The following is a 72089-nucleotide window of genomic DNA, read 5'->3' as shown; positions in this document are numbered from 1 at the left end:
TGTCATTTTTCAGGTCACCGGAAGCTTGTTTTTCTGAGTTGTGTATTTGGGAGGACTGAGATGCCACCCGGCCAGAAGTCGCAACAGAGTCCTTCACAGGAGATAAAGTCCTCTGCGCCACTAATGCCTTAGGTCCCGAAGTAACTTCCTTCGGCATGTTTTAAGGTTCTCGCTGACTTCCCACAATGGAAGAAGAAGGTTCAACCTCAACCTTGGTAGCAGTCATAGTACGTGCTAAAAACAGCCCTCAATTTTGCAAGAGCCTAGCGAATTTCACCCTTTAAGGCACCAACATGAACCTCCAAGGTATCAAACACCTCAGGAGGGTTGTCAGGTGTGGCAGTGACAGGATCCTTCCAATTATCCTACAGGCCAAGGTTCTGCCTATCTAACTTGTCGTAGCCTGAAATAGCAAATAAACAACAACAAAGGAAAAATAAAACGAAGGCAGATAGATACAAGGTAAATAAAAAAAAAAAAAAAAAAAAAAGAAGAAGAAACAACACTAAAAAGTAAGAAGAGAGGAACATACTTGGCTCATGAGTAGAGCACAAACGCATAGTAGAAAGCTACGCATTGCCTACAATGTAAAGAAAGTTTGGCAGCCAGATCTTGGAAAACTTAGAATCGCCTATGCCTGCTCCCTGCAGCGCATTAAAGGCATGCGTTTCCCAGGCAGCCTCAGAGGGAGAAATAGTGACCCCAGCCATGTTCGTACGAACGAACCTGAAGTTGTGAGGTACTGCAAAAGAAGAAGGGACCAAAACCCAAAAGAATTTTCCAGCCTAGTCCCTGAAACGACCAAGCTTAGGATAAGATAAACCACAACAAACAGATTAGAGTATGCATAGAAGCAGGTTGTAGCAGAGCGATACATAGATTAAAAGCACGAAATACCTTATCCAAGGTAAAGTCCAGGGGAAAGCGCAAACCCAAGTCCAGCTGAGAGGCAAAAACAACAATGTGTCGAGCAGGAGGAGCAGACAGCTTTGAGCCCTCAGCAGGGAGGATCAACTTGTAGCCTAGTCCAAATCCACAAAATTCCTGGCCTACTGCAGTCAGGTCCAACCTCTCAGCGTCCTTACGCCAGTTAGAATCAAGCATGTAGTTCTTAGGGCCATGGCACCTCTCATCAAGATAAAAATCAGACTTCCCTTCCTCCACGGGCTCAAACACATAGATGAGCTGGCAGTCCTGAAAAGCTTGCTCACTGGGAGACTCAGCAGTTTTGCTCATACTCTTGGCTGGGGAAGGAGACGGTGAAGGAGTTGGAGAACGACTACCCCACACTACATAGTGATCAAACCGATTCATGTAAGCCATATCATCAAGCCAAGCAAAACTATTTAAAGGCTGAACATGGGGAATGGGACTAACAAGAGACACATCAGGGGGATTAGCCTTAACCTCATCCGCTAACCGTTTATGGCGCATTGCGTGCATTCTCAAACGCATAAGATGCGGCATGGAAACCCCATTATAAGTGAGTTCCCACTCACAGTAAGCACTGCCAGCAACAAGACGACTACTGCCTAACCCAGATGCAACTGGAGGGGTCGTAGCAGTACTCACCCTGCTCCCAGCAAGAAACGTGTCACCCGGCATAACTACTTGCAAGGGAATGGGGGGAAAGGCAGGAGAAACAAAAGAAGTTCGCTCAAAGCGTTCACCTGAGCGAGACGACTCAGGGGAAGAAGCGGACTCAGTGCAAACAGAAGGAGAACTCGGATTCTGACTGTCGGTAGCGTCAGACATATTAAGATCTACAAGCAACAAAAAGAGCCCCCCCCCCCAGGAGGCAAAGAAAGTTTGGGAAGTAAAAGCAAAATCAGTTGCGCCTTAGGAACAAATTCTAGAAAGGCAAAGCAAAAAAGAGGGGAAATGGCAAGGACAAAACATAAAATTGCAATTACCAACAACAAAGAAAAAGAATGAACAAAAAATAGCCGAATCCAAAACAAAGACTCAATCTTGCGAAGAAAAAGAAAAGAATACAATTGAATAAGCAAAACAATGAAAGAAAAGGCACAAAGGAAGTACCTTTCAAAGAAAAACCACACGAACAAAGACACACAACAACAATGGTAACACCAAAAGTGGAGGGAGGACTTCGAACTACAATCAAAGGGAAAAATAGCCCCAATGTAAGGCACAAAATTGGGAGAAGTAAGCAAATAAAGGAAAGAAAAACAAAACGAAGAATAAAGGAAGAAAGAGGGAAAGAACTTACAACAACAACAACAAGGGACAACGATCGCTTGCAGTAGAGTAATGGCGAAAGAGAAAGCAGAGCGAAGAATTTGGAATGAGGAAGACGAAAAGTGAGAAAATGAAAAGGGGGGGAGTAAAAAGGGGACAGTGAAATTAAATGCGAAGTAAATAGGCGGTTTTACCTAATCAATAGCGCTAAACCGCCATGTCACTTCAGCATAATAAACTATTCCCCCAATGGTTGACACGTGTCCCACGCATGCAGGCTGCTATTCCCGCCAAAAAAAAAAAGCTCATCATTTCTCGGACTTCAGCGGGAGTAATCGAAATTCCTCCCTGCAAGCTCGTCATTTCTCAGACTTCAGCGGGAGTAATCGAAATTCCTTCCTGCAAGCTCGTCATTTCTCAGACTTCAGCGGGAGTAATCGAAATTCCTTCCTGCAAGCTCGTCATTTCTCAGACTTCAGCGGGAGTAATCGAAATTCCTCCCTGCATGCTCATTTTCCCTCCAGTATCGACGAGAAAAATCAACATCCTCTGACACACGGAGGACAATTTCTTCACATGCAAAGAAATGACCATCATCAGCAAACAACAACAAAACTCCGTCTTTAACACTTCGCAGCATGACTACCCAAGTCTCATAAATGCATAATCAATCCTGAGACTTGAGGGGCTAGGGGTATATAGGGTGACTCAGCCGGACAACTCATTGAGCAACTACCGATAAGGTTACGCGCTCAGAATAGCAAGCATGAGAAACCTCATACCACCTCTAGAGGATCTAGTTGTATGGGATAGCTCCTACTGAATATTCCCTCTCAGCTAAGCTCATCCGGAGGAAGCACGTCGTTCAGTCAAGAGCCGGCATGAGTGACCTCATACCACCTCTTGAGGGGCTAGTTCTATGGGATAGCTCCCGCTGAGCTATCACAAGGCTCACGGCCTCACTAACGGGGTGCGCACTCATCGACTTGAAGAACACTCAAAGGGGCTCACCAGCCCGATAAAGTCAGCCCGCAGGCTGACCAAGTAAGACTCCTCTTAAAGGAGATCGTACACCTATAAATAAGAGATAAAGTACAACGGAAAGGAGGTTAGACACACAAGTTATTATACTCTCTCTATCTCTCTAAGTACGCTTTCTCTCTCTAAACACATTCTAACTTAAACATCGGAGGGGGGTTCCTCAAGCCACCCCCGAGGGCAGTCACGTGTGTTCCCTTGCCCAGGTTACCAGCTGGACCCAGCTTGTCCCAGTGTGAACCCTTGGATCCGTACCCGGAACAATTATTAGTACTACTATTATTATTAGTAGTACTACTATTATTGTTACTACTACTATTATTGTTATTACTACTATTATCATTATTACTACTATTATCATTATTACTACTATATTACTACTATTATCATTATTACTACTATTATTAGTACTACTATTACTACTACTATATATTATGATTACTACTATTAATCGATCTTAGGATCTCCTAAAATCGAGAGGGAATCTCTAACCACTTGAGCTATCATTCACTCTCTATTATTATTATTATTATTATTATTATTATTATTATTATTATTATTATTATTATTATTATTATTTTTTTTTTTTTTTTTTTTTTTTTTTTTTTTTTTTTTTTTTTTTTTTTTATTATTATTATTATTATTATTATTTATTATTATTATTATTATTATTATTATTATTATTATTATTATTATTATTATTATTACACAATAAAATACACAAAGGGTGACATATTAAACTATCATGCACAGAGAATTTTTCCAAAAGCCATACCCATCTTGCAGAAAGTTGGGAAACGATAATTTATTCGCGAGCTTTTTTTAAATGCCGCGGATACAATTATAGATTGCGGAACTTTCTACAAATTTTATTCCACCTGTGATCAAAAAGTTGTTTTTTATATTCTTCCTATGTAAAGACTTTATGTGTATTGGTGGCTTTAGCGATTTTATTATTCTGTATTGATAGTGTATAAATGTTAATGCTAATTAAATAAGTTTATAAATATTAATGATTATTGTTTTGACGGTATTTTTGAGCTTGAATACATGGATATTCTCATATGAATAAATAAAATCAAGATGTTAACTCTTCTTGTAGCAAGGTAAGCGTCCATTTTAGTTGAAGGGATTTGGATGAAAAAAAAAAGGAAAGAAAATGATTTAATCATGCTCTCAAGTTTAGTTGAATAAATGACACGAGAATTCAAAGAAAAGGAAGTGGGAGAAAGTCCCTTCACAAAATTTTAGCTTTCTTTTCCTCTCGAAATTGGTGGAATTCGACTGGAAAGAGATAAATGAAATTCATGTTTCCTCTGTTTTTTTAAAATACTACACTTGGGTTTTCACATTTGCCGAGATACAACTTTAACCATTAATATTTTTAATTATATATTACGGAGTAGTAAAAATTATATATAAACATATATAAAAAAAAAACTTATAAAAGTAGACATTGTGACAAATACACAACAACATATTACATAATCATATTTATATACTCTATATTCAAAAAAAAAAAAGTCAATGGTTAACATACGAATAATGCAAAATCTCAATTACAGAATTACAAAAAAACGTTGAAAGTATATTATATTTTGAGGAAAAGCTCGGGCATTATATTATTATATTAAATTAATATCCGCTAAAGTTGTGATGCTTTGGGAAATTGAACCAATACAAATGTACTCAAGATTGCCACCCGTATCCCACCTAGCTACATGATGGGCAAGGGTGTTACAAGCCCATTTAACATGGGTGAATAAAACATAATCACACATAGCACTATCATGTCTAATATCATCATACACCAAGTATAGAGGAGAGAATCCAACAGCATTGCGGTTAATAGCTTTAATCATGTTTGCAGCATCACTTTCGAGCCAAAAATGCGAATAGCCAAAACGGCGAGCAATGTGGATGCCATTCGAACTGCTAACGCTTCAGCGTACTCTGGATTTGCTGCCCTAGTAGACTTTGTAGCACACAACAAAACTACTCCTGTAGAATCTCTCACAACCACCCCAGCCCCGCCTTCACACCATCTACAAAATGTGCATCAGTATTCACTTTAACATACCTAGGAGAGAGGCACTTCCATGAAGTGATTGCTGGGTGAGCAGGAGCTAAGATGGGCCTGCTGTAGACCTTTTTTGCATAGCTTTGGTACTCCTCCACCATCTTCACATAGCCTACTGTCATCATTATAGCATCTGGATTCCCATTGTCAAAGATTTTATTTGTGCAAGCCCAAGACGCCCAGATAATGTTGCTGCAGTCCTCAACTCCTCACAACTTAATATACTCGCAAGCCACGACCATCGAACAGAGAAAGATTGGTTTGGTGCATCATTTAGAGCATTAGCAAGGGGATGATGTTGCCGGATTTTTTGAGCAGCAGTACACTCAAAAACCGCATGGAGAATTGTTTCGGCATCTGCTTCACATATAGGACATGTAGTATCACCCACGATATGTCTATGGTGCAACCTCTACTTCATTGCTAAGCTGCCTTTACATGCCCTCCATATGAAATGCCTCAACTTTGGTGGTCCTTGCAAAGACCATATCCCTCGTCATATATCCTCCACCCCTCCATTAGCAATAGTAACATTCTGGTCCTGCAGTCCTAACTTTGCGATCCAATACATTATAAATTTCATTTCTTTTCCCTTTCTTTCCTTTCATTAACTAAATATTGGAAAATAAAATCACTTTCTTTACTTTCTCTTTCTTTATTAATATTGAACCAAACAAAGCCTAAAGCTAGGATTTATAACACTGTACTGTTGCTATTTTTTAGGTTTGAAGGAGTACCTGAGTCATTTCAATCTCGAATTACATCGTTTAGAGCTGATCAAACTCAGCCCGACCCAATTTTGGCAGGCTTTGAGCAAATTTTTTCAGCCCAAAGCTGGTCGGGCTTGGCCCAAAAAAATTTATTTTGTAGACGGGCTTAGACATGCAATTTTATGATTTTTAGTTTTTTTTGTTACCGGGCAAGAAAAAGCCCAATAACCCCAGCTCAGCCTAATTTACGAGTTTGGACAAGTAATTTTCAGCTCGAAACTTAGCATGGCCCAAGCAACTAGGCTGATTTTTCTTGCCTTGCCCCCGGCCCCACCCCACCCCGGCAGAAATTGAATTGAAAAGCGAATGTTTGATTGAGATTCTGAGTCGATTGCCTATAAAATCATTGCTTATAAACATCTTGGTTTTGGGGCCCTCTAACGGCCTCTTTCTTTTCAGTCTTGTTAAAGAACATTTTCATGCTTATCATGTGCTTTCGTTATGGAATCCGGCAACTCGAGAAATCTTTATCCCTTGCTCGATGACAACAACAATCCTGTGTACAGCTGTGAGTAGGCTTTGGCTTTGATTGTATTACCGATGATTACAAGGTAGTTGGTGTGTATGAAATCACTGACACCGGCATTGATTACAATGTTGTGTGGTTGTATTCCTAAGCTACTAACTCTTGAAGGCGTCTCCATCATGCTTATGTTTGTTACATTTCCTTAGTCCTAACAGAGCACCTACCTTCTCTGGATACTCAAAGCACTCAAGGTGCAGATCATGGAAACAATGCTATGACAGTGATTCAAGGGGAGCATGGCTGCCCAAGGAAGACTTGGAAGCGCATTGACAGGGATTTTGATAGCAAAATGGAGGAGCATTCTATTCTTACAGGCAAAAGGAAACTCACTGATAGTTCTGATATAGTGGACGTGGACGAGACATCATTTGGGAAACGGAACAAATATATCCTTGGGATGGCTCTTCTTTCTACTAGTTCAACGGAGGTTGACATGGCTCAACCCCGCCAAAACCAATGAGTATTTTATGTTGGAACTGCCGAGGGTTAGCTAGCCCTCGTGCAGTTCGAGCACTACGTAAGTGGTGCACATCTTTAGTCCCTGATATTTTATTTTTGACTGAAACAAAAGTGAATAAAAGATTTGCTGAAAATAATAAAAATAGATTTGATTTTCTGCATGCGTTTGGCGTTAGTAGTATTGGAAAGGCAGGTGGCCTTTGTATATATTGGAAAACTAATATTGATTTCTCTATTGTCTCCTAGTCGCAAAATCATATTTGCGATGATGTCAAACTTGATACAGGTGTAAGTTGGCGTTTTGTTGGTCTCTATGGTTGGCTTGAGAATGGAAATAAAAACAAAACTAGGACCTTGATTAAAAACTTGTTCGAGAACTTTGATGGTCCAATTTTGACTCCCTAAAGCATGGCTTTATTCCTATATTTTTCCCAAATTTTATCCTACCTTTCACCCTAGCCTTACATTACAAGCTTTAAACACCTTCCGACCTTTGTGCATAGAGTTGTATGAATGTGAAATTAGTTGCTTTTCAATGCGAATAATGATTTGAAATATTCCAAGTCGACTATTAGATTGAGTGCTTGTATTTATAGACACACAAGTGTGTGAGTTTGGGAGGACAATGTTCACATTAAAGGGGTTGGATGGAGAGGGATCGTATCCGCCACAAAAATGAGTGAAGAGTGTATGAGCACTAGTTATGAATTCCATATACACTTGTGACTTGCTTTGTTTGACGATTGTTAGGGAGGATCGGTAGTCAGATGGATTTGATTGGTTGATTTTGATGCATATTTGTTGGATTTTTCTTAAATCGTATCTTCTTGATTTTAAACTTTTTTGGGGGTGAAGTACGTTTTCTTTGTTCATTGATGAGATCTTTACTTAGGGACAAGAAAAGGTTTGGCTTGGGGGAGGTTGACATGTCTATTTTATATGGTGATTTACCCCCATCCCGTGGTCATATTTAGGAGTATTTTTGGCTCTACGGAGCTATTTTTATTACTAATATGCATTTTCTAGTGTTTTCGTATATTTGGTATTATTTTAATCATAGGAATTGCATATTTGAAGGTAGTGTTTCCCGGGATTATTTAGCCACTATGAGCATTGGATGTGGAGCGCACTCATATGACCACTTTCCGTAGCCTAGGATCGTGTTAGAGTAATCAAACCGACGATTAAGGGCTCGGCGAGGAAGAAGAACCCAATACATGCAATCATCTCTAGCAAGTAGGGTTGGAATTGAGAATGTGGCCGAATGATTATATTGAGGAGGAGCCCAAGTCTGGAGCATTACCTGGTGAGCTCGCCCGACCGGTCAAAAGAAAGAAAAAGGCTATCTCCCCGAGGCTCGCTCATCCGGGTGAGGGAGAAGCATCAGAGATCCGAAGGCACGCTTGGCCGGACAATCAGGCGCCCTGCCGGGCGCGGGTTTCCTCTAGACCTTAGAAGCTGATTTTTATTCCGTTTCATTTAGGAAACTCTTGTTTAGTAGAAATACACTTTTGCTGAGCGAGATTAGGACGTCATTCATTAGTTAAATTCCAGATTTTTGAGTTTTAATTTAGATTTTCTAGCAATTTGTTCTCTCAAGATTAAGATTCTTTGGTTTATGCAATTCATATTTTCCATTTATTTTGGTAATGATTTTCTTCCCTTTTATTTCTAGTAATTTTATTGCTTTTGTTAATTATGTCTTCTTTAATTGCTTTGATTAGTTTAGATTTAATTATCCGTAAATATTATGAAGGGTTGATTTATTATTGTTGATTGTTAATGTTTTAGATTAATTTCCTATTTATTGATTTAATGCTATACAATTAGACTAGGCCTGGTTTAATTGTTTGAGTTATGCAATATTGATTTGAGATTCGACAAATGAGAAATTGATGTTTAGGCTTAGTTTCAATAGGTAGGTTAATTTATAAATGGTTAACTCAAGATTCGAGAGATGTGATTTAATACCGCTAAGTTAATTATGTGATTGTAATACGTAGCGAAAGCCCTTTATAATCTGGTTAATTAATGCATTGATAATGGATTGTTGTCCTTCATCTCGGAATATATTTATTAGTGAACCTACGCCCTAGGCTTTAGTTTATTGATATTCTCTTAATTTTAATTGCTTAGTTTAATTATTTTCCTTAGTTTAATTCATATAAAATCACAATGGTTACTTGGTAATTTAGATTATATTAATTTATTACGAGTAAAAGAACGTTGTTCCCTTGTTGATTCGAACCTATTCCCTATCTGCTTTAGTTAGACAACTTAGGAATTTCTTTTGATTAGGCCAGGTGATACGACTTTAGCCTGTCAACAACTAGTCCACGTACTTAGAGATTGACAACCTTCTTGAATAAATGTTCAAGGAAAAGAATAATTTCAATGTATTAATCAAAGGAAGCTTAAAGACATGAAGAACATGAAGATGTCTTGAATTGGATTTTATTTTAATTAGTCTTCTTGTTGTAAATGTGTATGAGTAGTTGGCTAGATTGGTGTTCTCGAGGAGTAAAGTGTTGTAAAAATCATACATAGTTGACCAAGTACTAGCTCAAAACACTCCTCAAAAACAGCTCGTTAGTTTAATTAACAATTGTTTATGCACACACCTTGTTGCGAACTAAATTGTCCCTTATCTTTGCTTTGTTAAAAAGCGTTATTAACGCTTTGTTTGGATAGAAAATAAGGAGGGAAAGGAAGGGGAGGGAAAGAGGAGGAAGGGAAGCGAAAAGAAAGGGAGAGGGGAGGTGAGCTCCATTTTCCCTCCAAATCTCTCCAATTTTGGAGGGATTATGCTTATTAAAAAGAGAGGGAAAATGGATCACTCCCTCTCCTTCCCCTTCATTTCCCCAATCATTTACCCAAACAAGAGAGTTATTCTCTACCTTTTTTTTCCTTCCATTTTCTTCTATCCAAACAAAGTGTTGGGAACTTGAAAGTTGCATTTGAATCACTAAGGGGTTAGTAATTGGGCAACATTTGCGAGTTAAAGTGCGAGTGCTTATGAGTTCAAGTGCGAGTGACACCTTGAGTTAGGTTTGGTGATTGTTTATTTAGAGTTGTGTCGGGGTTTTTGGAGTCCCTCGAGCGAGTTACAATTCCAAGAATGCGCGTCGACCGTCTGTACCTGTAAAACCACGGAAACTCCGATTGGGTGGAATTCCGCCTCCGTCGATCAAGTTAGAACATGTCCGGATGTATAAAAGTGCGGAATGTAAAGGTTTTTCTCTCGGATTCCGAGAGAATTCTGCAACTAATATTGCTCGGGTTTTTTGTGTATATTTATGAATATACAATAAATGAGGATTTTCCTCTATTTATAGTGTAAGGGGATCAGTTCCCCTTTCATGGGTTAGAGTGCCACGTGTCACCAGAGGATTGGTTCTCTTAGGACCCCTCTGGGGTTGACATGTGTCAGCACACGATTGGTCCACATGGACTGGGTATTTTTACCCTAAACATTTGCCCCTCACAGGTGGCACGTGGCTTGCCACGTGGCACCTGTGACAAGTGTCATGCTTTAAGGAGGTGACTTTTCGTCTCCTTCTCTCTCTTCTTTTTTCTTTTTTTTTTTATTTTATTTTTGTTTTTTTGAATTCGAATTTTGAATTTGAATTTGGGAAGGTGACGGTTCGCCTTCTGGGGTCCTCTATTAGTAGAGACCCCCTCCTCTCATTTTCATACTTTGCAAATTTTTGTTGAGAAATTTTTCTAAGAAAAAGAGCTCTGATACCGGCTGCTAGTTCTTACACAACCGTCTTCCTTTTCCTCACTTAACCGGTCACCGTCAGATTGCTCTTCATTCAAAACTTGCTAAAACCGCCTGAGGGTCTTTTAACATCCCCCTAGCTTTCAATACACCCACAGCTGGTCAACCGTCTAGGGGTCTTTGGACTGGTTCCCTATGCTTTCAATACACCCATAACCGGTCAACCATTTGGGGTATCATCAAGGAACACTTTAGAGGAACGGTAGGGTTATTCAACAATTTTCAATTGCTCTTGAAGAGGGTACATCCGGGCAATCGTCTGGGTATCTAGCAAGCAACAAAGAGATTTCCGGCTGCTGATCTGGATAGCCTACTTTCTCCACACTCAAAGCATCTTCAAGGTACCGTCTCTACCCCTTGCAACTTTTTTGAGTTTTTCTGGTTGTATAGATTGTAAAGAATAATGGACTCACCAAACACACACACGGCACGGCCTAGGACAGTTGTCAGCCGGTCACCGGATACGGCTGAGTCTAGGACTGGGGATGCCGTCTGGGGGTGTTTGGACCACCCTTACTCTTCTGCGAATCTGACCCTCTCTCTTCATGTGCAGTTAAGAATGGCTCAGACGAGACGGACGGCTGTAGACCCCGAATACCAGTCAGACGGCTCAACCGAAGCTCCGGTTGACATTGTACATTATGACCATCCAGGTGTACCTAGCACGCCCAGTGATGATATATTGGAAGAGTCCGAGGATATAGGCGGTGAAGAGACCGTCCAACAATCAGACTCTTTAGAGTCTACCATGGAACTGGATGCCCACGTAGAGGATGAGGAGGCGTATAAACGGCCCTCCATCAATAATCCAACAGAGGCGCATATGACAGCTAGGGATGTGGTCACTCTAAACGCCACCTTACCCAGATTTTTATAGAAGCGCCCGGTTAGGCAAGGATGGGAAATTGTGGTGCCGCCTGTAGAGGCAACCGTCGTCTGGGATGACGACCTTGATCATGCCGACGACTATTTCGGCTGTTATGAGGCGGCATTCAAAGCCGGCCTCCGGTTCCCCCTCCATAATACAATAAAAGCCATTCTAAGAGGCTACGACCTTGGCGTTTGGCAGTGAACACCCAATTCTTGGGTGAATATATAAGGATACATTGCCGCCTGCGAGATGCAGGACATAACACCTAGCTGGGAGGCGTTTACACATATGCACTATCTTAGCCGTGCCCCAGGCGGCTGGAATGCGTGGTATACTTAGCTTTGACCACGCATCCGGAATACATGATGACGCTTGACAAGCCGTCAAAATGGAGCAGCTGGAAGAGCAAGTTTTACTTTGTTTATTCCCCATCGTTGCGCCTAAACCACCGGCCACATTACTACAATAAGCACCTGGCTCTCCTTGGAAAGAAATGCGCCCTTCCTAGAGTACCGGAGGAGGCTTGGGCGCAAATAATGGAGACGAGGCTCTTCAAGAAGACCTCCCTCCCTTTGGATGATGGGACTGAAGTCATTGTCCCCAAGAACTGGGTCCCTCGTCCAGACTAGCTAAAGTACGAGGCGTTCCTTTTCGCTTGTGGCCTTAGCACAATGTTTAGTAGATGTATGTTAACTGATAACCGGCACTTTTTTCCGTATGTATCATACTTGAATGGATTTTGAATTTTTGATTTTCTTCTTGGCAGAGAAAGGATTAGAGATGGTGCCTCCAGAGAAGACACCCGCTAAATCGGCTGCTCAGATCCGGAAGGATCAGTTAGAGAAGAAAAAGGCCCAACTGGCGGCCAAGGATGATGGGGTAAGCTCCGGCTGATATTACCGTTTGTATGGTTTGATGTTAATTCTGATATTAACCGGTTGCTTTGTTGCTTTTTCAGAAGGGGAGCAAGAATGTTCCTCGCTCCCTAACCAAGATGCTGAAAAGACCGGGCGAGGAGCCCTCCCAGCCTCCTTCCAAGTCTAGGAGGACTCGGCTGCCCCTACCTCTTCCGGCAGGCCGCTTGTGCCTGAGAGGCCCACCTCAGCAGCCAAGAGCCTGAAAGACTTTGGCTTAAGCACAGGGCCGACTGAGGTTGAGATGAGGGAGCCTGAAACTCCCTCAAGTCGGCTGCTTGCTGTAGCGTCCGGTTCCAATGCGGCTGGGGGTGGGATGACCCCTTGGCCTGAAAATGAAGGTATGGCTCTCACCTTTGATCCCCCCTGGCCGCTTGGGCATATGCGAGTCAAGTCCCAAGCTACCTAATCAGGGGATTCTTCGAGCAGCCGGCAGAATGTAGGTGCCGCCTATGCTCAATACTTAACAAATAAATCTGTTGATGCAGATGCCTCTTCTCGTTGGCCTGACCTCCAACAATATGCCAAGAGGATGCTGAGGACACTCACCCGGTCCGAAAAGGAGGCGGTGCCGGGTGTGCACCAGGTCAACATTGACCGCATCAACTCACTGCTTGCTTAGGTAATTGGCCGGTTGGGGTGCTTTTGTACAATTTTCCTCTTTTGCCGATTGTAGCATAATTGAGAGACTAACCCTTTTCCGGCTTGTTTTGCAAGTGATGTTAAGAGTAGACGGCCTCAAGGTTCCCTTGAGGAAGAAGCAAAAGGAGGTAAGAGACGCCAACAGGCGGGCGGCTGACCTTATTGACGTTACTCAATACAACACTTTAATATATGAAATACAAACTAAAAGACGGGAGATGAAACAGGAGGAGAAAATCAAGGAGATCACGGCTGTTGCTGAAACGGCCAACAAGAGGGCGGCTGATTTTGAGTTGTAAGTGAACAACCTCTAAGCTGATGTCAAAGCATTGGGGGAGGCCGATAAGGAGAACACCCAGCTGCGGGGAGACGTCTCCCAGTTGAAGAACGAGCTGGCCCAGACGCAGGCGGATCACAAAGCTGAGCAGGACCGGCTCGTTGTTGAGAATGAGCGGGACTGCGAGGCCCGCATGAAAATGGCCTGGACCTTCATCCACCCGGACACCGAATGGGAGTTTTTCAAGCTAAGGTACAAGTACGCCACCGAGGTGTACGACGCTCAAACCCTTGGGCTTGAGAAGCCGACTCCCTTCGAGGAATGGGCTGGGATTGTCGAGGAAGAAGAGGAGCAGGCGGAAGAACAGGCGCCGGGTGAGGCTAATGAAGCTCAACCCCAGCAAACTCAAGATACTCCTCCATCTGGCCAGGGCCAGACGTCTCAACCTCGCCAGCAGTAACTTGATTGTTTCTTTTTCTATCTCCGGCCTGCGAGCCGAGTATTCCATGTACTTCTTTTCCCCGAACGTAGTTCCGGCTGACAATGATTTGATTAATATAATTTGCCGACTGAGTCTGTTTTTCCTTTCATATAATTTACTTCAATTTTTGCAATTTTTCTAGTATGCTTGTACAAATCTTTCTCTTTTTGCAATTTGACTCAGCACATGCGGTATGCCGGATGCATTAGATTTACCTGCCCCTGGACGGTTGTTTGCTTAATATTTCCCAACCCTAAGCAGGCAGCCGTCCAAACAAGCATCCGGACGGATAGACAGGCGGTCATTGACCGTATTTAAAGAAGAACTATTCCAAGTTGGATTAGCATACGGTGACGGCCAGGGCCAACCTAGATTATTCGTACCGGTCGCGAGTTACCCTTTGGGTAACCTGCCATCGCCGTTTGTTAGGATGTAGGTGGCCATTGGCTGGGCGTATGCATCATAACAAGGTTATGAATTAACTGCCAAGGTTTTGATCTTGCTTAATTTGGGTTTGTAACCGGCTGTAGTGCCTTTGGGCAAAGACTGGTTATATTTGACCAAGATATCAGTTACCGTTTGTGTTGCTTTGAAGCAACGACCGGTTGTATCTAGGTTTCAATTGATTATTCAAACGGTCATGAGTTATCTTTAACCTAGACAATCGGTTAAAGCCGCTTGAGTTATGATTTATAGAACAATGTACCACCCAAATGGGAGATGCTCTCTTCGACGAATTCACCCAAATGGGCGTCGCCGGTTGCCTGATCATGTTGGAGCAGGTGGTTTGAAAACTATCCAGCCATTGGCCTTGTAAATAGCTGCTAAGTTTGATACTTAGCTTATATCTACTCAGTTTAGAGTAGACGTATACCCGGTTGTGCATTGCACAGATGGGACTGTGTACAAGAAAACATAAATAAAGCATCTTTTTATTAATATACTCTATTTACAAGTCCTTAGAAGTAGTACTTTTTCAAGTTATCTACGTTCCAGGTTCTGGCTAGCTGCCTGCCGTCTGGAGTTTCCAAGCGGTAGGTGCCGCCTCTAACTTCTTTAAAAATCCGGTAGGGGCCTTCCCAATTAGAGGTTAACTTTCCTTGTTCATTGGCCTTACCGGTTGGCTCCATTTTTCGTAACACAAAGTCCCCCACCTTTAAGGGTCGTTTGTGCACTCTACTGTTGTAGGCTCTCGTCATTCTCAGACGGTATGTCTCATGATGCAAAGCAGCATTTCCCTTGCGCTCCGGGAGTGAATCCAATGCTAACCGCATGGCCTCCCAATTAGCCTCTTCATCATAGAGCATGATTCTAAGTGTTGGCTCATAATGTTCAATAGGCAGGACGGCTTCAGTGCCGTATGTCATGAGAAACGAGGTTTCACCGGTTGCCCCTTTTTCGGTTGTTCTGATGGCCCATAGGACATGAGGCAACTCATCTGCCCATAGACCGCCAGCTCTTTCAATTTTCTTTTTAAGGCCGTCTGAGATGAGCTTGTTGAAGGCTTCAACTTGGCCGTTTTCTTGGGGACGGCCGACTGATGCAAAAAAATGTGAGATCCCTTGATCTCCCAACCAGCTCTTGAGGGTAGGAGTTTCAAACTGAGGGCCATTGTCAAAGACCATTGACATAGGTACCCCAAACCGGGTGATTATGTTTCTACAAATGAAGGAGATGACATCCTTTGTCTTAATGCCCTTGACCGCCTCTGCCTTAACCCATTTGGTGAAGTAATCTACAGCAACCAGGATGTACCTCCGTCCACTTGTAGCAGGTGTATATGGACCCAAGATGTCCATGCTCCATTTTGCAAATGGATTCGGGCTGTAGATAGCCGTCAAATCCATGGCCGGACGGTGTATGAGTTTGTCAAATCCTTGACACTTATCACACTTCTTCACCATTTCCATGGCGTCTGCCTCAAGAGTGGGCCAAAAGTAGCCCTGCCGCCTGGCCCTTTTTGCTAGAGTTTTGCCGCCTATATGTGATGCACAAAAGCCCGAGTGCAGATCCTCTAGAACTTTTTTCCCCCTTTCTAGGGTAACACATTTCAGCAGCGGTTGGAGGTAACCCTTCCTGAAGAGTTCTCCATCATGGATATCAAAACTTGCGGCTCACTTCTTCAATACAGCCGCTTCTAAAGGGGTATCCGGCAAAGTGTCGTTTTCCAGATAAGCCCGGATGGCATCCATCCAAGTCGAGCTTCGGTCAAGAACTCCAATGGGATCATATTCAATGCTTCTTTTTTCCATGACTTCCCAAAATACTGACTTAGGTGTATCACAAGAGGCGGATGATGCCAACTTAGATAGTGCATCCGCCTGATTATTTTCTGATCTGGGCACCCGACTTAGATGAAATTCGTCAAGTGTCCCGACCTCGTCTTTGACCGCCTGCAGATATTTGATCATAGCCGGATGGGTGGCCTCGTATTCACCATGGTATTGGCTAACGATCAATTGCGAATCAGAGCAGGCGTCAACTTTTCTTGCCCCTGCCGCCTTACACATGCGGATACCGGCTAGCAGGGCCTCATACTCCGCCTCATTATTCAAGGCTTGAAACTTGAACCGTAGTGCATATTCATACTTGTCCCCTTCCACAGACTTGCAAATTACGCCTGCACCATAGCCGTTCATAGTAGACCTCATGTCTACATACACCTTCCAGACCTGATCAACATTGTCCGTCTGAGCCGGCCTTGTCATTTCTACAATGAAGTCGGCGAACGTCTGACCCTTCACTGCCTTTCTAGGTTCGAAGGTTATTTCTAGACTTTGCATTTCAATAGCCCATTTGATCATTCTACCGGATGACTCCAAGGTTGTCATTGGCCGCTTGAGGGGTTGATCTGTGTAGACCACCACCGGATGTGCCAAGAAGTAAGATTTCAACTTGATTGCCATGAAAAGGGCAAGGCCAAATTTTTCTACCAAGGAATACCGTAGTTCAGCATTCCGAAGAACATGGCTTATGAAATAGACCGGGAGCTGCATGCCGTCTCTCTCAGCTAGAAGAACGACACTGAAGGCATGATCTGAGACGGCCAAATATATGTAGAGAACCTCTCCTGCTAGAAGGCTAACCAGCCGTGGCAATGAGTGGAGGTGCTTTTTCAATTTCTTGAATGCCACCTCAGCATTTTCCCCCCATTCAAATTTAGTCTTCTTTTTTATTGCCTGGAAGAAGTAGAGGCACTTGTCACCTGACCGGCTGAGGAATCTCCCCAATGCCACCAGACAACTGGTAAGTTTTTGGACTTCCTTGACAGTGCGGGGAGACTTCATGTCAATTACCACCTGTACCTTTTCCGGGTTGGCCTCTATCCCCCTTTAATCAATCAAAAATCCGAGAAACTTTCCAAACTCAACACCAAAGACACACTTCTTGGGATTAAGCATGACCTGGTGCCGCCTGAGGGTGGTGAATGTTTCTCGGAGGTCAGCAAGGTGATCCGTCTGTAGCTTAGATTTGACTATCATGTCATCAATGTACGCCTCCACATTCCTCCCAATTTGATTAATGAAGACTGTATTAAACATTCGTTGGAAGGTAGCACGTGCATTCTTCAGCCCAAACGGCATCACCGTATAACAGAATAACCCTTGATCAGTGACAAATGTCGTCTTCTCTTGATCTTTCTTCCACAAGGGTATCTGATGGAAGCTTGAATAGGCGTCCATAAAGCTCATCAAGGCATGACCGGCTGTAGAGTCGACTAGACTATCGATCTTTGGAAGTGGATAGCTATCCTTCGAACATGCCTTGTTCAGATCTGTGTAATCAACACACATACGCCAGGTACCATTTGGCTTTTTAACAAGGACAACGTTTGCTACCCAATCCGGGTAGTATCATTGCCGAATGAACCCTGCATCCATCAGCTTCTTGACCTTGGCGGCTGCCGCCTGAGATCTTTCCTCGCCATGATTTCTGTTCTTTTGCCTAACCGGCTTCTTTTTTGGATCCACGGCGAGTTTGTGGACAGCAAGATCCAGGCTAACGCCTGGCATCTCTTCCACTTCAAAGGCAAAAATGTCTTTGAATTCTTTCAACAGTTGGTGCAAATCTGCGCCCAACTTGGCAAAAGCAACCGTCCCCACTTTTACGGTTCGTTCCGGACGGCTATCATCTAGAACAATGTCAATATTTTCACCAGCCGGCTGGGGACGGAGATCATCTGACCGTTCCCCGAACAGTGATTGCTATTGCTTCTCTTTTTTGACGGCCACCAGGTGGTCCGCCTTTCTCTTTTTGCCGGCTGCCTTGGGAGCAGGCGCGGCTTCCTTGAAGTCATCAAGGTCAATAGGCTCCTCGCCTTGGGCGGCTGCGGCCACAATAGGCTTGACGTCTAAGAGATAGCACTCCCTTGCCGTTTTCTGATCCCAATTCAGGGAACCCACTAACCCATCATCCTTCTCATATCTGATCAGCATGAGGGATGGGATAATGACTGCCTTGGACTCGTTGAGGGTTGGACGGCCCAAAATCAGATTATAGGCGGTCAATTCCTCGACCACCAAGAACTTGACGACCATGTGTCGTCCCTCCCTCTTTTCTCCTACCCGGATGAGTAGGTCAATCCTCCCCACCGGATGCACTACCCGTCCCCTAAAACCAACTAAGGGCTGAGAGACTTTGTGCATGCTGCTAGGCTTGTACTTGAGCTTCGCCAAACACCGATAGCTAATAAGGTCAGACGAGCTCCCGGTATCAATGAGAATCCGGCCCACTCGTTGGTTAGAAACCTTGCACTCAATGACTATGGGGTCATCATAAGGCCGCCTGACCTTGCCCCGATCCTTCTCAGAGATGATGACCTCAGGGAAGGTATCTTTCAACGCCTAACCCTCATCCACTGAGTTGACCTCCAGCTTTTTGATGTTGTCCTTTGTGCCCCGGATGGTGGGACCCCCTCCCGCGAATCCGCCTGCTATAGTAAAGATTTTCTCTTCATCAGTGTCAGAGCTTATAACAAGGTTGTCAGGTTTCTTGGGCGGCTAACCACTGCTTGTTCTGGGATTGTTGGGTTTCGTAGCTTCCAACGCTACGGGGAAGAGAAACCCGCCCAAGACCCGCCCCAATAATTAAAGCAATAAAGCATGTATAAACATAATTAAACAATAATTAAGAAAAGGGATAAAGAAGTAATACCCTTGAAGCGTGCTTCGCTCGCAAATCGAGCTCTTACTTCGAATCTATTAAGCCTCACAAGCGTAACGGCCTCCAACGGCTCGTACCCACGACCCGACCCGAAAGATCTTCTCCTCTAGGGTTAGTCGAGACTTGACCAAGTATAAAACTAGAGTTTTACGAACTTATAGGTTTTCTAAATAATATAGATGCCTTTTTGAGTTCCACTCAAGTTGTCTTCCCAAATGCCCAATCATGGGGTATTTATAGGGAAATGCAACTTGCTCTTCCCATTCATGATCAATGTGGGATAGTTGCATTTTCTACTAATTTATATAATTCCAAAACAAATTATAAAACAATGCAATCACAAATCAACAAATGGCATGAGGAGAGGAGAGGTTAGGTGAGGACCATGACCATGGGGGGACCATTTCCTTGCTCCCCAAGGCATGACTCTAAGCCTTGGTACCCCACTCTCCTCAAACCGGCTTCAAGCAAAGGAGTGAGCTGGCAGCCCACCTTGCTGCCCAGCTAGCACTACCAGCCTGTGCACAACTAGCATGGCCAGCACACACCAGCCAGCACAGCTAGGAAGGCGGTTTTGACGTCCATTTGCCATATTTCGTAATCGTAATATGCAGCAATCGCTAGGATGATCCGGACGGACTTAAGCATTGCGACTAGCGAAAAGGTTTCATCATAATCAATCCCGTGGATTTGCCTGTAACCTTTTTCCACCAGTCTAGCTTTGTATACGAATACATTTCCATCTTTGTATGTTTTCAATTTGAAAATCCACTTGCAACCGATGGGTGTGTAACCTTCGGGCAAATTTACCAAGTCCCAGACTTGATTTTCAGACATGGAGTCTATCTCGGATTTCATGGCCTCTTTCCATTTAGCAGAGTCGGGGCTCAACATAGCTTGTTTATATGTCGCTGGCTCATTTCCATCCATGACTAGGATGTCCTGATCCTCGGTTAAGACAATACCAAGGTATCTGTCTGGTTGAGATCTTGGCCGTTGCGACCTACGAAGGGTAATAGGTTGAGAATTTACATTGTCTGTTTGATTCTGACCAATCTTATCAACTGCTTCTAAAGCATTTTGATTGTCAGTTTTATCAGGTTGACATTGTTGCTCGTCCTCTCGAACTTCGTCGAGTTCGATTTTCCTCCCATTTGTCATTTTGGAAAGGTGTTCCTTCTCCAAAAAGACACCATCACGAGCAACAAACACTTTGTTCTCGGATTTATTGTAGAAGTAATACCCCTTGGTTTCTTTTGGGTAGCCCACAAAGAAACACTTGTCCGATTTTGGGTCAAGCTTGTTAGAAATTAATCGCTTGACATATGCTTTGCAACCCCAAATATTAAGAAAAGACAACCTTGGAGGTTTCTTAGTCCATAATTCATATGGAGTCTTTTCGACAGCTTTTGACGAAGCACGGTTCAGTGTTAGTGCCGCAGTTAGTAATGTGTGTCCCCAGAAAGAGATAGGAAGTTCACTAAGACCCATCATTGATCGAACCATGTCTAACAAGGTTCGATTTCTCCTTTCGGATACTCCGTTCCATTGAGGAGTTCCAAGAGGTGTCAACTCTGAAAGAATACCATTTTCTTTCAAGTGATCGTCGAATTCATGGCTCAGATATTCGCCACCTCGATCCAATCGAAGTGCTTTTATCTTCTTGCCAAGTTGATTCTCAACTTCACTCTGAAATTCTTTGAATTTCTCTTAGGATTCAGATTTGTTCGACATAAGGTAGATACAACCATATCTACTATGAATTGTCTTAGTTTTGTAAGCGGTATCAACATTTGTCTAATCATATGTAAAACATGCAATTTACATTGAACATATATAAACAAGACATTTTGAGACAACTATTGTCAAAGTCTTACAATCAAAACTACTTGGTGTCCAACACCACAGATCATAGCATGTTCAAAAAGCATGATGAAAACAACCATTGTTTAATTACATGTTATAGACAAAATAAATGTTCCTACAAGCACGACCAAAAGACCATCTTCGTCGTCCGCTCGTAGTTGAACATCCACTTGTGAAGACCTCTCACTTGGTTCCTGAAAAAAGGCAACGTAAAGTGAGTCATATTCGGTATCCAATACCTATGAATAGCTTTTATACAAGTGTTAAGGAAGATACCTGAGGCAGATGCCACATTCCTCTCTTCCTCCTCCCGGAAGAGCTTGCATTCCCTCTTGTAGTGGCCTTGTCCACCATAATAGAAGCATCGCATCTTCGCTTTGACCTTCTTCTTCAAGGGTCTTTTGCTTGCTCCATGATAGGTGGCTCGAAGAAGTCGCTCTACCACAACTCTTAAAGAGTGAGTCTCCTCTTCCGCAGCTATATGCGCCCTGAGAGCATCATAGCCCGATTGGAGAGAAGCAAGCAAGATGTGACCCGCCATCTCATCCTCCAATGGAATTCCGAGAAGCTCCATGTGGTTGAAGAGCCTAGTCATTCTAAGCACATGAGGTCGAATGGGCATACCGGGTCTCAATTTGGTATTACATACCCTTGACCAAAGCCGGTACCTTTCCTTTACAAGACAACCCTTTTCCGGTGGCTTTATCTTCATGTTTGAGAGTGACCTAGTCAAGTCAAACACGAGTCCATCATAGTTGCCATTGTCACTCTTGGTGACTCTTATATTGACAATGTCCTCAAGTCCTTTGAGGAACATGTCCGGAAAATAGAAGGAGAACTTTTCCTTCCAATCTTCCGGGATGGAATTAGCCATAAGTCGTGAGACTTTCTTGCAATTGGAAGACCATTTTTCATGGGCCTCATCGGTCATGATTCCCTTAGAGAAGAAGCTTGGAATGGGAGTGTCAAGAGTGTACTCCAAGGAACAATTCCGAAGAGTTTTCCTGAGTTCCTCCTCCCACTCCTTGAAGTTGACCAAGTTAAGGCAAAAGGCAAACTTGTCGGGGAGTTCCGGGCACATAGAATTGTTGTTTGAGTTACTTGTAGACATGTTTCTACAATTGAAAGAATTTGAAATGAAAAACCTTCATAAACCAATAAGTTTGAAATTTAAAAGCGTTCATGCAAATTTTCAATCTTATTGAGCATTTATCCACGGATTTATAAATTGTCCCTTTCGGCGAGAATAAAATGATTCCGAGATCCCAAAAATCAAAAAGTGATTAAGCATGCTTTGGCTTGTCTTAACACTAGATATTTTAGGGTAAGCAATCTAATTGCCTAGCTCTAAGCTACTCTCGGTTTGATAAAACGTCGCATCTAATGCATTCTTGACGTCTTATCTCTTTTTCCACGACATCTAAGGACTCCTTACTGATATCGTTGAACTTCACCAAGATCAACTCGTATACCTAGTATACCTTACGTTCCTAGGGAAGTAGTGATGCCTTGCTTTGGCGTAGCCCATCACGTACGCGCATTAGTTTGGTAAGTGTTGTTCTTGGAAAGACAAATTTTAGCTCAATATTTTAAGGGACCTAGGGTTTCTATGTTGGTTGATTTAAGTGAATTTAACTAATCATCGCAACATTTGAAATCCTAGACATGCATCTAACATTCAAATATATATAAGCATAATAATATATATATAAAGCATAAAATAGATGCATTTGGCAACTAGCATGACCCCTTGAAATCTTCAAATCTTCAAGGGTCTTCATCTTGGCTCGTCTTCATCGAAACGCCGTCTTGAGACATCTTTGCCAAAATAAAATTACTAGATACTATGACTAGGATTAATCTAACTATTAAGGTACAAAAATACTCAACGGTACGCAGACCATATTTAGATTTACAAAAATACATAACGGAACGCAGTCCGTATTTTCTATCCTAATCGGGCCCTACTAGTTGCCAATTTTCACGAAACCTGTGAAACAAGCTTTCATTCACCCATTCACCATATGTGAATGGCCCATGCATTTTACGACGAAAAACAAGTAAAATTGCACAACTCGCGAAAACTAGTAACTAACTTAGGTGGTTAATCCGATTAACACGCCTAATTAAAACTAGTCAAGGTTGTTTAATATATTATGTTTATTAAGGCGCAATTTGTTCACGAAACAATTCATAAGCTCCCAACAAATTCCGCATCCAACTTAATTAATCTAATTAATTAAGTCGGTAAACCCAAATTTTGTCAAAATTAAGATTTTGCAAGAGCCGGAAAAATCGAGGTCTAACCTCGTTAAAAATTTTAATTAAAAAATTAAAAATGGCAAAATTTTGCAAAAGACGATAGCCCAAAAATCAAGCAAAACAACCCACTAACAACATGCGAGGGCTGAGCACCATGGCTGCTAGGCAGCCCCTTGCGTTGCGTGTGGTGCTGGCTGCTAGCAAGCTCGCCTAGCGCAGCATGCATTGCTAGCTAGCATCAGCAGCACGCTACGCATGCTAGCTTCACGCTGGCGCTGGCAGCAGTGGGCTGGCTGGCTGGGGCTTGCTGTCTTGCTGCCCAGCAGCACGCACAAGCTCTCCAGCAGCCTAAGGCCCACGCACCCAGCCATAGGCAGCACGCAACAGCAGCCCCTCGCCACACTGCATAGCAACGCCTCGAGGCTAAAGCACCCTTGTGCGCATCAAGGCAGCCACATGCGGGCTGCTAAGGCAGCGATTTACGTGCCTCGATTGGCTAGCCTTGGTAACGCTTGGGTGTTTTTGCCTCGATTTGCGTGCCATTTCTCGGGATTTTAATCCCTATTTATGTGTGACGTAAAATTAATTCTAAATTTATTTTAGAATGAATATAGGGCAAAATGAAATTAAAATAAGTCCAACTTAATTAAATTCAATTTTAATGGTGCACAAGCCTAAATCATCCAAAATTTCCCTTTGAAATAATTTAGGTCTTTCTTTGATGCTTAAAATTGAAGGGCTATACCCAAAATTAATTTGACCAATATGCAAATTAATAATGATTTTGACAAAGTAGGGAGTTGGAAAATAAAACCAATCATCCAATGAAATTTTTTTTCCAACTTTTAACTTGTGTAAAATAACAAAATTACATCTTCCAATATGAAGATTAATGAAGATTTAATTACAAGCACTTGAACTTTAAGGAATTTAATCAACACAAAAATGATTAAATCCACAAATTAGTTCAACCATGGAATTTAGAATCAAAGTTCCAACCATTTAAACACTTAAAGATTGGATCTTTAATGTACAAGGAACTTAAAATTTCACATTCACAATAAACATTCACACTTTAATGCAATTTATTTGCATGATTGTGAAATAACAAGTTTATGTGAAAAATTGAACATACTAACTTAAGCACACATTATGACTTCATAACCATGCTTAAAAGGGTAATAATTGCAGTAGATTAGGGATGCAACCATACATTTAATCTACCCTTAACATGCATAAATTAATCAAGGCATAAAGATTTAAAAAATTTCGTCAAAAACGAAAAACCCCTTGAAAAACATATTTCAGGGTGGATTTTAGCTTCTGGACAAACTGAAAGGGACAGAAAAGATTTAGAACATCGAGTCCACCCAAAAATCACTATTTTTGAGTCGAAATCTGGGTTCGACAGCCAAAATGAGAAAAATACGAGTTTTAAAATTAATTAAAACGAGCTTCTTATTCAATTAGAAAACACAACCAGAAATTTAAATCCATTTTAAATCACCTTAATTAATTACAAATTGCAATAATTAAAAAGAGCGCGGCTCCGATACCGCTGTTGGGTTTCGTAGCTTCCAACGCTACGCGGAAGAGAAACCTGCCCAAGACCCGCCCCAATAATTAAAGCAATAAAGCATGTATAAACATAATTAAACAATAATTAAGAAAAGGGATAAAGAAGTAATACCCTTGAAGCGTGCTTCCCTCGCAAACCGAGCTCTTACTTCGAAGCTATTATAGCCTCACAAGCGTGACGGCCTCCAACGGCTCGTACCCACGACCCGACCCGAACGATCTTCGTCTCGAGGATTAGTCGAGACTTGACCAAGTATAAAACTAGAGTTTTACGAACTTAAAGGTTTTCTCAATAATAGACATGCCATTTTGAGTTCCACTCAAGTTTTCTTCCTAAATGCCCAATCATGGGGTATTTATAGGGAAATGCAAATTGCTCTTCCCATTCATGATCAATGTGGGATAGTTGCATTTTCTACTAATTTATTTAATTCCAAAACAAATTATAAAACATTACAACCACAAATCAACAAGTGGCATAAGGAGAGGAGAGGTTAGATGAGGACCATGACCATGGGGGGACCATTGCCTCGCTCCCCAAGGCATGGCTCTAAGCCTTGGTCCCCACTCTCCTAAAACTGACTTCAAGCAAAGGAGTGAGCTAGCAGCCCACCTTGCTGCTCAGCTAGCACTACCATCCTGTGCACAGCTAGCATGGCAAGCACGCACCAGCCAGCATAGCTAGCACAAGCGTGCTGCTAGCGAGCCACGCATGCTGCTGGCTGCTGGGCGCTGGGCGATGCCTGGCATGGTGCTGCTGTACGAGGCTGCTAGCATGCTGCTTGTTGCTTGCTGCTTGGTGCTGCCATGCGAAGGCACGCACGCAAGCAAGCAAGCACAGCGTGCTGCTGCTGCCATGGCCCTGCACGCACACGCACACACACACAGGCCTAGCCATGCGATAGTGTTGTGCTATGCGTAGGTTGTGCGAGGGCTTGCGATAGAACCTAGGCAAGCAAGCACGCATGCTGCGGTGGTGCTGTGCCATGCGAAGGCACGCACACACGCAAGCACGCTGCTGCGATGGTGCTGCCATGCGAGGCACGCACACACGCAAACACCTAGTGCTAGCGATGGTGCTGCCTTGTGCGCCTAGCACGCATGGTGCGCCTAGCACACACATGGTGCGCCTAGGCTTGCACCTAGCCGTGCAAAGTGCATGCTAGCTCGAGCTAGCCTAGCGTCCACATGGCTAGGCCATTGTGATGCTACGCTATGCTCGAACTTGTTGCTTGTTGATTTTGCGACGCTCGGTCTCGACGCCCTAGGCTCGATATCCGACGTCTATGTTGGTAATACTCTAGTGACTCATCAAATCCTTCGGATTGATTTGTCGGTTCGGATCGCATTTCGTTTGGGTTCGACCCGAAGGGTTCAGTCGAGACAAAGCTGTAATATTAATTGTTCACTAATATTACAGATCGGAAGCGGCCTCCAGCCAGGCATTCCGATCACTTGATCTCACTGTAGAATTATCTTTCTGATAATTCTGAACCCTCTATCAGAATAATACACTTGTTGGAAGGACACCATTCCTTTCAGGGATTACCCTTGGACTTCAGAATATAGGACTTCAAAGCCCCCTCACCAGCCAGACGATCCAATAACCGCCTGAGGCTATAGCAGCCATTGGTGTCATGGCTTATATCCTCATGGAAATGATAGTACTTGCTCTTGTCCCGGCTTTTGATGGGACTTTTCATTGCAGCCGGTTTCTCAATGGTCAACCGGTCTTTAATCTCCATGAGGATGGAGGAACAGTCCTTGTTGAATTTGTATTTGGGGACGTACGGCTTCAACTTTCTTTTTCCTCTGGGACGGCTGATTAGAATGATCCGCCACCCAGACTTCTTTTCTTTTCTTGCTCTCTTCTTTTTTAGCCGGCTGAGTAGACCGGTTTTGTTTTTTGTCGAACTTTTTAGGGCCCGACGGCTGCTTGATGGCACATAGCTCTGTCGCATGTATATAGGCTTCGGCTTCCATCAATGCTTCTTGGAGGGTAGCAACCCTCTTTCTGACCAGGTCGAACTTAAAGATCGACCCGTCCTTCAGACCCTTGAAGAAGTCTGTGTAGGAAACTTCGTCAGACAACCCTTGAATCTGAATTCTCATCAGATTGAACCGCCTGACGTAGGACCTCAGCCCTTCTCTATCTCCCTGCTGAAATAGCTCCCAAGTCAAGACTTGAAGTTGGACCTCAGCCCTTCTCTATCTCCCTGCTGATCTTTATAGAGAAGTTGGACGCGAACAAGTATGCAAGCGTCTTGAAGTTATTGATGCAACCGGCTGGCAGATTGCCAAACCATCGTTGGGCTATGCCCTTACATGTCACCGGGAAGCATCGGCACCAGGCGGCGTCATCCAACCCCTGTAAGTACATGAGGTTGGTATAAGCCATTAGGAAATCTTCCGGGTTGGTGGTACCGTCATAGGTACCAACCAACACGTTCTTAACCTTGGTCGGCTGAGCCGCCTCGGTTATCTCCCTGGAGAACGGCGACGGCTGTTCCCCAAGGTTTAGCAGCCGGAGCTGCCAGTCCATTGGCTGGACATGTTGTGCCGCCTGACCCCAAAGAGGATCGGCTGCATGTATGGTGATCCATATGGCATATATGGCTGTTGGGGCACATACGGAGCCGGCTGGTTAATCTGAGGGCCAGTACGTGCGGATAAGCCGCGTGACTGACTCTCTCGGTTTGTTTCCGAATACTTCATTGAAGTATTCTGGAAACTGTCTGGGTAAGTCGACGTTGAGACCGACTCAGACAACTGTTGACTTCTCTTCTGCTGGATTAACATCCGGGTATCTAAGTAAGTCCTTTTTGATCCATCTGACTGAACTTGCTGGATGGCCTTCCTTTTCCCTGATTTAGAGAAACGGAGCTTTGAAAGGTCGATCATGGGCCCATCCGTCCCCTTTGGTTTAGGGTGAGGAGTAAGCACACAATCCTTTACATGCTTCTTCCCTGAGGGAGAAGGCTTCTTGGCCGACTGACCCCTGTTGGTGCCAGTTGACTTGTCTATAAGGTCCTTGATTTCCCCTTTGAAACTCGTCATGAATTTCATGAGTTCGTCTCTTGTAACGGGAGCAGCACCCTCCGCCACCTGGGGTCGCCCAGCCGACTGGACGGTTGGGTTGCTTGGACCAGCTTTGTCTTCGCCCCGTTCCCTTATTTCCTTGGAATGGGTGCGTCTTGTTCTGAATGACCCGTCTGAGGCCACATAGGTGTCGACTTTAAGGTCATCACTACTATCTTGGTCTGTGTGGACCTGGGCTTCGACCGTAGGCCGTTTGCCTTCATCAAGCGGTACAGATTCTTTAGATGCCATCTTAGAAGTACTCTCCCCACAGACGGCGCCAAATGTTTTGGGGTTTTTAGAGTCCCTCGAGAGAGTTACAATTCCAAGAATGCGCGTCAACCGTCTGTACCTGCAAAACCACGGAAACTCCAGTTGGGTGGAGTTCCGCTTTCGACGATCAAGTTAGAACATGTCCGGATGTATAAAAGTGCGGAATGTAAAGGTTTTTCTCTCGGATTCCGAGGGAATTCTACAATTAATATTGCTCGGGTTTTTTGTGTATATTTATGAATGCAATAAATAAGGATTTTCCTCTATTTATAGTGTAAGGGGATCAGTTCCCCTTTCATGGGTTAGAGTGCCACGTGTCACTAGAGGATTGGTTCTCTTAGGACCCCTCTGGGGTTGACAAGTGTCAGCACACGATTGGTCCACATGGACTGGGTATTTTTACCCTAAACAAGAGTTAAATGAACAATCATTGTGATTGTTTTTGTTTTCCTGAGTTGATTAATAAGAGTAATTAGGGTAGAGAGGACATGAACAATCATTGTAATTGTTTTTGCTCTCTGAGTTGGTTAATAAGAGTAATTAGGGCACAAAGGTAATAAGCTCTAGGTTGAACTAAACCTCGGTAAATCATTATCTTCTTATCGTTTTTATTTTTTACGGTTGTGCATATAAATATACTAATTGTTACTACCATCAATATAACCCCCCCCCCCCCTTTTCTGCTCTTTCAATTAAGTGCCAAGGGAGAAAGTATGACTCGTCTTACGACGAATAGTAAGCAAGTGGCGCACGGCACGTGACTAGGCCGAGTAGTGACCTCGGGCTCTCATATGAGGGGATGTGATAGAGTATATAAACTAATTATAAGATTCATCTACCAGCTTAACGTTGTTATCCCTATAATTATTCTAAACTAGATTAAACCCCGTGCATTGCACCATTGTTATAAATTTCCATAACAATAAATTTTATAAACTAGATTAAACCCTGTGCAATGCACAGTTGTTATAAATTACAATGACAATAAATTTTACCAAAAAATTTGATATAAAATATTATAAATAATAGAATTAGTATTAAAAATTATGAAGTATATGTGAAAGAAAATAATTAAACTTGTAATAGTTATTTTGGGCAATTTGATATTTAAGGAAGTTTAATTTAGATTTTGTACAAAGAAAAGGACATAATTTAGATAAAACCCTTATTTTTATATAACAATAAGTTTTTTTAGTAAGTGATTTTGGAGAGAAAACTTTCTACATTATGTTGCCAAGTATCCCTCAAGTTTCGCTTTTAGTAAAATGTAATTGATCAAATTAAAACTGATATTATATTGTGGATCAAAACGAGTGAAATATATCAATTATTATAGGTTTTTACAAGTAAACTTGTAGGTCTTGGACTCTTGGATACTACTTGGACCGTGGTACTTAATAAATTAATTATTCACACCATCATTAAAAACAGGTCTAGGTAATTTCAAATTAGTGTAGTAAGAATATATAAGCACCAAATAAAGAATAATTTAGTTCCACATCAAATGGAATACCTTTTAGATTTCTACTCTTCCTACAAATTATGTCATTAGCAATGAATATCACATCTAAATCATTCCCATTTTCACCCCTCCATCATCAATTCTCTTGATTAAGCCACTTCTTAAGGAAATTTCCAATATCCTCCCATTTTTATTCTTATTAGAAAACCAAAACAAAACAAAAATACCAATTAGATCAGTAATTATGATGCATGCATATGATAAATTCACAAGTCTTGGAGAATTGTAAGAGAAATCAAGCAAATTTTCGGCGAAATTTGACAAGGAGAGATCATAATCAATTATCATCACCATCATGAATGATCATATTTGAGCCCCCCCTCAGCATACTCAAAAAAAGTTTTGGTAAATCCTGTTTTTACAAGAGAGGTTATGTTAATGGAGATTATCATATCTGTATTCTTGTTATTTGTGGGAATTGCAATTTCAGTAATAATACATATTTGTATTGTTGGGATGGCATTTAGCAGAGGTTTTGGGGCTGAGGGTGTCCCTATTATTAAGGGCACACGCTTGACTCTTCAAGACCTTAAGAAAATGCCATGTTTCGAGTACAGCAAACATTCTGTGGCAGAAAAAGGGACTCCTGCTGCTGCTACTGATACTGCAATTCTTGATTGTGCTGTTTGTTTCGACAGTTTCAAGCTTGGTGATTACTGCAGAAGTCTGCCTAATTGTCACTACTACTTTCATGTTCAGTGTGTTGATATTTAGCTCACCAAATCACTATTCTGCCCGATTTGTCGAACCTGCACTGTCATCAAGCTGTCACCTAGAGTTGTCTCGACTGTTGGCAGAGCCACAGAGCAGGAAGCAATGCAATGCTCCATCAACCAATGTCGCAGTTGATTTGTGTATGTAGTAATAGTTTTCATGCTCTGTTCTTACTTCTCTTATAGTATGTCTAGTTCTAAAATCACAGGCTTGTAAATTTTTTGGTTGGGATGAGGACTATTAACCTGATGATACTTTGTACATATAAGATGTCTCTGTATGGCAACTGTACGCAATTATGCATGCTATGATCAAGTATTTGAATTTCAAAATTTTAACTAGTATATACAAGTATACAACTAATAATTCCTTGTATAAATCCCATTTGAGGACTTTATAGACGTTCAGATGTACTCGGCTAGAGGCATGAGCAGATTTTTCTTTTAGGCCCCGTTTGGTTTGATGTTAAATGTTTTCATAAAAAATGATACATAGTTCTCCCTCGTCTTTAAATAGTGAAAGTCCGGTATATAAACTAATTAGTATGCAAATTACAGAATGCAGGAGGATATCCCTACCTTTTAAAAAGTTTGAGATAACTCTTATGAATAGTGTTTGGACAATTATACCCTACCTTTAAAATATTTATTTACTTACTTACTCTCATTAATGTTAATTGCCTCTTTATTTAAACTTTTAAAAATAGTGTGCAAATATTTATAACCCTAAAAATATTTGTTTACATTTTTTCCTTATTAATACTACTCACCTACAACTAAAGTTGTGACATATTGCCAAACCAAAAGAGCTTTCCAAATATGGCTAGCTAAACTAAACATCATTGCACGATTACTATTCTAGTTTGATAATATAAAACTATACAATGAGATGACCCAACAGTTTTTCAAGTGCACTAACAATGTATTTTGAATATATTTATGAGAATTTGAGGTCAAAATTTTAAAGTTGACCATGAATATAGAAACAAACACTTTGTTATAAAATCATAAAATCAAATTTCATATTTGGAAAGCATAAATTAAAATTTGATATTTGGAAACATAAGTTAAAACAAATTGGATACAAAAGATGGTTAACAAGGAATGTATGAATAGTGAAAGTCCAGAATAGTGCAATTAAAAATAATGAAATCAATACTTTTAGGAAACATATGGTCAAGTTTCAATATTGAAAAGCAAAGCAAGAGCCTAGCCAAACACTGCCGAAAAATACGAGAAGGAAACAGGTTCAACTAATCACAAGGGTCCATAGATGTTACATGCTTATGTTCCTAAACTACAAGATTATCGTGATCAACTATCTTCTGCCACTCCAATTTCATTAGCAGAATTCCACAATGCCCGTAATAAAAGTTTAAGGTATTTTGAAAACTACCACAGGGATAAAAGGCACCTCAACTTAAATTTCGAAAAAGATGATACATGGATTGAAATAACCAACAGCCATCATCAACTGATTCATTTCTTTTCAGCAACATTACTCTCAAGCTCCCTCCTAAGTTGCAGAGAGAAGTCATCGTTGACATCATCATCATCCCAATCGTCTTCCCACTGTTGTGTCACCTCCTTGCCTTCTTCCTTGTTGTCCCACTCTGCAGTAATACATAAGAATATAAGGTAAATAATTGTGAAAGAAAAGTGAGTATAAATCCACATTGAGGGCATAAATTATTTATTTGCAAGGTCACTTAATCCCTGCCCATCACCTACTCACAAAGGTCAAATGCAAAGCTCACTCTTCTACTTGCTGAAATGTCTAACTCAGCTGCAGCAGTACTAATTATCTCTTAATAACACCAATAACAAATTACCAATTCTGTGTGGCCTCAGCACCAGCATATAAACATGTATTCCAAAGATAACGGTAAAAAAAAATGCATGTGTTACATATAAATGACGAAAATTAGTGAATCCATCATTGCATTGCAAAATCAAGTTCTATCAGGTCCTAAAAGCTACAAAGCATGTAAAATAGACTCGGGCATTTTGGTGATGGATGCACACCTAGCTTCCTGGTACTACCTTAACGGTAAAAAAAAATGTATTCCAATTCCTGGTACTACCAATTCTGTGTGGCCTCAGCACCAGCATATAAACATGTATTCCAAAGATAATGGTAAAAAAAAATGCATGTGTTACATATAAATGACGAAAATTAGTGAATCCATCATTGCATTGCAAAATCAAGTTCTATCAGGTCCTAAAAGCTACAAAGCATGTAAAATAGACTCGGGCGTTTTGGTGATGGATGCACACCTAGCTTCCTGGTACTACCTTAACTTTATAATTATCCAACATAATTATTCCCACTCACCCAATTATCGAACCATTTTGGTAATATGTATACTTTCTTAAATTTCTATAATTCTATACAAGGTCCATAAACTACAACGAAATTCTCGAGTGGATGATAAAATTTTGATTGGAGATTCTTAAAAACCAAAGCCATGATAAAACTTCTTTAGGATATGAGTCTGAAACAGGTCCAGTTCTGACTATTGGATCATAATCTTGGAAAACATTAAATATATACTACTCAGAAGATATGGTATGCTGTGATAAAGAAAAGCTACTTATAATTCTTAGTGACATACTTGTTATGAAAAGTTCCTTTATGAAAGACACTACCTCACATATGTTTATTGCATCCGTAAAAAAATAGAAAGAGCTTAAGTTTTGAAGATATGAGTTGCACCATGAAGCCAATGGTATCAAGAGCTCAGTTGATGAAGCAAGGAGGAGAAATGTGCATCAACAGAAGCAAGACACCACAAATTAAGTTTTAAATAAACAAAAAAAATGAAGGAATAGAGAAAAGAGGAAACAGAACAGTCTTATAAAAACAATGCAAAACATAAGGATCGGGGAACATTAAATCATCCAAACAGCAAAGCAAGGAAGTAAGGAAGACGAACTGAAGGGTGCGAGAAGACACACAGAATGCAAGGCCAGAGGAGGTAATTCTTTGAATCACAAGGCCAACGACTCCCGGTCTCAAGTCAAATTTGGTAATGCGCCTTTAATTATAACACTTTTCTTATATTTCTTTCTCTCTTTAGGTTGACAGAAAACCTCAACATAACAACCTATCCTAATGGACTCCCTAAAAAAGGTTAAAAAAAATTTTAAAAAATAATCTTTTTCAATGGAAGGCTGCTCAAGAACACTTTCTATGGCAAGGTCAGCAGGGACACATTTCTCATTCCCAGTAGCCACATGGTGTAAACAGCATCATCATTAATTATTGTAGAGAGAGCTCATGACAATTTAACAATTAATCACTGCAACTGTCTACAGAAAATTAGGATATTATGGTAAAAAAAAAAAAGAGAAAAGGGCAAAAGGGGCTATTATTACTTACTGTATTTTCACCCGGCATAACTTTTAGCTGCATCTTTAGATGTAAAGAGAGGTCCCCAGCCGATTATATCTTAAAACCACCAGTGGTAGAAAGTCGAAACTAGCTGGAATACTAAAACACTCTATAGACAACCAACACAAAACCCTTATATTCCAACTCCTTCCCAATTTAGCCTGCAATTGATAGACTCGCACTTCTCATAGATAATGGTTTGTCGGACAGGTCTACAAGTGATCATACAATGGCTAGAGTAGAGTGTCTTAGTTTCAAAACCCTCAAGTATGCTTTTAGGTTTGCATCCTATTTAAGGGATCAACATATAATCTCTCCCAAAGAAAAGAGCATGAGAGGGGGTCGCCAACCTACCCACAACATATCCAAGGCCGTTTGTTGTGGAAATAGCTAATATACTATGTGGTATACTCTCTTTATACAAGCCGGAGAAATCCCAACTCTTAATTTTGCCAATGTGAACCTGCAATTGTCAAATCTAATGCTTCCTCATTTGATCTGAAACATTCAATTAACTTGCACTACTCTAGAAAATTGGTCTATCAACATGTCTAGAATAGAGTTTCTAAACGTCTTATTCCTCAATGCTTCTTCGAAGTTGCAACCTAGTTTGGACTGGATCAGCACAAAATGATCCTCTATTTGGATAACTTGGAGAATCGGATCCCAGACAACTCACTATTACTAACTAACACGACAAGCCATAATCCACAATATAAGGCCATTAGTTTCTCAATCAGATCATTACACAAAATATGCCTGTATAAGTACACGTCACATGTGTATAAGGTATTAAGTTCTAAGAATTACACTTGCATTTTCCTACTCAGCGCAACCATCTTCTTGCAAACTAGAAGGAAATCCTCATATCTTTTGGACAACTTCTCTCCTTTCAACAGTTGCCTTTCCAACTATCAGCCAAATCATCTTTATAACTTCTTTTTAAACAATAAAGTAGCTTAAGATTCTAGAGGCATAGGTCAAAAACAGAAACAACGATGCATCCGTCCTCAAATAACAACAAGAATGGAGTTTGTGATCAATCTAAACAAGGTGATCACCGCTCATTAAATCTCCAAAAGTATCATAATAAAGGGTGTTGCACAATTCAAACTGAATACAATGTTTTAAAAATCACAATAATTAGCGAAATAGAGGGTATTAACAATATTCCACTTCGAACAAATTGAGCATCTCGAATCGAGTACTGTAAGTTAAAAATTGAACATTTCAATTATGAATGCGCAGAGTCAACAGAGATTTTCCGTCTAATTGAAATTAAGAAACATGCATATACTGAGCCAGGATCAAAGAAACAGCCATAAACCCTAAAATTCAATAACTTACAAAAATCAACATAAATCAAAATCTAGTAAATTAATAATTGGCTAGATTGTATCAAATAGTCCACAATTCAATAGCATCAAAATACAGCAACGATATAATTTTAAAATAAAAAATAAATAAAATAAAGAAGACAATTGTTTCGAAATTATTACCAAGATCAATTTCGAACTCCTCGAATTCATCATCATCTTCAAACAGATCCATCTTAGCTTCTTCAGTAGCTGGTTTAGCCTCGTTAGTCGCCATCACCTAAAATAATCAATTTCAATTACACTGTATGAAACCCTAATTTTCCGAAAATTGGGCTCAATACTCAATGAATAAGAGAAATTGAGGATGAAAAAGAAATTAAGCGGCTAAATTACTCACCAGAAACAAATTAGGGATGAGGTGAAGATTTGGAGAGAGGAGAGAGAAAATATTGGTAGAGTAGGATGAAGTAGAGACGCAAAATGTAGTTTAATTTCTAAAGGGAACTAGAAAGAAGTACTAGACGAGAGACGAAGAGAGGAATAATAGGAGCTTGGAAAACAAGAAACTCACTCCTTCTGTTTTGTAATCCTTATACTTTCCTTTTACGTTCGTCTCTGTTCATAATCAATCCATACATATTACATATACTACCTTCGAGAGAGTGAGAGATAACTCAAGTGGTTAGAGCTTCCCTCCCGATTTCAAGAGATCCTGAGATCGATTCTCACCCCCATCCTTGTGGCTCTCTAAACACCAAAAAAAATTTACGTATTATGTGCAACTTTTGCTGTTTTGTACGCTACACATTACGTACAACTTTTCAAAACTTTCCTTATTTAGTTATATTTTTTAATAAAATGACAAAACTATCCTCACTTAAAATTATAAATCAGAAACTAAGTTGCTAATAATATGTCATTACAAATTAACCAGATTCATTAATTTAATCATTTCCACCAAAATTAAATCATCCCCAACAACTTTATTTAATTCACCTAACATCTTTCATCAAAAAATCTAATTCCCATCAGATCTTCAACCTCTAACCCTAGTTCTTTAACATTCATCTTCTTCCCCTATTCTCTCTCTCCTCAATTTCGACCTCAACCACACTAAACAATGGCGATCTATTTCTCTCTCCTCATATTCATTGTTTTGTGCACTCAATCGTTTCCTCCTCTCATATCTAATTTGCTTTTATTTTCAATAGATCTGGTGAATTTGCTCCCTTATCCACCTTGTAAAACTATCCTCACTTAAAATTATAAATCAGAAACTAAGTTGCTAATAATATGTTATTACAAATTAACCAGATTCATTAATTTAATCATTTCCACCAAAATTAAATCATCCCCAACAACTTTATTTAATTCACCTAACATCTTTCATCAAAAAATCTAATTCTCATCAGATCTTCAACCTCTAACCCTAGTTCTTTAACATTCATCTTCTTCCCCTATTCTCTCTCTCCTCAATTTCGACCTCAACCATACTAAACAATGGTGATCTATTTCTCTCTCCTCATATTCTTTGTTTTGTGCACTCAATCGTTTCCTCCTCTCAGATCTAATTTGCTTTTATTTTCAATAGATCTGGTAAATTTGCTCCCTTATCCACCTTGTATAGCCATTAATTTCCAGATTGAGTGATGTCGAGCTTCTTGAGTCCCAAAACCTTAATGGATTGTTTGGATCCTCTAACGGATGCCTTATATAGGACTAATGACGAGGATGAAAGCGAGCAAATTAGAAATATAATTGAGTCAATTCAGGCCGAATCTCCATGGCCGAAAGACTTCTACCATTCTCGGCATCGACGTGAGGTGTTTAGTGAGTATTCTTATACCGCTTTAGGGAAAGTTCTTAACAATTTGGAGGATGCGAAAAAAGGGAAGCGATCTGGTTAACCTTGGTTAGGATTTAGAGTCCCCAAAAAAACCGAAGCCTAAGAAACCCTATCCTTCAACTCCCAGAGTTTCTATGACGACTTTGCGGAGATTAAGGGGGAAGGGGGCTAAAATTTCAGATGATGTTGATGATGGGAAAGCGGATGTTGATGACAGGAAAGCGGACCCTCCTACTAAAGAAGATAACAAGGATGGCAATCACCTTAAATGCATTAACTCTGACTGAGTGTTCTAAGTAACAGTTTCTAAACTCTTTTTAATTTTTGTTATTTGTTATTCTTTGAGGAATATTGAGTCCCTGTTGCTTGTGTTGGTTTCAAAATGTGTGTGTTTATGGTGGAGGTTTGCTAGGTATTGGATCAATTTCAAAATTACAGGGTAAATAGGGAGGAGAGAGAGAGAGAGAGAGAATTAGTTCAGCTAACGGTTGTATTGCAAAATCAGTGTAACCTTACAACACAACAATGGCCTTCTTTTGAAAGGAGGGTGCTCTCCACATTAGCTACACACTTTCTGGATGATCAGCTAATTACCCTCATTACAGCTTAAATAGCTTTATTACGCAACTGCCTAAGCACACCTAAGCATTCCTCCTAACAGAATTATATATGTTTTATACAAAGACTAATATGCCCTCATAACAGAATTTATTATCATAACAGAATGCCCTTAACAAAACTTGAAATGCAAAACTGAAATGCAATAGCCACGCTGCTTCAAATATTCCCACGCTTGCGCCTTGCATAAGTAGTTGTAATAGGAGGCCTAGTTACGTTCCTTGCAATACCCCCCGCGACAAGTTTCACCTTGTCCTTAAGGTGGAAGGCTGGAAATCTGTCATGAAGGTCAGCATAAGACTCCCAAGTGGCCTCAAAGTCAGCCAAATTCTTCCACTTGATAAGCACTTTCATTATAGTATGTGTACCTTGTTGCCTGTTCCTGACCCCTAGCACAGCCTTCGGTTCCACTTCCAAAATTAACTCAGTCGTGAGTTGGGAGGGTAAGGGAGTGGGATTAAAATGTTGTCCATGGGCATTCTTCAGCTGTGAAGTATAAAAGACCGGATAAATCTTAGCCCCTGCCGGCAATTCTAGCTTGTAAGCCACAGTTCCCACACGCTGCACCACCTTATAAGGCCCATAGAATCTAGGGGAAAGATTCAGATATCCTCTACGAGCCACTGAATACTGGCGGTATGGCTGCAATTTCAAGAACACCCAATCTCCAACTTCAAACCGCCCATCACTCCGCTTCTTGTTCTCATAATCCCTCATGTACTCTTGAGCCTTGAGGAGATGGAACTTAAGATCATCCAAAGTGGCATCACGATCCAACAACTGTTCCTCATCTGACGAAACAGCAGTTGAACCGGGAGTGAACCTCACCAAACGAGGGGGGTCCCTGCCATACAGCACCTTAAATGGAGTGTGAAGGTGGAGGTGTGAAAGGATGTGTTGTACAAATATTCCACCCAAGGAATCCAAGAAGACCAAGACTTGGGATTTCCATTGACAAAGCATCTCAAGTACGATTCAATCCCCTTGTTAATCACCTCGGTTTGTCCATCGGATTGAGGGTGGTAGGCGGTGCTCCGAGCTAGCTGTGTTCCTTGAAATTTATACAATTCCTTCCAAAATGTACTTACAAATATTATGTCCCTATCCGATACGATCGTGTTTGGTATGCCATGAAGTCTCACGATTTCCTTGACAAACACCTGAGCAACCACAGGGGCTGTGAACGGGTGCTTCAAGAGGATGAAGTGGGCATATTTAGATAGCCTATCCACCACAACCAACACCATATCCTAGCCAGCCGACCTCGGAAGACCTTCTATAAAGTCCATTGACACGTCTTCCCAAACTTTATCCGGAATTGGAAGAGGTTGAAGCAAGCCTAAAGGGCTGACCGTGGAGGCTTTGTTCCTCTGGCAGATAGTGCAGGCCTTCACATATTCCATCACATCTTTTTCGCATCCCAATCCAATACCATTCGATGGCCAACCGTTGGTACATTTTATATTCTCCAGCATGCGGCCCACCAATTACGGAATCATGATACTCACGCATAAGAGCAGAGGTGAACTCGGAGTGTCTGGGAATTACTACCCGACCTTTGTACTTCGGAATATTGCCCTTAAGAGTGAACCACTTCGGTATGTGAACCCCCTACTGCAGATTAAGCATCAATTTGGCAATGAAAGCATCTTTTTGTACCAGCTCTTGAATTTGAGACCACTGGAACCCACAAGCTGAAACCATGGTGGAGCAAGAAATGTCGGGGGCAAATTCTCGAGACAAGGCATCAGCCACAACATTGCTGGTTCCCAGTTCATACTGAATCTCAAAAGAATAGCCCAGCAATTTACCCACCCAAATCTGATAAGCCTGACCCACTTCCCGTTGTTCCAACAGGAACTTCAAACTTTTCTGATCTGCTCGCACCACAAAGGTCCTGCCCAGAAGGTAATGGCGCCACTTCTCAACCGCCATAACAATTGCCATCAACTCCTTTTTGTAGACTGGCTTGCCTTGTGCCCTGCTGCCCAACAGTTTGCTAAAGTAAGCAATCGGGTGTCCAAGTTGGAGGAGCACGACACCAACACCGTGACCACAGGTGTCCGTTTCCAGAATGAATGTTTTTGAAAAATTGGGCATGGTTAGAATAGGGGCTTGAGTCATGGCTTGTTTTAGGGCCTGGAAAGCCGTGGCAGCCGACTCATTCCACCCGAAATTGTCCTTCTTCAACTGATCCGTGAGTGGGTGAGCGATTTGGGCGTAGTTTCGGATGAATTTCCTGTAATATTCGGTTAGCCCCAAAAACCCCCTCAACTCTTTCAAACACCGAGGTTGACCCAAGCATAGCCTGCACTTTTTCCTAATCCACTTCCACACCTTACCCAGAGATAACATGCCCTAAATAGGCAACTCTTTCTTACCCGAAATCACACTTCTTCTTGTTGGCATAAAGTTGATGTTCCTGCAAAACTTCAAAGACCAGTGACAAATGCTCATAATGCTCATCAATATTCCTACTGTAAACCAACATATCATCAAAGATAACCAGAGTAAACTTTCGTAAATACGGCCTGAAAACAGTGTTCATTAAACTTTGGAAAATCGCCGGAGCATTGGTGAGCCCAAATGGCATCACCAAAAACTCGTAATGGCCTTCGTGAGTGCGGAAGGCTGTTTTAGGAATGTCACTATCCTTCACCCTAATCTGGTGATATCCAGATTTTAAGTCCAGTTTTGAAAATATCTTGGCACCATGGAGTTCATCAAGAAGTTCATCAATAGTAGGGATCAGGAACTTATCAGGGATTGTGCTTTTGTTCAACGCGCGGTAGTCAACGCAGAACCGCTACCCATCTTTTTTCTTAACCAGTAATACGAGGCTCGAGTATGGGCTGGTGGAGGGTCGTATGACTCCCGCCTTTAACATGTCACCAAACAAGTTCTCAATCTCGGTTTTTCTGACTCTAAGGGTACCGATACAGCTGGACGCTGATGGGATTAGTACCATCCTTTAACAAGATGGTGTGTTCAATTTCCCTCCGAGGTGGCAGACCGTTCGGCATTTCGAAGGTGCCCTGATACTTGTGCAAATGGGCACTAAACTGTCAGGAATTTTCGAATTCCCAGATTCCATGTCCTTCTCTTCGGTCATTAGGTTTAATTCAATCAAGAATCCAGTTCTCTCCTTTTGAAGAGAGCGGAACATAGCTTTAAGAGATATACCCGTCCGGCCCAACGACGGATCCCCTTGAAGTACCACCCCTTCATCCCCGATTCGAAACTTCATCACCTGTGTCTTCTAATTGGTCAAGATAGTTCCCAATTTCTCTAGCCATTGGACACCCAAAATTATGTCCGAGTTACCCAGAGGTAACACCAGAAAATCCTCAATCACTGTCACTCCTTGAAGGTGGAGCATCACCCCTTTGCATTCTCCAGTTCCCTGCACCGCTTCACCATTACCTAGAGTGACTCCAATATCACCACTTCCGGTGACAGTCAAACCCAAATACTGGGCGGCTTTGGAAGAAATAAAGTTGTGGGTGGCGCCGGAATCCATCATGACCACCACCTCCTTTCCATTAACGGCACCTTGTACCCTCATGGTTCTTGAATTCGTGAGACCCATCACCAATTCAGGGACACCGTTGCCATTATCAGCGATTCAAAATTTAGAGCCTCACTCTACAAATTGGCCGCCGCGGGCTCCTCTACTTCGTCCACCTCTTCCTCCTCCTCGTCCACAGCCAACAGAACACTTAGTTCCTGCTGCTTACAACAGTGATTTTTGTTCCATTTCTCATCACACCTGAAATAGAGACCGTGCTCTCGTTTCTACCGTAACTCAGCCTCACTCAATCGCCTTATTCCTCCAGGGTATTGGGTCGGGTTTTGTTTGACTTGTGTTTGGGTGGAGGTGGGTGTGGTTCGCTGATTAAGGGGAAGGTTAGTGTGGGTATGGTTTAGGTGTTGCTAGGGTTGGTAGGTGGGATTTGCTTTGTAAGAGGTATTTTTCTGGCCCTTGTAGTCTGGGCTGGATTTAGGCCAAAAACGAATTTTCTCTTCAGCAGAGATGGCTAATTCAATGGCATCATCAAGATCCCTGGGCCTCAACATCCTTACTTCAGACCTTATGTCTTCATTTAATCCAGTCAGATAGTTGCTAAGAGCTACTATCTTAGGAACCGTTTCAAGAGGTGCCATCAACTCCACAAAACGTCGGTTATACTTAGCCACCGTCCATGAAGACTGTCGGAGCGCTATCCATTGCTCGTACAGCCCTCCTTCCTCGTGAGGATGGAATTTCCGGAGGATGAGGGACTTAAGCTCCTCCCAAAGCCGGATCCGGCGACGCCTGTGTTTGTATTGGAACCACAGGAGTGCGTCGCCGTCGAGGGCCACCACCGCCGCTTCCAGACTATCCCCCTCACTTAATCGATAGAAGTGGAAGTAACGCTCTGCCCGAAGGATCCACCCATCTGGGTTGGTTCCATCGAAAGAGGGAAAATCTAGCTTCTTCGATTGCCATCCCAATCCATTATCTACAATTCCATCCTCCACCAGATCTTCTGCCTGATCCCGATTCTGGTGAGATCCAATTCCCTCAAATAGGCCATAAGTCTCTCCAATCCTACCGTTCACAGGATGTACACGATTGCCATCCGGGTCGAGCGACGCCACTCCAACCTTTCGGGACAGAGATAAAACTTCAGTGTGCAATTGCTGCACTGTCTTCTCCACTGATCCAGTAGTTATCTGGTTTTGTCGAGCTAAACGTTGGCCCAACTCAGCATCACGATGTGCGAGGTCCTGTTGAATTGTTTCAATGGCAGCTGTGATTGCTTGGGCAATCTTAGAGTCCACGAAACCAACCTCTATTTCCAAGGCCTCAAAACGCTGAGCGTTAGTGTGGGGAGCCGTTTTTCGGACGCCGGAACCGTTTGCTCTTATACCAATTTGCTAGGTATTGGATCAATTTCAGAATTACAGGGGAAATAGGGAGGAGAGAGAGAGAGAATTAGTGCAGCTAACGGTTGTATTGCAAAATCAGTGTAACCTTACAACACAACAATGGCCTTCTTTTGAGAGGAAGGTGCTCTCCACATTAGCTACACACTTTCTGGATGATCAGCTAATTACCCTCATTACAGCTTAAATAGCTTTATTACGCAACTGCCTAAGCACACCTAAGCATTCCTCCTAACAGAATTATATATGTTTTATACAAAGACTAAAATGCCCTCATAACAGAATTTATTATCATTACAGAATGCCCTTAACAAAACTTGAAATGCAAAACTGAAATGTAATAGCCACGCTGTTTCAAATATTCCCACGCTTGCGCCTTGCATAAGTAGTTGTAATAGGAGGCCTAGTTATGTTCCTTGCAAGGTTGTTCTGTTTGATGATTGTGGCTGCCAGCAACAGCGTGTTGCTAGCCAGGGTGGATGTTGGTGTTGATTTTCTTGATGGTGATGTTGATTTAATTCTTGGCTTTGATTTTATTGTTGTTGTTGTGGATGTTTGTGTTGCTTATGTTGGTTATTGTTGTTGTAGATGTTGGTGTTGATTATGTTGGTTATTGTTGTTGTGGATGTTGGTGTTGACCATATGAGTCCGTAAAATTATGTTCTGTTTTGTGGTGTGCATTACTTGTCAAAAGAGAGTAGTGGTTGATGGATGATGAGCAAGATTTTTATGAGGCCATTATCTCAATGACTCTTTTTGGAGAGGTAATGGCAAATGCATTATAAGTTTGTCCTTGTTTTTACACAAAAAAAAAGAGTCCCTGACAGATTTGTTGTATGCTTGTTAAAATGAGTCCCTAAAAGATCTCAATGACCATTGTAGAGAGATCTGTTTTTATTATTTGAATCCACGTGATGAAGGGACTTATATGATGCATTGATGGACTTGTTTGAGTTTGCTTTACTTGTTTCCATTGAAATTAGGGGTGGCAATTCGGGTCAGCAGGTCGGGTTCGGGTCAGATTTCGGGTCGATTTCGGGTTATACTTAGAAACTATTAAAAATAGTGTAAAACTTAATATTATTACGAAATATAAAATTTGGGTCAAATCGGGTCGAATTCGAGTTATTCGGGTTTGGTTCAGGTCGGGTTCGGGTCTCTCTCAGTAACTTCGGGTCGGGTTTTCGTGTCGGGTCAGGGTTTGCCAGCCCTAATTGAAATGAGTGTTTAGGTGTCAAACATTGTTTTCCATCAATTTGATAACAAAATGTAAAACATTCTGATGGATTAAGGAGGTCATATGATGAATGATGCTACAGGATAATTCCTTGTTATTGACCCTACCCTTAACTGATTTGAATGTGCAAGATTAAGAAGAAATTTCAAAATACGGTCATTTCATTCCATTTTAGCAAAAGTCCCACTAATACAACATAAAAGACAACTAAGGTGAACTAATTACCCTTCACAAAGGGGGAAAAAAAGGAAGCCAAAAGATCATAACCAAAATACATATAACCATGAACTGCTGGTTTGTTACAAATTCTTGTAGAGGTGGGCATGGGCTGTGCCGGGCCGCCGCGGGTCGTGCCTCGCCATGCCTGGTGGTGGCTCTTGTCGGGGTGTGCCGTGCCTGCTTCTTGGCGGGTTGTGCCGTGCCGGGCCACCATTTGGCACACCCCAGCCCACGGCACGGCCCACTTGCCTGGCGTGCCGTGCCGAGCCAACAACGGGCCACCCACTTTTTTTTTTTATTTTTATAATTTTAATTGATATATTTAAATATGTTATTAATTTATGTTTTTTTATTATTATATTATTATTGTTCTTTATATTTTTCTTATTTTTCTTATTTTAGTTCTTTTACTTATTTATTATTATTTATGTATTTTTATTATTAATATATTATAACTAATTTTATTTTTTTATTATGATACATCTTTACTATTATTTAGCAAAAAAACAACAATGCATATAATTAAAAAATTGACTAGTGCGATAACACAAGAATTGATGAATAACTTATTTTATTATACGCGGTACGATAAATTCGATAATACAATAATTGATAATGATAAAAATCGTACAATAATGATGAATAACTTAACTTTATTGCTTATTTTATTATACGGGGTTCGATAATACAAATAATAGCTATAATTAATAGTATGTAATCTGATTATTCTTCTTGTTCGTCTTCGTCTTCTTCTTCTTGTTCAAGTTCATCGGCCAATTGAATTGATTGGGAACTAGTTAAACCCGATGTTCCTTCATCGTCGTCGTTTTGTGCATAAGTATGATCTTAGGAGCAAGTTTCGGCATCAAACCAATCCTTGAAACAAACACACATTTCAAGTGTTTCGGGTTTTAGACTTGTTCTTCTATCATCTGAAACCTTTCCTGACGCACTAAAATCTCTTTCAAAGGCAACGGAGGAGACTTGGATAGCAAATATATCACGAGCCATTGCCGCCAAAATTGGATGTTTCGTGCTTTGTGATTTCCACCAATCAAGGATGTCGAGGACGTACTTCTTTTCGTCGTCCATAATGCCTTTCATGAAGTTGTAACTTAAGTACATTTGCAACTGCGAAACATCGCTTTGTGTTCTCCTAGATGATGATTTACTACCTGAAAACTTAGACATCATGTTAGCAGCTTGTACAAATAAACCTTTGGCCCTTGTACTTACATTTGTGGATGATTGAGAAGGAGGAAATCGAGACACGGTTCCATATTTAGATTCATAAACTCTATATAAGGCAAAAAATTGATTGGTCACATTAGTTTTATAAGATTCAACATCATCTTCAAATTTCATGCATTGAAAATAAATATCAATTAATAAAAATGTGCCATCATACTTTTGCCTTGGATCTAATATAGAAGCAAAAATATAAATCATAGGAAGAGTAGTGTAATATTTACGCCATTTTTCCTCCATTGATGGAAGATATCCATCATAATCGTGTTGTGATCGGTGTTCATCAAAAAGTTGCATTGTGCAAGTAAACATGCATTGCTAAGAAAAGAATGAGCATAAGGATTATAAACAGAAGAAAAACAATGTGTCATACTATATAATAATTGTAAAAACTGCATATATTTTTCATAGTTAGACAAATCATCATCTAATAAAGCAAATTGTGGAAATTTTTTATTATAAAAAATTGTTAATGGACCCTTGTACTTGATTGCCATACTCAACATTTCATAGGTGGAGTTCCACCTAGTTGCACAACCCATTTTGATTTTAATATACCCTTTATCCTTTGTTGCCTGCAAAAAGCTTTCCATTCCTGACATCTCATGTTAGAGCTGTTAATAGACATAATAGCATTTCTAATTTTGTGATAAAATGGACCAATTGCTTGAGTTCCATTCTTCACACACAAGTTTAGAACATGACAAATGCATCTAATATGAAGTGCATCTCCATCTAATATTACATCGGTCAATTGTGCTTTAACTAAATTTGCACTAAATGTCATAGAAGTTGCATTATCAAAAGTCATAGACATGATTTTGGACCTAAGATTATATGCATCAATAGCTTGCATTAAATTATGAGAAATATTAAGATCGGTGTGGGGGTATTCAAGCATTTTAAAATGGATAATGCGTTTTTGTAATAACCAATCAGTATCCAACCAATGACAAGTCACACACAAATAGTGATATCCGTAACCACTATCTCATGCATCAGCGGTCAAAGAAACTCTACAAGTAAGATTACTCAATTCATCATATAACTTCAATTTATACTCTTGAAAAGATTTCATGGCAGTCGAACGGACAGTTTTTCTAGAGATCTTTTTGTGTTGGGGTTGTAGTGCTCGGTTAATGTAATTGTTAAAGGGATCATTTTTGGCAAAAATAAAGGGTTCTTCTGCATGTACTAATATTCTCCCAAGCTCATCCCTATCTCTCTCATAATTGTAAGTGAAGCCATGTGGATGGAATTGAGAAATTTTGGGTTGAGTTGGATCACTAGATGGTTCACCACATTTTTTTACATGTCTAGTAAGTTGTCCCGTCCCTCCCTTGGTTTTAGCCGAGTAAATTTTCTTACATGTCTTACACTTGGCTTTGGTTCCATCTCTTACTTAATTGAAAATGTGCCCAAACATAACTCTTTCGGTTGGTAGTGGCTTGTTCCTCTTCGGTACACCATTCTAATGTGTTTGGAATTTGGGTGTTTGGCATTTGGGTGGATTGTTCACTTGAGCCGGCGGCATGTGTTTGGCTACCTTGACTAGTAGGATAAGAAAATTCATGTTGTGAGCTGTATAAATGAGGTGAGAATTGGTTTTGTTGAAATCTCGAACTAGACATAGTCCAAGGAGACATATTATCAAATTGTTCGAATCCTCCCATGGTTTGGGGATGAAAGAAGGGGGTGGAAGTGTTCGAAATAGGCATGTTAGTGGAGGGAATTGAAGTGTTTGAATTTGGTAATTCCCTACTAGTACTAGTACGTTTTGACTTGGCCTTCCTAGAGGAGGAGGTAGGTTTCGGGTTTGATGCCATGATTAATAATAATAACAATAATAATAACAACAACAATAATAATAATATAAATAATAATAACAATAACAATAATAATAACAACAATAATAATAACAATAACAACAATAATAGTGACAAGAACAATAATTATAACAATAATAATAAATTAATATATAATAATAACAATAATAAAAATAATAATAAATTAATATATAATAATAACAATAATAATAATAATAATAATAATAACAATGATGATAACAATGATGATAATAATGATGATAATAATAACAATAATAATAATAATAAAAAAAAAAACTCTCGTTAGGGCGATTAGGGCTGGGCGTAGGGGGGGTTTCCGGCAGCTTTTCCGGCGGCTTTTAGTCCTTTAATATCAGGCGGCGGTGCTCGGTGTCGGCGCCTTCAGGTCAGACTTTTTTCCGGCGGTTTCCTCGGTTCTTTTGGGGCGAAATTCAGGCTGTTTCGGGCTTCATTGTTTGGGCAATTTCAGGGCAATTCGAGGGCAGTTTATGGGCGAAATTCAAGCTCGTTCCACGTTCATTTTCAGGCTGGTTCTGCGATCATTAACCAGGCTTTTGTAGGTTCGGCGAGGGCTTCTCTTTTCCGGCGATTACAGCCGTTTTTCAGGCAGTATTTAAGTGGTTCGCGGCATCTGTTTCCAGGACTTTTTTATGGTCTGATTTTGGGTTGATCAGGTGCAGTTTTTAGGCGGTTTCATAGGGTTGTTTTGCTGCAGTACCTCTAGCGGATGCGCATGCTCTCTTGCTTCTAATCTGGCTATTTTCTTAGAGGCGGAGTCAACTTTTCGGCGTATGGGCATTTGGCTTTGTGGGGAGTGTTTCAAGACTCATACTTTTCGTACGAAGTGTCGACATGGTCGTGGTTCGGATGATATTGTGGACCCACCTGATTTGGGGGATGGTGTTGTTCGGTTTGTTCTTTATGGTTTTCCTAAACCTCAGGGTCTTTCTTCGGAGGTATCTGATCTTGTTTCTAGTGCGCCTCGTCAGCCTCTTTTGGCGTTCGATGTTGCTCTCCTGGATAGTTTGCTATCTAAGCGGTTCCGTTCGGTGAAATCTATTCCTCCAAAGTGTCGCTTGGGTTTTTCTCGGGTTCTCAAAGGAGCGCTTGATAAGGTGATTTGCAAGCCTGATGACGTCTCTTGTTGGGTTCAACTACTTGTGTTGCCTCTTTGTGTTCTTAAAACTTTTACCCCGAGGAGTAGTCGTGAGTGTTCTTCGGGTGTCCGGCGGCGGCAGGAAGAGAGTATCACCGCTGCTATTCGTTCTTGGTGTGAGCCTGGTGGTTCTGTGCATCTTGTGCGAGATACGTTGGCAGATGTGTCTCCTCCTTTGTTGGAAGCTGATGATGAGCATGATTTGTCTGAGCGAAATATTAAGCAATGTAAGAGAAAGATTTGTGACGGACATTACACTGCTGCGGTTCGGGTTCTTTCGTCTTCTGGTCTTGCCCCTTACAATGATGCTACTCTTTCTGATTTACAAGCTAAGCACCCTTCCTTTCCGGCTCCTATCTTACCGGATATCCCCGTTGATCAACCCCTTATTGCTACATCTGCTGTTGTTTTGGATCAAATTAGGGGTTTTCCGCGTGGTACGTCATGCGGTAGAGACGGCTTGCGTGCTCAGCACCTTCTGGATTGCTTGAGTGGTGCTGCGGTTGCTATTTCAGATGAGTTGGTGGGCTCTATTACGCAGGTGGTTAATCTCTTTCTCGCAGGAAATTGTCCTGCTGAGTTGGGGGAGTATATTGCTAGTGCTCCTCTCACGCCACTTGTTAAGCCTGGTGGTGGTATTCGTCCTATTGCTGTGGGTACTGTTTGGCGGCGTCTGGTTTCAAAGGTTGGGGCTGCTTTAGTTGGTCCGCGTATGGGGAACTATTTAGGAGGTCTTCAGTTTGGTGTTGGGGTGCCGGCGGGTGGCGAGGCTATTCTTCATGCTGTTAATCGTTTGGTTGAGGCTCGAGGTGGTGATGTTGGCCTCTCTATGTTGCTGGTGGATTTCCGGAATGCCTTTAATTTGGTTGATCGTACGGCTTTACTGCGTGAGGTTCGTCTCCGTTGTCCAGCTCTTTCGCGTTGGGTTGAATTCTGTTACTCTACTCCAGCCAGGCTCTATTATGGGGAGCATACCTTAAGGTCATGTCAGGGTGTGCAGCAGGGTGATCCACTTGGCCCTTTGCTTTTTGCTTTGGTGCTCCATCCGTTGGTTTGTCAAGTTAGGGATTCTTTTGACTTATGTTTGCAGGCTTGGTATTTGGATGATGGCACTATTATTGGTGACACCTTGGTGGTAGGGAAGGTTATGGAGTTGATTTTGGTGGAGGGACCTCGTCTTGGTCTCCATGTTAACGTTGAGAAAACGGAAGTTTTCTGGCCCACGGAGGACCCTCGTAGCCGTCTGGCCGGTGTCTTTCCTCCAGATATTGCTCGTCCTGCTCATGGTGTTAAGTTGCTTGGGGGTCCTGTCAGTGCGGATGCCTCTTTCTGTGGTGAGCTTGTTTCGCAGAGGGTGTCGAAGACCATTGTGCTCATGGATGCTGTTGCTAAGCTTGAGGATCCCCAATTTGAGTTATTACTTCTTCGTGCGTGTACTGGAGTTTCAAAACTCTACTTTTCTATGCGCACTTGTCCTCCTCGTCTTTTTGAAGCGGCCCATATTTCTTTTGATGTGGCCCTTCGAGGTTCTGTGGAGCGCATTGTAACTGCTTCGGGGCCAGGTTTTGGTGATTGGCAATGGCGCCTTGCCACCTTACCTTTTTCTTATGGAGGACTGGGTGTCTATTCAGCGGGTGATGTTCGACACTATGCTTTCCTTGCGTCGCGTTTGCAGTCTTCTGGTCTACAGGCTTCGCTTCTTCGCAATTTTGGTATTGTTGGTCCAGGTCCGGCCTTCGACGACGCTCTTAGTCTTTTTAATAGGACTGTGGAGACTGACCTTTTGCGTTACCCTGGTGAGATTGCTGCCCCCAAACTCATGAAGAAATTGGCAGATATATATTTCACGAAGGTCACTGCATCTGCAGAATCCACTTTCTCCTTGTCTCCGCGTCAGGTTGCCTTATGGAAGTCCCAGCAGGGGGATTACTCTTCTGCCTGGTTGCGAGTGGTCCCGATATCAGGTCTGGGTCACTCTATGAATGGTAAGACTTACCGTTGTGTTCTTTGCTACCGGTTGGGTGTTCCCTTGTTCTCTGTATCGGCACCTTGTTCTGCTTGCTCAAGAGTTTTTGATGGGGATATTTATGGGGATCATGCAGTGTCTTGTGCTGGGATGGTGGGTATTAAACATCGGCATAACGTTGTTCGTGGTACCCTTGTTGATATTTGTTTCCGCTCTGGGATTTCTGCAAGGAAGGAGGTCAACGTTGGGTTAACTGGAGGGAACGACGGGGCTCTTCGGCTAGCAGATGTGTTGCTTAACTCCTGGGATAGAGGCCTAGATGTATGTGTTGACTTGACGGGGTCTTCTCCATTGACTCAATCTGGGTTGTCTGACTTCGTTCCTGGTCGTGTTATGTCGGCTGCGGCTCAGCGGAAGCGAGACAAGTATGGGGCGCGTTGCAGGGCTATTGGCTATGGTTTTCTTCCTTTCTCCTTTTCTTCATTGGGGGAATTAGAGAAGGATGACGTTGCGTTGCTGAAGCGGGTTCAGGCGTTCGCTAGGACTCAGGATATTGGAGCTTGTGCGGCTGCTCACATCTTTAACAGGATTGGGTTCGCTATAGCTAGAGGGGTGGGGGCCCAGATTGTATCTCGGCTCCCCACTAATTTCTTGTAAATCTTTTGACTTTGTAGGTTTTTGTTATTTAATAATAATAATAATAATAATAATAATAATAATAATAATAATAATATAATAATAATAATAATAAAATAATAATAATAATAATAATAGTAATAATAGTAATGGTAATGGTAATGGTAATGGTAATGGTAATGGTAATGGTAATAGTAATAGTAATTAATAATAATAATAATAATAATAATAATAATTTTTTCGACGTTTTCTGATGTCCTGCGGGAGAGTTACAATTCTTGGACTGGTATCCTTGCGCCTGTACCTGCAAAACAACGGAGACTCCTTGTGGTGGGAGTTCTACCTCCGACGATCAAGTTAGTACTTGTTTGAGGAGTGAATAGTGCGGAAAAGTAAAGGTTGGGAGATCTGGTTCCCTTAGGTGAGGAGTGATCTAGGTGGTTTGGTTCTCTAGGGAGTGTAATTAATTGCTTAACTCTTTTTAATGAGGATTAATGAGGGTATTTATATGCCTTGGGAAGCGTGCCAGTCCTAGGTTTAGGTCAACCTAGGGCTGATTGGGCTTTTTCCGAAGACTGGGCCTTGCCGTTTTTGCCCATTTGGCATAGGGGAGGCCACATGGCGTGACACAACTGGTCCGTGGTGGACGAATCAACGACTTACACGTGGCAGGTTCCCATTAGTCCATGTGGCGGACACATGGCAGAGCCTGAATGGTCCACTTGTCAGATGATGACTGGTTGGGGAAAAATCCCCTAATCATTTTCCTCTCACAGGTGGCACGTGACTGGTCACATGTCACCTGTGACAGGTGTCGGCCTGTAACAGGCGACGGCCTGCTACAGGTGGCGTCCTGTAATGGGCCGAGCGCTTTTCCCGCTCATTTTTTGAATTTGGAAGCGACCCTTCGCCTTCTCCTTTTTCCCTATATAAGGGCATGTTGACCAAGTCTTTTATTAACATTTGCGAACTTTTCAAGAGAACTTCTCAGATCCCTGAACTTGAGCTCTGATTTTCTGGACGACTGCTTTTACCAACCGCCTGTTTTTGTTGGACGCCTGATCGATCAAGCTTTCTTTCAGAACTTAAGTTTCAGGTAACCGTCTGTTCCTTTATCCTTTTTCTGTTTTGCTTTTGCACTTTTTCTTTCTTTTTTGAAAATGAGGCCTCAAAAGCATCCGGCACAACCTAGGTTAGCAATCAGCCGGTCACCGGGGACGGCTGAGTCTAGGACTAGGGGTGCCGACTGCCCTGCAGTACTTCAAACTTTGAGCAAGTCCCGGAATCCAACCGTCTTTGTATATATGCAGGACAGTATGGCAAGAACAAAAAGAACAAAGAGGATTGAAAGCTCTGATGGCTCCTCTTTCCGAGTTCAGATTAGCGAGCTGTCGGACCAGCCGCCTGATACCGCAGGGACCCAAGGTGGCCCTTCTGCCGAGAGCTCTGAGGAGGGAGCTAAGGTAGCCCCTTCCCACTTCACTGTTGACCTGGCCAGTCAGCAGATGGCCCCTGAAGAAGAAGAGGGGTCAGCCCCCTCAAGGAGAGGGGAGGAGTCGGACTCTTCTGATAGTGAGTCTGACTCTAGCTCTTCAAGTCGTCTCTCTATAAACTCAGAGGAAAGGCATTCTCGCTTGCATGAGGTGAGACTTTCTCATGCAGCTGATAAGGGGGACGACTGGTCGGAACCATCCACCTCTCATAGGGAGTTGAATACTCCTTACTACTGTCATGTCCTAAAGGGCCGGATCAAGGCCATGAAAGAACGAATAGACTCTTTTCTATCGGACCATGTCATGGGTCCTGATTTTCAAGTATTTGTGTCGGGTGCTGAGGACACAGTCGTCTGGCCCACGGGGACGCCTGTTTTTGTGCCGGATTTTCAAGTATTTGTGCCGGATGCTGAGGACACAGTCGTCTGGCCCGCGGGGAACGACTAGCTACGGGGACGCCTGTTTTGGCTGCTACGAGGTGGCCATTAAGGCTGGTCTGCGATTTCCCTTGCATCCGGTCGTTCAACAAATCCTCGACGGATACGAGGTGGGGCTATGGCAGTTAGCCCCGAATTCCTGGTTCAACATCCTTGGCTATGTAGCCGGATGTGAAATGCATGGGGTGGAGCCGAATTTTGAGGCGTTCACCCATATGAACTATCTTAGCCGGACCCCCAAAGAAAGCGGTACCGGCTGGTACCAAATAACGAGCCACAAGGGCTATTTGATGACGAGGGGGAAGGAAAATAAATGGAAGGACTGGAGAAACACCTTCCTCATAATTTCCAGTCCGGACAAGCTGCTGAACAAGCGCTATAACAGGTGGAACAAGGATCCGCCTCTTCTAGCAGGCGATCGCAGCATGCCGCTTGTCCCCCGCAAGGCTAGGGAAGAGATCCTTGACCGAGGACTCTTCAAAGTAGAGATTAGGGCAAACTCTACTATTGGGGCACGAGAGCAGGTGCCCCTCAACTGCGTCCCCAAGTTTCAATGGCTCTATGACGAGTATTTTTTGGCCGCCTGCGGCCTTAGCAGTCGGTCCTCCAGAGGTAGCCGGCCTCTTGAGTCATACGTACGCATCTTTTGCTTTGTTTTCGAATTTTTTCTAACTCTTTGCGATTCTTATTTTCAGTTGAAGCTATGGACCACATCTCTGCGTCAAAGAAGGCAGCCGCCTTGTTGCGGACCTCCATCATGCACTGGAAGCGGACCTCTTCTGATTCTCCTGCCAAGGAGACGCCCATAGTGAGTTCCAAGCCTTCGAACTTGTCTTGAAAAATCTGCTTTTAACAGTATTGACCATTCATCTTTTTCGCAGGCGGGCACTTCCAAACCCTCTTCCTCCCAACAGCCGGACTCAAAAGTTCGGAAGACGACTGCTGGGAGTACGCCTGGATCTGCCAGGAAGAAGTCGGCTGACAAACAGCCAATCACCCCACAAAGTGTGGGTAAACCATCACAAGTCCTTAGGGACAGTCGGCCACCAAGAAGTATAAACTGCTCTGCCAGACTTAACTTATTTCTTCATCGCTTTCTTCATGTTTTTGATGTTTCTATTTTCTGGATGCAGGCGGCCCTCAAGAACAAGACTTGGTCCAAATGGCCAAGTCTATGATTAAGGCCATCCCTCAAGAGGAGAGGGATGCGGTCAAGGGAGTCGGCACCCTTGACCTATACGGCATCATGGGTCTCCTTTCCGAGGTAGATTTAGAGTTTTTTTTTTCTTTTTTTGACTTTGCCTGCCGCCTGTTATTTTCAAATCTGACGCCTGTTTTCCCTTTTTCAGACTTTTCTGCGAGTACACGGCCTCCGCAGGCTAATCAGCGCCAAGAACAAAGAGGTAAAGGCTGCTAAAGCTATGGCCGCCTCTGACGTTGATAAGGCAATGTTTCAAATTGCCCAAAATGAAATTTTGACAACTGATATTCTTTATTATCAGGCGCAGGCCACTTCGACAGTCCGCACCGAGTTGGAGGCGGCCAAAAAGAAGAATAATGAGCTGGAGACGACTGTTAAAATTCTCCGAGAGGAGCTGAAGCCACTTAAGCTTATGGCGCTCCAATATGAATCTCTTCAGAAGTCCTTGGAGAGTGTCAAGGACCGCTTGCAAAAGCAGGAAGCGGCCATCACTAAGGATCTCAAAGCTAAGGCCGAGGCTGAAAAGATGGCTTTAGCTCAAGCCATGATGGAGGACTCGGCTCAGATCATGAAGATGACCTAGACAACCCTCTTCTCAAAAGCTCACTATGCCGCCTAGGATAAGAAGTTCAACGCCTGTACTGAAGAGTACAACCGAATGATCATGCAGCAGGCGGTTGGCGAAGACGAGGCGGCCGACTCCAGCTCTGAAGAGAAAGAAGAGGTGGTGGCACTACAGCCGATTGAGGTGGACGCATCTAAAGCTCCAGCCCCTGAAGTCGAGACAACAAAGGAGGACGCTTTGAAGGATCAAGCGCCCATCAATGAGCTCGATCAGGCGGCATCTAACACCAAATCCCCTCCTAATGCCTAAAGCTTTATTTTTTCAAACTTTTCTCTGGCCTGCGTGCCGTTTGTTCTTGTATCACTTTACCCGACCAGGGGGCTGGGGTTATTGAATATTTTGCTGGTCTTTATAGCCGGCTGTTTATATGAATTTGGCGACCATCTTTCAGTCGTCTTTGATCACAGAATCTTGTTTTATGCTTTATTTTTGCCAAGAGTCAAGGATCCCTGATATCCGCTTGCATGTCATACCGACTGTTTCGGCTAATTTAAAAAGTTTGTAACTTATCATAAGCCAAAGATTGCGATAAAGTACTTGGTACCGACTGCCTATGCCCTTGGATGACTGGTTGTCTTGGTTCTGGGTTAGGCGATCAGTCAGCCATTTACCCAGTCGGATCCCCAACGTATTTTAGGAAACCCGTTAGGTTTGTTTAACTTTTTCAAGTTAGAAAGGACCAGGCCGTTTATGACCAGCCCACCTGTTTGTTTGTTAAATAAGAATAGTTCTTGAGTCCTTGTTTGCCAAAATCAGTCGACCTACGAACCATACTTTCAAACATGTTAGGTTTGAAAAGAAATCATCTTAGTAGGGGTCACGGTACGAGAGTTCTTGTTTGCCTTTGGACAGGCAGACTCGTCATACCTTTTTGGATCCTTACTAAGTATGAGAGAGTGACTTATGAGTAATCTTTTGAGATTACTCCTTCGTCAGCTTCTGAGCTTGAGTAGTAGAGGTACCAAGCGGCGTAAGCCGCCTGATCCCCTTGATTCGCCTATTTTTGTTGGCTATTTTCTCAAGAGGTACCGACTGTATTTATCCCAAATAATGCAGTCGGCTATCCAACGCGGATGTTAACCACTAACACTTGCTTGGTTTTTAGTGTTAGAGTTATCCTTGTCTCAAAAACGGCTACGTGGTTGCCCTTGGGGGACAGTCGTTTAGGTGTCGTGTAATTAGTTTATAGAGCAATGTTCCACCCAAAAGGGAGCTTCTCTCTGCGACGAATTTCATCCGGAGGGATGCCGCCGGACGCCTGCTATGATGCTGGGACAGGTCGTATTAGTTTAAAGATTGGATCAGTTGGCTGGGCGCCTGGTCTGATCATTCGGCCATAGGCCTTAGGTAGTTAATGGTGAACTAAGTATAGAAGAGTAGTCGACTATATAGCTACAGGTGACGTGCCCTTCTTAATTGAATGCATATTTGCGTAAAATGGAGAGTAGCCGACTGTTTTACCAGTTGGCACACCCCTCAACTGTTTGAGAAAATGGAGAGTAGCTGGTTGCTAATGGGGTATGCCTCTTAATATACAATATAGATGAGCAAAATAACAAACTTTATTAGTAGCTCCTGGCTTTTTACATCATTTAAAAATAATACTTCTTTAGATTATCTACATTCCAGGTTCGAGGTAAGGGTTGGCCGTCTGGTGTTTCTAGGCGGTAGGTGCCGTCCCGGACCTCTTCGTAGATTCGGTAGGGTCCTTCCCAGTTGGGAGTTAATTTGCCTGACTCATTAGCCCTACCGACGGCTTCCATCTTTCTTAGTACAAAGTCCCCCACTTTGAGTGGACGCTTGTGCACTCTTTTGTTATATGCCCTTGTCATTCTCAGGCGGTAGATTTCATGGCAAAGGGCTGCATTGCCCCTTCCCTCTGGAAGTGAGTCCAATGCCAGGCGCATGGACTCCCAATTTGCCTCTTCGTCATACAACATTATTCGAAGAGTCGGCTCATAGTGTTCAATTGGAAGAACAACTTCTGCCCCATAATTAGGAGGAATGGAGTCTCTTCAGTCACCCCTTTTTCAGTTGTCCTAATGGCCCAGAGAACATGTGGTAGTTCTTCTGCCCATAGGCCGCTTGCTCGTTCAATCTTCTTCTTAATACCGTCTGAGATGATCTTATTGAAAGCTTCTACTTGGCCGTTTGCTTGCGGACGGCCGACTGATGCAAAGCAGTGTGAGATGCCTTGGTCTCCCAGCCAATTTTTGAGAACAGGCGTCTCAAATTGAGGACCATTATCAAAAACCAAAGACATGGGTACTCCAAACCGAGTGATGACATTTTTCCAGATGAATGAGATCACGTCCTTCGTCTTAATTCCCTTTACAGCCTCTGCCTCTACCCATTTGGTGAAGTAGTCGACTGCCACAATTATGTACTTCCTGCCGCCTGTAGCAGGTGTATAGGGACGTAGAATATCCATGCCCCACTTAGCACACGGTAGTGGGCTATGGATGGCCGTGAGATTAGTAGCCGGACGGTGAATTAACTTGCCAAACCTTTGGCACTTGTCACATTTTTTCACCATCTCCATGGCGTCTGCTTCTAAGGTAGGCCAAAAGTAACCTTGCCGCCTTGCCCGTTGAGCAAGTGACCTACCGCCTATATGCGAAGCACAATACCCTGAATGTAGGTCTTCTAGGACCTCTCGTTCTCTTTCTGGGGTTACACACTTTAAGAGGGGAAGAAGATAACCCTTCTTAAAGAGCTCGCCCTTGCACATTTTGAAGCTAGACGCACGTTTTTTCAGCAGGGCTGCCTGGGATTGATCATTCGGCAAGGTACCGTCTGTTAAATACGCCCTGATTGGGTCCATCCATGTTGAACTTCGATCCAGAACTTCAATAGGTTCCTCTTTAATACTTCTCTTTTCTATAACTTCCCAGAAGACGGTTCTTAGAGTATCACAGGAGGCCGAGGATGCCAACTTTGAGAGAGCATCCGCCTGGTTGTTTTCGGACCTGGGTACTTGAGTTAGATGAAACTCTTCAAGTGACCTGGCCGCTTGTCGTACCGCCTGCAAATATTTAATCATGGCCGGATGGGTTGCTTCGTATTCACCATTATACTGACTCACTATCAATTGTGAGTCAGAGCAGGCGTCTATTCTTCTTGCCCCAACCGCCTTACACATGCGGATACCGGCCAGTAAAGCTTCATATTCCGCCTCGTTGTTCGAGGCTTGGAAGTTAAAACGTAGAGCATACTCGTACCTGTCGCCTTCTGGCGACTGACATATGACGCCTGCCCCACAACCATTTGAAGTGGAGCTCCCGTCCGGACCTTCCAGACTTGGTCTGGAATTTGAGAATCAGAGGGCCGAGTCATCTCTACAATAAAATCAGCAAATGCTTGCCCCTTTACTGCTTTTCTTGGCTCAAATGTGACTTCAAGACTCTGAATCTCTATTTCCCATTTGATCATTCGGCCTGACGACTCCATGGTTGTCAGTGGCCGCTTGATTGGTTGAACTGTGTATACGACGACTGAATGTGCCAAGAAGTAAGGCTTCAATTTTCTAACTGCCATGAAGAGAGCAAGACCGAATTTCTCCACTAGGGGGTACCTCAACTCAGCATTCTTCAGCACATGACTGATAAAGTAGACCGGGAGCTGACAACCGTCTCTTTCAGCAAGGAGGACGGCACTTAGAGCATGGTCAGACACTGCGAGGTACATGCAGAGCACTTCTTTGGGCAAGGGACTGACCAGCCTTAAGGAGTGCAAATGGATTTTCAGTCTTTGGAAGGCTGCCTCAGCATCCGACCCCCATTCAAACCTAGCTTTCTTCTTTATTGCCTGAAAAAAGTAAAGGCACTTGTCGCCTGACCGGCTAAGAAATCTTCCCAGGGCCGCCAGACAACCAGTTAACTTCTGAACCTCTTGGACTGTGCGAGGCGACTGCATATCTATGACCGCCTACACTTTCTCAAGGTTTGCCTCTATACCTCTCTTATTAATGAGAAATCCGAGAAACTTCCCAGACTCAACCCCAAAAACACATTTCTTGGGATTGAGCACGACATGGTGCCGCCTGAGTGTGGTGAATGTTTCTCGTAGGTCGGCCAGATGATCCATCTGAAGCTTGGATTTCACAATCATATCATCTATGTATGCCTCGACATTCCTTCCAATTTGGTCAAAGAAAACCATGTTTATCATTCTTTAGAAGATGGCCAGGGCGTTCTTCAAACCAAACGGCATGACCGTGTAGCAATACAACCCTTGATCAGTGACAAAGGTCGTCTTCTCCTGATCTTTCTTCCACAAGGGGATCTGATGGAAACCAGAGTAGGCGTACCATGAAGCTCATCAGGGTGTGGCCGGCTGTTGAGTCGACAAGGCTGTCAATCTTAGGCAATGGATAGCTATCTTTGGGGCATGCCTTGTTCAAGTCGGTGTAGTCCACACACATTCGCCAGGTACCATTCGGCTTCTTTACTAGTACAACATTTGCAACCCAGTCAGGGAAATAACATTGCCGAATGAAACCTGCGTCAAGCAATTTTTTAACTTCGGCGGCGACCGCCTGACTTCTTTCTTCACCATGGTTCCGTTTCTTTTGCCGGACCGGCTTCTTTTTCGGATCCACAGCTAGTTTATGCACTGCCAAGTCTGGAATGATACCTGGCATCTCATGTACCTCAAATGCAAAGATATCCTTGAATTCCTTCAAGAGTTGGTGAAGATCTGCACCTAGTACCGCAAGAGCAGTCGTCCCAACTTTGACTGTTCGGTCAGGACGTGAGTCGTCCAGGACGACATCCATATGCTCACCAGCCGGCTGAGGGCGAAATTCGTCTTGACCGCTCCTCTACCAATGATTGCTATCGTTTCACTTTTCTCTCAGCCCCCAGTTGGGTGGCCTTTCTTTTCTTGTCGCCTGCTGTTTGGGCAGGCGCATCCTCCTTGATTCGGTCAAGGTCCATTTTCTCTCCACTTAGGCCAGCAGTTGCCACAGTGGGTTTAATATCAGAGAGGTAGCACTCTCATGCCATCTTCTGATCTCCCCTTAGGGAGCCGACTGTTCCATCATCCCTCTCAACTTTGAGCAGCATGAGAGAAGGAATAATGACAGCTTTAGAGTTGTTCAGGGTGGGTCGTCCCAAGATCATGTTGTAGGCCGACAATTCTTCAACCACTAAGAACCGAACTACCATGTGACGGCCCTCCCCTTTATCACCCAGACGGATGGGTAGATCCACTCGTCCTACTAGGTGTACAACACTTCCTCCAAACACTACTAAAGGGTGAGATACCGGGTGTATGCAGTCAGGTTTGTAATTGACCTTTGCCAAGCACTTGTTGCTGATGAGATCAGAGGAACTGCCGATATCTATGAGGATCCGGCCAACTCTTTGGTTGGCCACTTTACATTCAATGACAATGGGGTCGTCATGCGGCCCCCTAACACCTCCCAGATCTTCTTATGTGATGACAATTTCTGGGAATTAACTTTTGGCAGTTCGTCCTTAATTTACAGAGTTAACATCTAACCGCCTGATGTTATCTTTTTTGCCCCTAATTGTGGGGCCGCCTCCTGCGAAGCCGCCTGCTATGGTATAGACGACGGCGTCATCAGTATCAGAACTGTCAGCCGGCCGGTGATTCTTCTTGGCCGATTGCTTTTGTTTGGGGGGAGCATTCCCCTTGGACTTCTTGACATATGAATCAAGATCGCCTTTTTCTGCCAAGCGGTCCAGGAAGCGCATGAGGCTTATACATTCATTGGTTTCATGACCAATGTCTTCGTGGAAATTACAGAATTTGTTCTGGTTCCGATTGCTCGCATAACCTTTCATGGGGGCCGGCTTCTCAATTGAGATCTGGCCCTTGATTTCATTGAGGATAGCTTGGCTATCCTTGTTGAACACATACTTGGGAGAGTATGTCTTGTATTCTTTCTTCTTTTTATGGGACGGTTGTTCAGAGAAGTCGGCCGCCCAGATCTCTTTTCTCTTCTTCTCATCTTTATTTGCCGACTACTTTGGTCGGCTCTCTTTTTTATCATACCTCCTTCCGTTCGACTGCTTTCCAGTGTTATAGAGGTCAGTCGCCTGTATGTAGGCTTCAACCTCAATAAATGCTTCTTGGAGAGTGGAAACTCTCTTTCGGACCAAGTCAAACTTGAAGGTCGACCCATCCTTAAGACCTCTGAAAAAGTCAATATAGGCTACCTCATCCGGCAGCCCTTGTATTTGAATCTGCATCAGGTTGAACCGCCTAATGTAGGAACGGAGTCCCTCCTTCTCTCCCTGCTGTATGGTACCTAAGTCAAGGGTTATCTTCTTAGGAGGGATGTTCATGGAAAAGTTGGAGGTAAACAAGTAGGCAAGGGTCTTGAAATTGTTCACACAACTAGTCGGCAGGTTGCCGAACCATTGTTGTGCAATGCCCTTCAAGGTGGTTGGGAAGCACTTGCACCATGTGGGATCATCCAACCCTTGGAGGTACATAAGGTTGGTGAACGCCATTAGGTGGTCCTCTAGGTTAGTAATGCCATCATAGGCACCTATTAATACATTTTTGACTTTGGCCGGCTGGGCGGCCTCAATAATTTCCTTGGAGAAGGCGGACGGCTGCTCTCCAAGTCTAAGCAACCTAAGTTGCCAGTCCAAAGGCTGGACGTTTTTTGCCGCCTGTCCTCCAAACAGAGTAGGCTGCATGAAATATTGAGGTTGCGGCACGTATGGCTGGGGTTGCTCATGCGGTGCCGACTGATTTTTATGGGATCTGGACCGACGGGAGGTGCCGCCTGTCTAGCTCTCATAGTTTGATTGTGAATACCTCATGGAGGTATTGTGCAGACTGTCTTGAAAATCGGAAGTAGAGGCCGACTCTGACAGTCGGTCACTCTTCTTCTGCTCTAGCAACAATTGAACATCAGAGTACATTTTCTTTGACCCATCCGCTTGAACATGACGGATGGGCTTTCTTTTCCCTGGAGAAGGGAAGCGGTACTTTAGTTAGATCGATCACAGGCAGTTCCCAGTGCCTAGACTTAAGATAAGGAGTCGCCTCTCGATCTTTTAGAAGCTTCTTACTCCCTGACTGGGAGGGTCTTTTGGCCGACTGCTCCTTGGATGGAACAGGCGTCTTCTTGTTGATGAGATCCTGGATCTCCGCTTTGAAGCTATTCATGAAGGTCATGAGTTCACTTCTAGTGATGGGGGCAGATCCCTCGGCCGCCTGTTGATGGTCAAGCGGCTGGCCGGCTGGTTTACTAGATCCAGCCAGACAATCCTGTCGCTCTTTCCTTTCAGAGGAAAGAGTTCGTCGAGCTCTTAAGGTCTCGTCAGGGGCCGTGTGAGTCTCGACCTCAACCTCATTGTCAGTATCCTAGTCCGTCTGAACCAGGGGGTCGTCCATGGGACGCTTGTCACTTAGAACCGGTACAGACTGTGATTCCATCTCGAAAGTACTCTCCCCACAAACGGCGCCAAAATGTTTCGGGGTTTTCTGATGTCCTGCTGGAGAGTTACAATTTCGGGACTGGTATCCATACGCCTGTACCTGCAAAACAACGGAGACTCCTTGTGGTGGGAGTTCCGCCTCCGACGATCAAGTTAGTACTTGTTTGAGGAGTGAATAGTGCGGAAAAGTAAAGGTTGGGAGATCTGGTTCCCTTAGGTGAGGAGAGATCTAAGTGGTTTGGTTCTCTAGGTGAGTGTAATTAATTGCTTAAACTCTTTTTAATGAGGATTAATGAGGGTATTTATATGCCTTGGGAAGCGTGCCAGTCCTAGGTTTAGGTCAACCTAGGGTTGATTGGGCTTCTTCCGAAGACTGGGCCTTGGTGGCCGTTTTTGCCCATTTGGCATAGGGGAGGCCACATGGCGTGACACAACTGGTCCATGGTGGACGAATCAACGACTGACACGTGGTAGGTTCCCATTAGTCCATGTGGCGGACACATGGCAGAGCCTGAATGGTCCACTTGTCAGATGATGATTGGTTGGGGAAAAATCCCCTAATCAATAATAATAATAATAATAGATCTTACAACGACGCTTCGATTGCTTTCTATGGATTAATTTCCCGAACTTATAATTTTTTTTTTTACTAATTTTTATAATTGAGAGAATTAAAGATAAAATGAGTTTTTTTTTTTTTTTTTTTTTTTTTGAGAAGTAGAGATTATAAGAGAGTAGGAATTAGAGAATTAGAGAATAAGAAATTTGAGAATAGATGAGTTGATGAATTGTGGAAAAAATGGAGGAAGAATTGAAGTATTTATAGGAAAAATGAATTAGCTGTAGAGTGGTTGTTGGAATATAGCCTTTAATATGGTTGTTACAATATACCCGTTTATGGCTGTTGGAAGCTGCGAAAAGTAGCCGTTATGCACGGGTCGTGCCTGGCGGGCCGCGTGCCATGTTGGGACGTGCCTGGCCGTGACGCGTGTCGTGCTCGCGGGCCGCGTGCCATGTTGGGACGTGCCTGGCCGTGCCGCGTGTTGTGCTCGCGGGCCGGCCTGCGGGCCAAACAACCATGCCGCCCCACCGTGCTCGTGCCGTGCTTGTGCCGATTTATCAATTTTTGTTCACGGCACGGCCCACGACCCACTGCTAGGCCACCGTGCCGTGTCGTGCCTATGACGGGCTTGTGCCGGGCCTTGCCACCACCGTGTTGTGCTCGTGCCGCCCGCGGGCCGGCACGGCCCATGCCCACCTCTAAATTCTTGCATACAATATGTTGGTTATGTGTGGTAGTTTGTTCATACCCTCCATAACTTAATTTGCATCAACCTCTATCTCTGCTTGATTGTCTTGTTCTTCATGTGCTGCATTTGCTGACCTGAATCTATCATTTAGGTACTTGACAGATTCTTCAATCAACTCATTGCTTACCTCTAGGTTGTCTTGTAGTAAACCTTGTCTTTCAAGTCTTTGTTTTCCTAGATGAGGTGGTGGGAAGTTATTACCACCTTCTTTTTTTGAGTATTTCCACCATACAAGCTTGTAAGGTGAGCCAAGTGCGGTTGTTTACATTTGGATCAAATGAGTGATATGCTTCTTCCACTTTCTTAATCAACTCAGTCAAATTTTGGGAAAGAACTGATATTGGATTGATTGTATTGAACTGAATTAGCCCAAGTCTAGCACATTCAAATCAGGGGACTTGGGGGGGTGGTATATATACAAGCCTTATATTGAGTCCTTCCTGAGTTAATGCTGTTGTGAACTCAGGATAAGTTGGTATTTTATGGGGCCTTGCGATGTCCCATTGAATAATCACATCTTCCCCAATCTGTCTTGGCCAATTTTGTATGATTGTTGGTATCACCTTAGTGATTGAGTAGCATCGCGCCCTGATGACCTCCTTTGTAACATGTTGACATGCTTTGTTTCTAAAGTGCCTGCTTTTCTATTCTTACTACTCTTTTTGGCTTTTTGTTGGTACATAAAGGGGGAAATCCCATACTTTCCATAAAAAACATATTGCCTTGGCTGTTTGTGATTGGTCTTCCAATCATTCCCATGAACATTGCCTTGATTTTGTACCTTCTTGGTTGTTGAGTTCTTTATGGATTATCCTCGATCCATTGGTAGCAAATAAAACCTTCTTGTCTCCGGATTGAGCAAAAATCATTTTTCATCTATATGAATCACGTTATGCATTTCAACAAAAGTAGGATTTGAAGTGGGGGGAACTAGGAAGAATGTAGAATGTAACACCCCAACCCCAAACAAATTAGGGAGGGGCCTATTGTCACGAAATGCGCATCAAGGGCCAACAACTGTCCCCACAAACCAACACAAAAACTTCCCAGGAAGTCACCCATCCCAAGACTACTTCCAGCCAAGCACGCTTAACTGTGGAGTATCTTAATATATGAGCTCCCTAAAAAGAAGATGCAACTTGTTAATATGAGTAGTATATCATGAGGGGTATTACAAAGAATATGAGACAAGACCCATTGCATTTTTGCAATCTTATGATTTGGTGTTAGACTTGGCTTGTTATTGCTGGTGTGAGTTCTTAACCACCCTTTTTTTAGTCTATGTATTGTAACATGTGATACCTTCAATGCAGCTCCATAGCTTCTCTCGGTAGTCTTCTTATACGGAGCTACTGATTGCAGCAGTTCATCTGAATATTCTCTTGGTTTTGGTCCTGTTTTCCCCAAATTTTTTGGTCCTGACATCAATCACACTCCCTTCTTGTCTCTGTTTCTGAACATCATTGTAAACTTGAGTAATTGTTGATTTGTGTAGACCAAATTGCCTTGCAAGTAATGCTTTGCTTCTCGTTGGTAACTTGTTATCCCTCTCCGTTGTCAACAAGTTTGCGCTTTTTCTCAAGGCTGAGTTGTGGCCTGTGATGAATGCATGTGATGTTATCTTCTTCACTTTGATTTTGGGTTGTGTTGTCTTCTTCAAATATGTCTTCATCGCCAAAAATTTCCTCTTCATCTATTAAGGCTTCTTCTTGTAGAATCTGGTCTAAATAAACTAAAAAAAAAAACATTTTTAAAATTCTCTTCCTTTTTTTCCCCTTTTTGTTGTGCAGATATCTAATGGATGAGAAGCCAGCACGGGTAGAAGATGAAGAAGGTTCCTGCGTTTTTTGTATGTTGTTGCTGATATGGAGATGTAGTTTTTTTTAGTGGAATTGAATGAACATTAATGTAGGAAGTACCATGTCTGTAATTTGGGTGGTCAATTCTTTTGTAATGAAGCAATGAATTAACTTAGGCTATATTTATAAGGTAATTGGAGGAATGAACCTTTGGAGGGAAACTTGAAAAAATTGAAGTTGAAAATTTTGGCCGCCAAAATTTAGGAGGAAAATAATGAATATTCCCACTTCCTAAAAGCTGGCAGAAAATTTCCCACCAGAAGTAGTCCGCACTTTCTTTCTCTTATAACTTAATCACGTGCATTTAATTCTCTTAAACAACCATTTCCATTTTTTGCCTAGGAGTTCGTGGCAAGCCTTCTTAAAGCTGCACATAATGCGTAATGGAGGTAGTACAAAAGTAACAAAAGTTTTTGCATGCATCAGGTGTACAATAAATTTAATGTACATCCAGTTATTATTGTGTACCAAAAGTTACCCATATTATCACAAAAGTTACCCTTAGTCCAATAAAAGTTACCCTTATTACCTAGTTACTTTTAGGAAAAATTGAAAAGAATAATCCCACCTTTGGCACATCTTCTTAAAATAATCCCACCTTTGCGTATTCCAGAAATAATCCCACCTTTGTACCCCATATTCTCAAAATGAGCCTTTTACCAGTTTATGAAATTAGTAACCTGTTTTAGAAGGTGACTTAACACTTGTCACCTTCTAATTAGTCCTATTTTTAAATAATTAAAAATAAACAAAACAAAAAAAAATAAACAAAAAAAAAATATCTCCCAACCCCAGCCCGTGTACGACCACCCCCTTCATCGCCGGACTGAAATGGCCCGCGCACCGCCTGCCACCGCTGAAACAACCAGGTATTTTTTTATTCTTTTTATTTCTTATGAAAGGAATGGTGTCCTTCCAACAAGTGTATTATTCTGATAGAGGGTTCAGAATTATTACAGAGCTAATTCTTCAGTAAGGTCAAGTGATCGGAATGCCTAGGTGGAGGCCGCTTCCGATCAGTAATATTAAGGTACAATTAATATTACAGCTTAATCTTAACTGAACCCTTCGGGTCGAACCCAATCGAACAACCGATCCGAGACGACGAAGTAATCCGAAGGATTTAATGAGTCGACGGAGTTTTACGAATACAGACGTCGGATGTCGAGCCTAGGGCGTCGAGACCGAGCGTCGCAAAATCACAAGCGACAAGTACGAGTATAGCCGTAGCTAGGCTAGGCTAGCTCATCGCAAGCCCAGGCGCACCATGGTGTGCTAGGCGAGGCATGATTCCCAGGCACCATCCCAACCCTAGCATCGTGCACTAGGCGCACCATCGCTGGCACTAGGTGCTGGCGTGCGTGCGTGCCTAGCATGGCAGCACCATCGCTAGCACCAAGTACTAGCATGGGTGCTTGCCTCGCATCACAACACGCTGGGCGTGTGCGAGTGCCCAGGCACCATCGTAGGCCTAGCACCACGCACAACACCATCACAATGCCAAGGGTGCATGATGCGTGGGGCTGGTGCGTGTGTGCGTGCGATGGGGATGCTGGGCAGCAAGGGAGTGTTGGCTGGCTGGCACGCTAGCTGGCTGCCAGCCTAGCAGCCCATGTGCCGGTTTTGTGTTTGCTTGTGGGGACCAATCAAGGGGCCTTGGGGTGCAAGGCAAATTGTCCCCCCACCTAGCCTTGGCCATCACTCATTAGCATGTGATTGTGCCACTTGTCGCAATGTGATTAACTTTATTATTTATTTAATTTGGAATTAAATAAATTATTGATTTTACCAACTCTCCCACATTGGTGGGAGATTGGAAATCAAGGGTGCATTTCCCTATAAATACCAAAGGCTTGGGTATTTGGGAATATACACACTTGAGTGGAAAAGTAAAGGCAACTCTTGATTTGAGTAAACCTTGAAATTCGTAAAACTCCAAGTTTATATTTGTCCGGGCCTCGACTAACCTTCGAGGCTTAGGACGCTCGGGTCGGGTTCGAGGGTACGATCCCGTTGGAGACCTCGTATTTTCGGGGTTCAAGTAAGAGCTCATTGTTGAGCAAAGCACGCGTCAAAGGTATAATCTTTTATCCTTTCTTGTGTTTAATTATTTTTAGCTTGTTAATTGCATTTATTATGGGGGCGGATCTTGGCGGGTTTCTTTCCGCGTAGTGTGGGTCACTACGAAATCCTACAGCGGTATCGGAGCCACGCTCCTTTTAATTTTTGCAATTATTGATTAATTAAGGTGTTTTAAAGTAAGATTTAATTTCTGGTTTTGCCTTTCTAATTAGATTAGAAGCTCGTTTTAATTAATTTTAAAACTCGTATTTTATCGATTTGGCTGTCGAACCTAGATTTTGGCTCAAAAATAGTGATTTTTGGGTGGAATCGACATTCCGAAACAGATTCAACCCTATTCAAGGGCTGTCTAGAAGCCAAATTCGAACCAGAAACCCAAGTTTTTGGGGTTTTTTCATTTTTCAACGAAAATTTTAAATCTTTTTAAGCCTAGATTAATGCAAGCATTACAAGGTAAGATTAAATGCATTATTGCATCCCTAATCTACTGCTATTTTAAATATCCTTAAGCATAATTATCGAGTTTTAATTAGTGCTTGAGTTGATATGCCTTTTTCACATAAACTTGTTTTTCACAAATTTTGCAAATTAATTGCAATAATGTGTGAATGTTTGATGTGAATGTGTAATTTTAAGTTCCTAATAAAAAGTTCTAATCTGTAAAGGTTTAAATGATTGGAAATCTAACCCTAAATTCCATATTGAACAAAGTTTGGGTTTTTCATTTTTGGTTGATTAAAATCCATGAAGTTCAAATACTTGTGAGTAAAATTTTGATTAATTTTCATATTGGAAGATGTAATCTTGTTATTTTACACAAGTATGAAAGTTGGAAAAATTTTATCATTAGATGGTTAATTTATTTTTCTAACTCCCATTTGTCAAATCCATTATTAATTTGCATATTGGCTAAATTAATTATGGACATAGCTATTTCAAAATTGAATTTAATTAAGTTGGACTTATTTTATTTTCATTTTTGCCCTTAAATTAATTCTAAAATAAATTTAGATTAATTTTATGTCACACGTAAATCGGGATGAAAATCCCGAGAAATGGCACGCAAAACAAGGCAAAAACACCCAAGCGTTACCAAGGCTAGTCAGGCTGCCTAGCAGCCCACATGTGGCTGCCTGTGGTGCGCACAGGGGTGTGCCTTGAAGGGGTGCTGTGTGGAAGTGGGAGTTGCGTTCTGCCGTAGTGCTAGGTGCATGGCAGGGCTGCTGGAGTTGCTTGTGCGTGCTGCTGGGCAGCGAGGCAGCAAGCCCCAGCCAGCCTGCCAGACGCTGCCTGGCACCAGCTAGCATGCGTAGCGAGCTGCTAGTGCTGGCTGGCGCAGCAAGCTACGCTGGGCGTGGATGCTGGCACACAGCACAACAAACGCAACACATGGGCTGCCTAGCAACCATGGTGCGCACCCACCAAGCACTTGTGTGGTGTTTTTTGCTTGATTTTGAGCTATGCAATTTTGCGAAAATTTTTGCCGTTTTAAATTATTTATGTAATTATTTTAACGAGGTTAGCCCTCGGTTTTTTCGGCTTTTGCAAAATTTTGATTTTGACAAATTATGGGTTATGCCGACTTAATTAATCGGATTAATTAAGTATGGATGCGGAATTTAGTGGGAGCTTAGTTAATTACGTGAGCACTTTGCTTTTAGAAATAATGGATTAAACAACTTTGACTAGTTTTAATTAGGCGCGTTAATTGGATTAACCACCTAAGTTAGTTACTAGTTTTGCATGTTTAATTATGTATTTCGTAAAATGCATGGGCCATTCACAAATAGTGAATGGGTGAATGGAAGATGTTTTCAAAATAGGTTATTGAAAATGGCAACTAGTGGGGCCCGACTAGGATAGAAAATACGGACTGCGTTCCATTAAGTACTTTTGTAAATCTAAATACGGTCTGCGAACCGTTAAGTATTTTTGTACTTTAGATTAATCTTAGTCGTACTAGCTAGTTATTTTATTTTGGCCAAAATGTCTCACGACGGCGTTTCGATGAAGACGAGCCAAGATGAAGACCCATGGAAATTGAAGATTTCAAGGGGTCATGCTAGTTGCCAAATGCATCAATTTATGCTTTATATATATTATTGTTATATATGAATGTTAGATGCATGTCTAGGATTTCATATGTTGCGACGATTAGTTAAGTTCACTTAAATCAAACCAACATAGAAACCCTAGGTCCCTTAATAATATTGAGCTAAAATTTGCCGTTCAAAGAACAACACTTACCGAACTAATGCGTGTATGTGATGGGCTACGCCAAAGCGAGGCATCACTACTTCCCTAGGAACGTAAGGTATACTAGGTATACAAGTTGTCTTGGTTAAGCTCAACGATATCAGTAAGGAGTCCTTAGATGTCGTGGCAAAAGAGATAAAATGTCAAGGATGCATGAGATGCGACATTTTATCAAACCGAGAGTAGCTTGGAGCTATTAGCAATTGGATTGCTTACCTTAAGATATTTAATGATTAAGACAAGCCAAAGCATGCTTAACCATTTCTTGATCTTTGGGATCTCAAAATCATTTTATTCTCGCCCATAAGGGACAATTTATTAATGCGTGGATAAAATGCTCAATAAGATTGAAAATATGCATGAACGCTTTTAAATTTCAAACTTATTGATTTATGAATGGTTTTTCATTTCAAATTCTTTCAATAGTAGAACAATGTCTGCAAGTAACTCAAACAACAACCAATTCTCTTTACGCTCAATTCTCGACAAGGAGAAATTGAGCGGGCCAAATTTTCTTGATTGACAAAGAAATTTGCGCATTGTACTAATGCAAGAGCAAAAGGAATACGTCCTTGATGAGGAAACGCCCGACGCTCCCAATGAGGAGGTCACTCAGGCTGCCCTTAACCGATGGCAAAGTGCCAATCGGGATGTCAAATGCATCATGTTGGCCACTATGTCTCCGGACCTTCAAAAGACTTTCTTTGAAAAGAAGACAGCTTTTGAAATAATTTCTGAGCTGCAGAATATGTTTCAAGAGCAGGCCTAAACTGAAAGGTTCAAAACCCACAGGCAGATCCTTGAGAGCAAGCTCAAGAAAGGAGAGCCAGTCAGCCCGCATGTCCTCAAAATGATTGGATTATTTGAGAACATGGAAAGGCTTGATGCTGGGTATTCAACTGAGATAGCAATTGACATCATTCTCCACTCGCTTCACATAGGCTATGATCAGTTCAAGATGAACTATAATATGCATAGCATGGAGAAAACCCTCACAGAGCTTCAAGGTATGTTGAAGCAAGCCGAGCAAACGCTCAAGGATGAGGGCAAGCATGACATGCTCATGGTGAGGAAGGGCAAGCCATTCAAACGTCAGGGCAAGAAGAAGAGCTTTAAAGGGAAAAAGAGAAATTTTCCGCCTAAGTCAAACACTGCCAAGGGCAGCAAGGACAAGAAGGTAGCCTCTTCCAAGTCCGATTCCGAATGTTTCTACTGCAAGAAGAAGGGACATTGGAAACGGGACTGCCTCAAATTCAAAGAATATAAGAAGAACGGCACCGTTGCTTCTTCATCAGGTATTTTTGTTATAGACTTAAACTTTGCTAGCAAAACATCATGGGTATTAGATACCGGATGTGGCTCACACCTTTGTTCCAATGCTCAGGGACTAAGGATAAATAGGAGGGTAGAGAAGGGAGAGGTCGAGCTTCGGGTCGGCAATGGAGCAAGAATGTCTGTCGTCTCCGTTGGAACTCTCAGTTTGTCATTGCCCTCTGGGCTTATTTTAGAACTTGACAATTGTAATCATGTTCCTAGAGTTACCAAAAACATTATTTCAATATCGGCGTTGGACGCCAAAGGTTTTGAATTTCGAATTAAGAACAATAGTTGTTCATTTTATTTCGATAATGTTTTATATGGTAAAGCATATTCAGAAAATGGTCTTTATGTGCTTTCTCTTGACAAACAAGTCTATAATATTGATGATACCGCCAAAAAGGCTAAGACCATCGAGTCGAATCAAACCTACTTGTGGCATTGTCGTCTTGGCCATATTAACGTCAAACGCATCAAGAAACTTCTACAAGAAGGTGTTCTTGACTCATTCGAATTGGAGTTGTTTGAAAATTGCGAATGATGTCTATTAGGCAAGATGATAAAACAGTCGTTCTCCAAGTTGGGAGAAAGGGCAAGTGACTTATTAGGTCTAATACACACGGATGTATGTGGACCAATGAGTACACCCGCAAGACAAGGTTATCGATATTTCATCACCTTCACCGATGATTTTAGTAGATATGGCTATATCTACTTAATGTCGAATAAATCTGAATCCTTTGAGAAATTCAAAGAATTTCAGAAAGAAGTTGAGAATCAACTTGGCAAGAAAATTAAAGCACTTCGATCGGATCGAGGTGGCGAATATTTGAGCCATGAATTCGACGATCACTTGAAAGAAAATGGTATTCTTTCAGAGTTGACACCTCCTGGAAATCCTCAATGGAACGGAGTGTCCAAAACGAGGAATCGAACCTTGTTAGACATGGCTCGATCAATGATGGGTCTTATTAACTTCCTATCTCTTTCTGGGGACATGCGCTACAAACCGCGGCATTAACACTGAACCTTGCTCCGTCAAAAGCTGTAAAAAAGACTCCATATGAATTATGGACTAAGAAACCTCCTAGGTTGTCTTTTCTTAAGATTTGGGGATGCGAAGCATATGTCAAGCGATTAATTTCGGACAAACTTCACCCCAAATCGGATAAGTGTTTCT

General features: G+C 42.4%; 2 protein-coding genes across 2 annotated transcripts; one reads left to right on the top strand and one right to left on the bottom strand.

The window, feature by feature from the left end:
* Window positions 1-30158: 30158 nt before the first annotated feature.
* Window positions 30159-30494, top strand: LOC110709477 (RING-H2 finger protein ATL56-like). Its single transcript, XM_021887700.1, has one exon. It carries the CDS (start codon window positions 30159-30161, stop codon window positions 30492-30494), a length of 336 nt encoding a protein of 111 aa, XP_021743392.1.
* Window positions 30495-31602: 1108 nt separating this feature from the next.
* LOC110709451 (protein DSS1 HOMOLOG ON CHROMOSOME V-like) lies at window positions 31603-35806 on the bottom strand. Its single transcript, XM_021887666.1, has 3 exons — window positions 35604-35806; window positions 35387-35483; window positions 31603-32106 (listed from the first exon to the last, which is right to left on the bottom strand). Exons 2-3 carry the CDS (start codon window positions 35478-35480, stop codon window positions 31973-31975), a joined length of 228 nt encoding a protein of 75 aa, XP_021743358.1. The 5' UTR covers window positions 35481-35483; window positions 35604-35806; the 3' UTR covers window positions 31603-31972.
* Window positions 35807-72089: the final 36283 nt, after the last annotated feature.

Source organism: Chenopodium quinoa, unplaced genomic scaffold (genome assembly GCF_001683475.1).
Source record: "Chenopodium quinoa cultivar QQ74 unplaced genomic scaffold, ASM168347v1, whole genome shotgun sequence".
Lineage (NCBI taxonomy): Eukaryota > Viridiplantae > Streptophyta > Magnoliopsida > Caryophyllales > Amaranthaceae > Chenopodium > Chenopodium quinoa.
The sequence above is the reverse complement of the archived record's forward strand: the minus strand, read 5'-3'. Positions and strand labels throughout refer to the sequence as shown.

Excerpts from the sequence above, each read along its gene's own strand:
- LOC110709477 (XM_021887700.1), top strand. The coding sequence starts at position 30,159 with ATGGAGATTATCATATCTGTATTCTTGTTATTTGTGGGAATTGCAATT.
- LOC110709451 (XM_021887666.1), bottom strand. The coding sequence starts at position 35,480 with ATGGCGACTAACGAGGCTAAACCAGCTACTGAAGAAGCTAAGATGGAT. Across the intron at positions 32,107-35,386 it reads GGAGTTCGAAATTGATCTTG|AGTGGGACAACAAGGAAGAA; the intron begins GTAATAATTTCG and ends GTATTACTGCAG.